Below are 56,518 nucleotides of genomic sequence, written 5' to 3' on the forward strand. Positions count from 1 at the left end.
ACAACAAAACCTAGTTTCAGAAAACAAAATGAAACAAAACAAACAAACAGAAATAAACAAAGAAAGGAAAAAATGAAAGAGAGAGAGAGAGAGAAAGAAAGAAGAGAGAAGACTGGAGAGATGGCTCAGAGGTTAAGAGGACTGGCTGCTCTTCCAGAGGTCCTTAGTTCAATTCCCAGCAACCACATGGTTGAGATCTGGTGCCCTCTTCTGGTGTGTATATACATAATAAAAAAGTAATAAAAATTTTAAAAAAGTTTAAAAAAATTTAAAAAAAAGAAAGAAGGAAGGAAGGAAAGAGAGAGAAAAGTCAACAACCAAAAAATTTCAAACATTTTAAAATACTATTTTGGAGCCCAAATTCTGTGTTCCACTCTGAAAAATGAGAACAGGTCTCTGAAGTGGACATTTCCCAACGACCTAGACCTATTTAATTCAGGGACCATGAGAATCCTACAAACTCTGATTCTGGTCATGGGCCCAGCCTGATGCTAATGGGAAATGCTTGAGGCCAGGACTGAGACAAACTGGATTATCACTGTCCCCACCCTCTCCTGTCACCCTCCAGGGTCTTCATCAGTGGAGCCTAGTGGGTGGCACGAAGGCATCCTGATGGGTGGGCAGAGGGTGAACCTAGGCTCCCTGCACCCAGCCTGCTTTGGGGCTTTGTGGGAGGGACATACCCTTCTACTGATGCCCAGGATGGAAGCTCTTTCTGGACCTGTGCTCATCCCCTGAAGGCAGTGAGGTATAGGGAGCCAATTGGCCCTGTTCTGCTTCTCCTGCTGTGTGGCACTGGCAGGGCCATCTCCGTCTCTGAGCCTCAGTTTCTTTATTCATTCAATGAGCATAATGACGGTCATTCAGAGGACAGGTAAGGGTCAAATGAAGCAATCTGCAGAGCATGTGACAGACACACTGGAGGACCTGAAAACCAGCTCTTTAAGAAAGAGGGGGTGCTCTGTGAGTTTGGGACCTACCTGGTCTATGTCGAGAAAAAAAAACAGGAAAAAAAGAAAGGAAGAAAAGAAAGCACACCTTTAATCCCAGCACTCAGGAGGCAGAGACAGGTGGATCTGAGTTCATGGTCAGCCTGTTCTACAGATTGAGTCCCAGGACAGACTCCAAAGCTACACAGAGAAACCATGTCTCAAAATTAAAAAAGAGGGGGCTGGAGAGATGGCCCAGGCTGATCTTCTAGAGGTCCTGAGTGCAATTCCCAGAAACCACATGGTGGCTCACAACCATCCATAATGAGATCTGGTGCTCTCCTCTGGTGTGGAGGTATACATTCAGAACACTGTACATAATAAATAAATAAATCTTAACAAAAAAGAAAAAAGAAAGAAAAAGCAACTCAAGGATGGCAGGGGTCATACTGGCTCGCTGAGGGGACACTCCCCATAAGGCAGAATTTGTCACACATCGGGAACATGAAGTAGCTGTTCACACTGAAGTCAGGAAGCAGAGATGAATGCTGGGACTCAGCTGGCTTCCTCCTTCTCCCCTTTTCTATGCATTAGAGACTCCAGTCCATGAGATGGTATTTCCTGTATTCAGGATGCACCTTCCCTCCCCAGCCAAAGTTCTCTGGAATCTCCTTCAGCTTCTACCAGTAGTGCCTCTCCTGGGCGATTCTAAACCGAGTCAAGTTGATGCTGAAGATTAGCTATTCCGCTGTAACGGCGGCTGTGGCGGTGAATGCTGATTGTCAACTGGATGGGCTGTGGAGTCTACTTAGAGACCTGCCTCGGGCTGGTCCTGTGAGATTATTTCCGGGGAGATTAAGGGAGGGAGATGACCCTCACTCCAAGTGGGTGGCAGAAATGGCAACATCTTTGCCTGCCCAGTTCTCTTCCTCCTTCTTCCTCTTCCTCCTTCTTCCTTCCTCTCTCCCCACAACCCGAGACAGGTTTTCTCTGAGTAGCTTTGGCTGTCCTGGAACTCGCTCTGTAGACCAGGCTAGCCTCGAACCCACAGAACTCACAGAGACCCACCTGCCTCTGCTTCTGAGTGTTGGTATTAATGGTGTGCGCCACCACTGTTCGGCCCAGCTCTGCTTCTTGCTGGTGTGTCTGTCTTGTTGCTACCACCCTCCAGTGTAGACTTCGCAATCCATTGTCTTTGGCTTTTGAACTTGGGCTGAAGACCGGTAGCTTTCCAGGAGTGTTCCAGGCCTTCAGCACCAGGTGAAGGCTCTGAGGGATTTAGCCTTGTAGATTGAGAAGCTACAGGGCTCTCAAGCTCTCCAGTGTGCTAGCAGCCATTGCTGGACCACCCAGCCCCTAGCTTGTAAGCCAGTCTAACAACCCCCTTGTTGTTGGTTCTATTCCACTTGAGGACCCTGACTAACTTGGCACCTTTGGGTTCTGTGTGGGTACAGCCATACCCAAGGCTAACTATGAGCTCTCAATAGGAGAGGGAGTTTGCAGTGGCCTTGGGTGCTGGAAGTGGACGACAGGCCTTGGCAGGGGGAAGCCTCCTGTGACTAGGGCCATGCTGGGCTGGTCACCTCTGCTTGTCATGTGAGGGAGGCAGGTGACTGCCCCTCTCCCATTGATTCAGAAAGGTACTTTGCTGCTCCAGAGTTTGCCTAGGCTTGGGGTGGGCATGTGGGTCAGGCTGTAATCTAGACACTATCTCTGATGCCCCCACATATCCACTTTCTCTCTCAGCCGTGATGGGACACAAGGAATAGAGGGCTCCATTGTCCACAGGAAGATTGGGTAGCCTAGGTCAGAGAAGAGGAGCCAGGCTCAGGGCTAAAGCTCCAGTCCCAGAGGAGAGCTACTCTTACTTAAGAGCCTTCATCTCTTCATCTCTTTATCTCTCCTTTCCGTGTGTGTGTGTGTATGCACATGTGTATGTGTGCAAACAGGTGCATGCATGGGGTCTCCATGTGCACATGTGTACATGTGTGTGAAGGCCAGAGGTTAATCTCAGGTACCATCCACGATGGATTTTTGTTCGAGTTTTGTTTGAGACAAAGTCTCGCTATGTAGCCCTGGTTGGCCTGGAACATGCTGGGTAGACCAGGCTTGCCCGGAACTCACAGAGATCCACCTGTTTCTGTCTCCTGAGTGCTGGGATTAAAGCTGTGTGCTGCACCTGGACGCTGTGTTGTTTTGAGACAGGGTCTAGGACTTGCTGAGTAGGTTGACTGTATCTGCCACCCTGGTGCAGGCAGCAGAGTGTGCACCGCCACACCCAGCTTTTTGCGTAGGTGCTGGGGATCAAACTCAGTCCTTATTCTTGGGCTAATACTTTATTTACCAAGCCATCTTCTCAGCCTTTCTTTTTTTCTTTTTTAAAGCTAGATTCTCACTATATAGCCTGCACTGTCCCCAAGCTCACAGTGCTCCACACCCTGCCTACCTTTGGATCTGGCTCTGCCTAGTGAGGAATTCCATCCAGCTGAGGTTGAGGAGGAGTTCCAGGCGGAGGGATCAGCGTGCACAGAGAAAAGCCTGAACCCCAGAGGCCGAGGAGCTGGGGGTGAGATGAGGCCACGAGGGAAACAGAACTGATGACATGTGCCTTGTCAGCCATGAGGCAATCTTGGAGTATGACCTGAGCACAGGGAGAAGCCACTGGGAGGCTCACAGCAGCAGAATGGGGTGCTGTCATGACATTCTGCAAGGACCCCAGAAGTGATGGGAGGAGGGCGGGGCAGGGCTGGAGAGGGGAAATAGTGAATGGCTGTGGTCTTATAGCGTTCTTCCAACTCTCTCAGTTTCTTTCTTCTTTAAGGCCAGCCCAGATTTCAGCAAGGTAGGATGCCCCAAGAGTTCTACATGTCCCAGGACTGGGGAAGGTGGCTGGGCACAGCCAGCAGGGGGGACTTGGAGAGACTACCAAACCTGGCAACCCTTGGGCCTGTGAGGCAAACTGCTGGGGGTGTTTGTCTTGTTCTGCTCCAGCGACTGCAGCAAGATACTGAGACTTATACAGTATGGGAGACTTATACAGAACAGAGGTTTGCCGGGCGGTGGTGACACATGCCTTTAATCCCAGCACTCAGGAGGCAGAGGCAGGCGGATCTCTGTGAGTTCGAGGCCAGCCTGCTCTACAGAGTGAGTTCCAGGACAACTAGGGCTGTCACACAGAGAAACCCTGTCTCCAATAACACAACAAGAATAGAAGTTTATTTAGTTCCCTGTTGGTTCTGGAGACTTGGAAGGACAGAATGTAGTGGTTAATATCATCCATCTGAAAGGATCTAGAATCTAACAGGAAGCAAACCTCTGGGCATGAGGGGGTTTCTACAGAGTTAATTAAATAGGGTCAGCACCATCCCACGGACTGGGGTCCTGGGCTGAATACAAAGGAGAAAGAGAGCCGAGCGCCAGCATTAGTCTCTCTCTGCTTCCGGGTTGTGGATGCCATGTGACCAGCTGCCTAAAGCTCCTGCCGCCATGCCTTCCCTGCCATGATGGACGGTGCCCTTGAACTACAAGCCAAACAAACATTCTCTAGATATTTGGTGATGGCAACAAAAGGAGCGTATAGAAAGAGTAGCGTATAGAAAGAGCATGACACCACATGGCTGGGCCCTTGTGCCACACATGAATGTGGTCAGGTGGAGCAAGTGCTCCATGTCCCTTCTCCTTTCATAAAGTCACAGTTGCCATCCTGGGCAGTCATAGTTTCAAGCTAGTCTCACTGTTGTAAAAGTAAATCTGTTGGCTTGGCCTGTCACCTGGATACCCTGTCCCTTTAAGAGACAATCACTTCCAATCTCCCCCTTCCTCCCACCTCCTCTCCAGCCCTCTCTCTCTGTCTGTCCTTCTTCTGGAGAGGTTGCTTCTGCCTCTCTTCCTCCTCCCCCTTTTCCCTTCCCCACTTCTTTCTTCTCTCCCCCCACCCCTGCCACTAAATACACTCTATACCTAAGCTTTCTCTGCATGGCGTATCTGTCTGTCTCCTACCTGCCAGGGGACCTGTGCAACCTCGGGTCACCTGCCACTGCCCCTCATGGGACCAACCTCGGGTCACCCACATCATGAATGATAACATTGGTGCGTGACTTGGCCAGGCTCTCTCCATGTTCACTCCCGCCCGTGGGCAGGTGACCTGAGGCACACGGGGAACATGGACCTGGACCACTTCCCAACTTCCTGTGCCTGCTCCATCGCTGCAAATGGTAAGGTCACCTTCTCCAAGTCAGCTTTCGTGGACATTCGTCTCTGGTGATTCTCCACCGTCAGCCAAGATCTTGTTTCTCATCTCAGACTGTAGTCCTTGGCCACTCAGAGTGGTCCCAGTCCCCACCCTCTGGGCTGGTAAGCCTTAGGATAGCCTGACCAATCACTCAACCCTCACTCTGTCTCAGAGATGTTTGCATCTCTTGGCCATGGGGAATAAACCTTGTAACAGACCTTAAAACCTCTGAACTTAATGCCTTACTTACAGATTCCTTCTGCCTTTGTACTAAGAAATGACCTATGTACCCCTTAAATATCAACCTAAAGTGGGAGCTTTCTAATTTCTGTCAGCAAACAGGCAGGTGGGAAACTTTCTGTCTGGCCACACTCACACTACCGATGTCCTGCCAGTATTCCACACCCTCTATTTTTACTTTCACTGAGCAGCCCCACCATCCGCCTGTAATCGCTTCTTTTCTCGCTTTCTTTCTTCAGTTTTTTTAAATTGATATTATTGAGCTCTACATTTTTCTTCGCTTCCCTCCTTGCCTCTCCCCTCCCTCCTTCAACCCTCCCTCAAGGTCCCCACGCTCCCAGTTTACTCAGGAGATCTTGTCTTTTTCTACTTTCTACTTCTCATATAGATTAGATCTATGTAAGTATCTCCTAGTGTCCTCATTGTTGTCTAAGTTCTCTGGATTGTGGTTTGAAGGCTGGTTTTCTTTGCTTTATGTTTAAAAACCACCTATGAGTGAGTACATGTGATAATTGTCTTTCTGTGTCTGTGTTATTTCACTCAAAATAATGTTTTCTAGCTCCATCCATTTTCCTGCATAATTCAAGCTGTCATTATTTTTTTCTGCTGTGTAGTACTCCATTGTGTAAATGTACCACACTTTCCTTATCCATTCTTCGATCGAGGGGCATTTACGTTGTTTCCAGGTTCTGGCTATGATAAACAAAGCTGCTATGAACATAGTTGAGCACATGTCCTTGTGGCACAATTGAGCATCCTTTGGATATATACCCAAAAGTGGTATTACTGGGTCTTGAGGAAGGTTGTTTCCTACTCTTCTGAGAAATCGCCACACTGATATCCAAAGGGGTTGTACCAGCTTGCATTTCCACCAGCAATGCAAAAGTGTTCCCTTTTCCCCACAACCTCTCCAGCATAAGTTGTCATCAGTGTTTTTGATATTGGCTATTCTTAGAGGTGTAAGATGGAATCTCAGAGTTGTTTTGATTTGCATTTCTCTGATGACTAAGGATGTTGAACATTTCCTTAAGTGTCTTTCAGCCATTTTAGATTCCTCTGTTGAGAGTTCTCTGTTTTGGTCTGTACTCCATTTTTTACTGGATTATGTGTCTTTTGGTGTCCAATTTCTTGAGTTCTTTGTATATTTTGGAGATCAGACCTCTGTCTGATGTGGGGTTAGTGAAGATCTTTTCCCATTCTGTAGGCTGTCGTTTTGTCTTATTGACCGTGTCCTTTGCTTTACAGAAGCTTTTCAGTTTCAGGAGATCCCATTGATTAATTGTTTCTCTCAGTGTCTGAGCTGCTGGGGTTATATTTAGGAAGTGGTTCCCTGTGCCAATGTGTTCAAATGTACTTCCCACTTTCTCTTCTGTAAGGTTCAGTGTGGTTGGCTTTATGTTGAGGTCTTTGATCCATTTGGACTTGAGTTTTGTGCATGGTGATAGATATGGGTCTCTTTTCATTTTTCTACCTGTTGATATCCAGTTATGCCAGCACCACTTGTTAAATATGCCTTCTTTTTTCCATTTGATATTTTTTGCTTCTTTATCAAAGATCAGGTGTTCAAAGATGTGTGGATTAATATCCGGGTCTTCTATTTGGTTCCATTGGTCCTCCTGTCTGTTCTTATGCCAATACCAGGCTGTTTTCAGTACTGTAGCTCTGTAGTAGAGTTTGAAGTCAGGGATTGTGATGCTGTGATTCTGTTTTAAATGTATGTTTTACACGGCCTCTATGTCTCTCTTTATTTGTATCTGTTTAAAATTCCTGCCGTGGCTCTAAAAATGTGGTTTCTCCCTGCAACACATGACTGCTGCCATCTTGACTAAGGGCAGGTCAGGTAACCAAGTCCTGCCATCTTGACTAAGGGCAGATCAGGTAACCAAGTTGCCGTCTTTACTGAGGTACCCTTTGCCTTGTCTTGCTGTTTACTTATGCTTTTATCTCTAACTTCCTCTTACTGACTCTGTTGCATGTGTGTTCTGAGCAGTGGCGTGCTTTCGATAGGGCCCATCCACTTCACCCAACTCCTCTTTAATATATGTGTGTGTGAATGCATGTGACTTTTGAGTTAACTTTATGTGTGAATATAAGCTTTAACTCTATGTGCATATGAGTGTGAAACTTAAATTCAACTGTGTATACATGTATGTCTACTTACAGTTAAAAAAATGTTTTAAGTGGTCCCAGTTCTAATGAGCCTGTTCACTGAATCTCATTCCAGACTTAAACAAAGCAGTAAGTCTCAAATAGTTTAAATTGGTATATACTTTTAATCTCTTACAAAATACTATATATGTGATCCAACCCTCCTTCAAAATATATTAAGCTGTTTTCCGCTATTGTAAGCTTCTATTGCAGTTTCTTCTTGTCTTTCACAAATATAAATCTCACTTTGTTGGGAGCAGTGAACCCCCAGATCCTGAATTTCTTGTAAACAACTTGTTTTTCCTCTGCTCCAAGACAGCCTGCAGCTGCTCTGAACACAAGACCCTCAGGAGTTCCTGATGGCAGGAGAGTGGTTTCTGGTAGGTTTGGCTGGGGCATGGCTATCAGTTAAGGATCCCTATATAAGCGGCTCTGGTACACAATCAAGGCGTTCTTAGGGCATTCTGGCTTCAAGGATGACCCGTGTCTCTGTCTGTGAGTCTTCGTGTGTTTCAATCTCCAGCCCCTTGCCCGGTTCACAAACTGTATGGAGGCGTATAGAGCGCAGACGGGCGTGGTACGCTACATCACTTGTTAAGTTAAAAACCAGTACAGTCAAGGTTGGACCCAACTCTCCAGGCAGATTCTAAACTGTAATCATAACTTTAAATATATACCTGATATATAGGCCTCAAGTGCTCAGAGATCTGGGGAATATAGCATTTAAATGTTTAACTATTAAAGGCTTTTCATAACAAAGAAACAGGTTGATTCCTAGCAGCAGCACCCTTTCTCCTCCAAAGAAGACAGAAGACAGATGGGCACAGAACAGTGTCCATCCGCAATTCACTTCATCAAGCGAAAGCACTAACCATTGGGCAGAACTGCCTTTCATCTAAACGCCTGAAGATCTCCAGACAGTGGGCAGCATCGCTAGAATCAATGGCCTAGCTGCTCAGGTCAAGGTAGGCTTGTCTTCTACAGATGTCCTAACCCACAGGATCTTCTAAAACCTGGCATCCTTGTGCTAAACAGTAGAAGGCAAATACGGTCCTGATGCCCCTGCCCTCGACGACCATGGAAGACACTGAGGCTCTGAGGCTCTAGGTCGCCACTTGAGTAAGTTCTGTCATTTTTTTTTTAAAATTGATAACTCAAGTAAGAATTTTTCCTTCTCAAAGATCTCCAATGTTTGACAGCCAAGAGGTTTTGTCAGTTTAAAAGGACAACCTCACCAAACAAATTTCAGTATAACTCCTTACTATGTTCTAAATAAGAGGTGTTTTAAGGTACACAAATGCCAAGTTATTAAGGTGTGTACCTTCACGTTATAAAGGTCTGAGGACAAATGCAAGTTATCACATTTCTCTCTCACGCTGCCTTTCATGGTCTTAACATTATCAATAAAATGCTGATAAGCCACTAATCTGACTCTGGCGGAAACTGCCATTGTTGCAAGATCAAGGTTTTCAATTCTCTTTGGTCATTTTCTTTTTTTTTGGCGGGGGGGGGGGGTGTGTTTCGAGACAGGGTTTCTCTGTAGCTTTGGTGCCTGTCCTGGAACTTGCTCTTGTAAACCAGGCTGGCCTCGAACTCACAAAGATCCGCCTGCCTCTGCCTCCCGAGTGCTGGGATTAAAGGCGTGCCCCACCACCGCCGGGTGTTTTGGTCATTTTCTAAAGATACTTTTCATGGTGCGAAAACATCTGCCACAGTCATTCTGGCAGAAGTATGCTGCTGTTTATACAACGTGGGTGTGCAAAACTTCTGTTTTCTCAAACTCAAAGAATTCTTTTGAGTTTCAGAGAGTCGAATTGAGAGACCCACCTTAAACTGGTCAGATACACCCCTCTCAATTCCCTGGTCCTGAAAAAGTTTTTCTTCCTAAACTTAACTTTGTCCTCGGCTCTGTCAATACCTTGCTAGGTCCAAGAGACACTAGACAGTTCCACACCATAAATCCTGGGCAGGAGTAAAACTAACCAGTTATCTCAGGATGTGACCAGCACTCAGCTTTCTCAGGCCTCCCCCAAGAAAGACTTTGATGCCCACAAATAAACAGGAAGCAGTTTTAAGAACTGGACGTCCCAATCTCCTCTACCTGTCATGCCTAACTCCCCGCCTTTTTATTATAAGAGAAAGGCGGGAATGTTGTAAAAGTAAATCTGCTATCCTGGCCTGTCACCTGCATACTCTGTCCTGTTAAGAGACAAGCCCTGCCCACTCCCAATCTCCCACTTCCCTCCAAGGCATGTCCTACCTTCTCTCCAGCCCACACTCTCTGTCTGTCCTTCTTCTGGAGAGGCAGCTCTGTCTCTCTCCCTTCTCCTCCCTCCTCCCCTTCCCCCTTCTTCATTTTCTTTCTCTCTCTCTTCTTCTCCCCCCCCCTAAATAAACTCTATACCCAAGCTCTCTCTGCATGGTGTATCTGTCTCCCACCCATCAGGAGACTCCACTGCCGCCCCGCGTGGGACCCGCCTCAGGTCACCTGAGTTATGAATGATAACACTAACTACCTCCTAACCTCAGCATCTGGGGAGTCAATTTCCTACACAGGCACTTTGGAGGAAAAGCTCAACCAAACCACAGCAAAGACCCCAGACAGAGAGCTGGCTGGCTCACTAGGCGAGAGGCCCAGGCTGGCTGAGCATCCAAGACAGCCCGGGTATCACCACTCACAGCAAACACCTGCTCAGCAGGCACGAGGGTTGGTCCCAAGTTTAGCACTCACACATCTCCCTGGAAACCCACATCCACCCCGAGAGGTGGCTGAGTTACAGACTGAGGTCCAGAGAGGCTGAGTGATTTGCCCAGTGTCGCACAGCTGTAGAAGGCTTCCTAGGTCCTGAGGCTAATGCCTGAAGAGACACAGTAGTTGTAGAAAAGTTGTACATATGCATGGAGTCTGGCACCCACAGGGCATGAGCCCTAGTGCTGCTGAAGGTGCCTAGCCCACTGGCATGAGCCACTGGTCTCCTGCACCCATGACCAGAAGTGTTGACTGTCATGTATGTCAGCCACCGGTATTTTTCTCCTTCCCCATGCTCTGGCCTCCTGAGGGGGAAGAGCACTGACGAGTTAGAGCCTGCGTTGCTGGGTTCGTGGTAGATTCATTCCCATTGTCTTGCTAGACACATGGCCTTCTCCTCTCAGGAGAACCTCAGCCATGGGGGAATCCCCCACACCAAGAAGGCCAGCTTAATTTTTATCTTTTGGAGATAAAGTCTCATAAAGCTCAGGGCCGCCTTAACCTGACTGTGCAGCCAAGGATAATAACCTTGCATTTCTGTTTCTCCCATATTCTCCCAAGCGCTGGGATTTCACAAGGTTTGCTACCATGCCTAGTTTGGGCATGCTTAGAAAGCATCCTAACCAATTAAGCTACACCCATCCCTATCCTGCCATTTATTTTTGGAGGTGAAGTAGAAGTATGAAGTTCAGTGTGGCCTTGAGCTCATAGTCATCCTCCTGCCTCCACATCCTGAGTGCTGAGATTACAGGTTCATTGCCACACTCACCTGTGATGACTAATCTTTTTTTATCCTTCCTTCCTTCCCTCCCTCCCTCCCTCCCTCCCTCCCTCCCTCCCTCCCTCCTTCCTTCCTTCCTTCCTTCCTTTCTTCCTTCCTTCCTTCCTTCCTTGTTTTTTGTTTTCCCAGACAGGGTTTCTCTGTAGCTTTGGAGCCTATCCTGGAACTAGCTCTTGTAGACCAAGACATCAAACTCAGGCTGGAGAGATGGCTCAGTGGTTAAGAGCATTGTCTGCTCTTCCAAAGGTCCTGAGTTTGATTCCCGGCAACCACATGGTAGCTCACAACCATCTGTAATGAGGTCTGGTGCCCTCTTCTGGCCTGCAGACATACACACAGACAGAATATTGTATACATAATAAATAAAAAAAAAAGACATCGAACTCAAGCAGTTTCACCTGCCTCTGCCTCCTGAATACTGGGATTAAAGGTGTGCACCACCACTGCCGGGCGACTAATCTTTTCTTGTTTGTTTGATTGATTTGAGACAAGGTTTTACTATGTAGCTCTGGCAGTCCAGGAACTCACTCTGTAGATCAGGCTGGCCGTGAACTCACAGAGATCCACCTGTCTCTGTCTCCCAAGTGCTGGGATTAAAGATGGGCACCACTATGCCTAGGTTTGTGAGGATTAATCTTGGCAATCTACCTAGCTGGATTGAGAACTGTCTAGAGATGAGTAAAGAGTACCCCGAGTGTATCTGTGGTAGCGCACAGGGGGTTAAATCCTGAGGACGTCATCATGATCAGTGGGTTAGCACCTTGCTGGATTCATGATGTAATAGCATCACTGAGAAAGGGAGGAGGTGTTCCTGCTTGGAGAAAGTAGGTCACTGCGAATATGGCCCAGGGAGCCCGAACTGGTCCTGGGTCATCTTCCTGTACTCTGCTTTAGAGGGTAAGAAGCTTCTCCGACCACACACCCTGCCCCCTGTGGTGATGTCTTGCCCTAGTACAAGGAACCAGGCAATCATGAGCCGAGTCCTCTGAAACCATGAGCCCAAACCAACCCCCTTCTGGTATGACTTACTCATCTTGTTGCTGCAGTAAAATACCTTGAGAAAAATAGTTTGAGGAAGGAAGGGTGATTGAGGCTGAGAGTTCGAGGCTATAGCCCACTATGGGGGAGGACCTGGTGGCAGGAGCTCAGACACTGCGTCTGAAGTCAGGGTGCAGAGAGGGAGAATACCAGGGCTCTGCAGCACCAATTCTAATTGGTTTTAATAATAAAAACCTGGAGGCAGCTATCGGGCGAACACTGAAAGATCAGAGAAGCAGAGCAGCTAGCCACTGGTTCTTACCTCAACCTCAGACCAAAAGGGCCATCCTGTCTCTGTGAATCCTCAGACTACATTGAGCTCCTGTCTCCTCCTGCCTTTATATTCTTCTCTCTGCCCAGCCATATCACTCCTGTCTCCACCTCTCTTGTGCTGGGGTTAAAGGCGTGCAATCCCAAGTGCTGGGATGATCTTTGTGTGAGTTCTGTTTCTCTTTTAGACAGATTCAACCTCACATAGCCCAGGGTGGCCTTGAACTCACAGAGATGTGACTGCCTCTATCTCCTGAGTGGTGGGATTAAAGGTGTATTCATTGCCTGGCCTCTATGGCTAACTAGTGGCTTAGCTCTGCACTCTGATCTTCAGGCAAGCTTTATTTATTCTATCACAAACATAACATTACTACAGTGCTCAGCTCCATTCTCCTTTTTATGCAGCCCAAGACCCAAGCCCAGGGGATGGTGTCCCAGTTTTAGGGTGGTTCCCCTCACTTCCCCCTCTTCCCTTGGCCTGGTCATGATAGCTCCTCACAGGTGTGCCTAGTGGCCTCTCTCCTGGATGATTCCAGAGCCCGACAAATTGACAGTCAGTATTAACCACCACACTCCAATAAGCTGGTCTTGAAGGTATTTTGACCATAGCAATCCCAAAAGTAACAGGCAATGCTTTTAAAATTAAAATTTAGCTGGGTGTGTTGTGTACACCTTCAGTCCCAGCACTCGGGAGGCAGAGGTAAGCAGATCTCTGTGAGTTCCAGGACAGCCAAGGCTGTTATACAAGAAACCCTGTTTCAACAAACAAACAAACAAACCCCCCCAAAATTAAAAATTTAAATTTAAAAATTTCTCACAACCAGTTAGGCAGTGGTGGCACACGCCTTTAATCCCAGCACTCGGGGCAAGTAGATCTCTGTGAGTTCGCGGCAAGCCTGGTCTACAGAGTGAATTCCAAGACAGAAATTCTGTCTTGAAAAACAAATAACAAAACAACAAATCTCACAGACAGTCTAAGAAGAGTTTTTTTTTTCAAGACAAAATCTTGCTATATGACTCAGGAGGACCTGAAATTTACTATGTAAGGGAAGCTGGTCTAGAACTCATAGTGAGCCTCCTGCCTCAGTCTCCAGAATGTTGCAATCAAAGCAGTGAGCCACCATAGTCCTCAGGATGCTCTGAGCTCCATTTCCCAGATGAAGAAACTAAAAAGTCTACGTGTCCTTCCACGGTCACTCAGTTTGCAGGTGACAGAGCTGGGACTTGACATTGACCCTGATGCCCAAACCGTTCTGTTCCCCACCCCCACCCCCCTGCCAGCTCGTCCTGTTTCCTTCTGTTCCTCTAAGGAAGATGTTGCTGCGGGGTGGGCTGGGAGGGCACAGCCTGGTGTCAAAAAGGATGTTTGTTTTCTGGGAGGAGTGGAGAGGAGAGGAGATAGGCAGGGTCCTTGGCTATCTGAAGACCAAAGTCCCCCAACAGCAGGTGGCCTGTGGGAAAAGGTACCAGAAGCCAAAAGACTAAGTACACCTCTGGGCTCAGCAGGCATGATACTCCGGGCCTCTAGCCCCTAAATGCTTCAAGTGTTTTAATTAAAAGAAATATTTTATGTGTGGGGTCAGATCCGAGGCCAAGATCACACGTGTGGCTGGAGTCTGTGGCACACAGACCTTTTCATCAGGATTCTTAGAGCAGGGCTACACTGCGGGTACCAGAAAGCGGAGCGGGAGAGCTGTCCTTTGGTAACACTCCTGTCTTAATCCATTTCTGCTGCTCTATCAGAATGCCATAGACTAAACAAAACATTAATGAGAGAGGTTTACCGTCTGTGTCCCGGAGCATGCCACTGCACTGGGCTAGGGTACTTGCGCTGTCACGGCAGGGCAGGAAACAAGAGAACATACGGCAGGCAGAGAGGCGTTGGGCCCAGCCCATACACTTATTAGGAGCCCATTCTGGCATTTATCTGCCAGGTGATTAGGTGGCCTAACCACCTCTTCGAGGTCTAACCTTGTAATTTGACCCAGTGGCAATTGTTTTTTCTTTTTTGAGATTAAGTCTCCAGTAGCCCAGGTTGCCCTCCATCTACTTACATAGCGAAGGATGACTGTGAACTCTGGATCCTCCTGCCTCCACTTCCCAAGTCCTGGAATGATAGGCCTGCACCACTATGCCCAGCTGGTGTTAATGAATTCACCACGAGTTTGGGGGAGCGCATTCAGCCCCAGCACTAACTTTGGCCATGTCACCTATCAACGCTGCGTCTCTTGTAACTGTTTCAGTAACAGCCTACGCTGCTGTAGTCTGTAATAACCATCTCAGTCGGCGACAACCTATGCTGCTGTAGTCTGTAATAACTGTCTCAGTCGGCGACAGCCTCTCCTGCTGTAGGCTATTTATAACTGTTTTAGTTAGAAGCTAATCACCAATCCAGCAACGTGAAAGGAGTTGATCTCACAAAAGCATGCACGTAGGGACTGGAGCCCTCTGGGGAGATGGCTCAATGGGAAACAGCACTTGTTCTGAAACCATGAGGACCTGAGTTCAAATCCCCAGCACCCATATGACTGTGCATGCCATCTCCCATGGCTGGAAGGTGGAGACAGGGGGGTAATGAGAGCTTGCTGGTCAACCAGCTTGTCCAAAAGGGAGAGCATGTGGTCCAGTAAGATCCTATGTCTTATGTCTCCAGGCATAAGACAGAGAGGAGTAAAAGGAGATCCTTGATATCTTCCAAATCCATGTGCTCCTGCACACATGCAGGCATGTGCCACACAGATTCACACCATACATGCACACACATGTGAGCACATATATATACGAATCTTTCACTGACATAAAATATACACGCAAACTTGGCTTCATGGTACACAGTTGTTATCCCAGCGCCTGGGTTCCTGAGGCAGGAGGATCAGTGTAAATCCCAGGCCAGCCTGAGCTAACTAGTGAGGTCTAGGCCAGCCTGGGTTATACAGTGAGACGCTGTATGAAAACAAAGAGACAAACAATGTAATGTATATCCACAAAGGCCCAGAGCTGTAAGGATGGTTATGTCCTCCAGCTTCGACAATTCTCTTCAAAACAGGAACTTTGTGTGTTCTTTCCACAACTTCTGTGACGAGGGAGAGTTAATGCTGTCATTAGAAGGCCATCAGCCCCACTTTCTTATCTCACTTGGCTCCCAAGAGACAGGCCAAGAAGAAATTTATTTCCTTGTGGGTAAAATAAGGAAATCAACCACTCCCCTCTTGGCCTGGCACAGTAGGTGTTGTCCCATGGGAGCACTGGGCAGTGAGCCACCCGCCAGCTCCTGGCACGACAGGGGCCTCAGCAGGGCTGGCCTCCCAGTGCCCTGCCCAGTGCAGTCACTGCCAACTGGGATGGAAGCCTTTGTGGATTGCCAACCCATAGCGCTGGCGAAGTTCTTTTGCTGGGAATGTGCACTGCGGAGGTTGTTGGGTACAGCCATATTTTGTGGGGGAGAGAATGGAGCTGATTTTTATTTATTTTTCCTTTGTAGTTTTTCCAAGATAGGATTTCTCTAGATAACCCTGGCTGTCCTGGAGCTCACTTTGTAGATCAGGCTGGCCTCAAACTCACAAAGATCTGCCTGCCTCTGCCTCTGATGTGCTGGGATTAAAGACATGTGCCACCACTGCCCCATCCAACACGGAGCTACATTTTTAACAGGGAACATTAGGACGAATGTCAGTGCTCAGAGGCAGGAAACTGGTCCCACAAACTAAGCCTTGGAGAGTTGGAGGATTTCTCAGTCAGGGACACATGGTTCTGAAATGCAGATCTGTAGTCTCGGGGTTCCCAATGTAAACAATCATATGAACTGTCTATGGTATGGTGTTCACAGGCACCACTGGAAGGATAGGCGGAGGGCAGGTTCTCTCTTGGCAGAGGCACTATGTCAGAATGCCTTTCTTCTTATTGGCAGTAGCTAAGTGTGTAGATCGAGCCCGACCATCACAAAATTCACAGAAAACAATGGGTGATGCATGTAAACTCTCAGCACCACGAGCCCTTGGGCTCCTTCTGCACGTTCAGTCTGTGTCCCAGCAGAACACACTGTTTCGTGCACGGTGTCAGGGATGGAAGCTACAGGGTGTTCATGATGAGTACACGCTCCACCACTGAACCACCCAGCCCTTACAGAATGGTCCGCTTTTGCTTCCTCTTCCTTCTGCTTCCTTTAGTAATGGCTGAGGCTGAGGCTGGATTCCAGGGACCTGGGTTTGCTAAGGACAGTGTTTCAACATTCAGCCATGCTCTAAGGCCTTTAAAAAATACTCGTTTGACAGGTATAGATATTTATAGATGGTTTTAAACATTTAAATTATACTTATTTGTGTGTGTGTGTGTGTGTGTGTGAGTGTGTGTGTGTATGGAGGTCAGAGGGACAACTTGTAAGAACTGGTTCTTTCCTTCCATCATGTGAGCTCCGGGAATCAAACTTGGCTGGTTAGGCTTGGCAGCAAGCCCCCTTATCCGCCGAGCCATCTCACTAGCCCTAGATATTTCTTTGGCTCTACCACGTATCCCTTTTGAAATGGACATGCGTGCAGCTGGATGTGGGGCTTCTGCCTGGAATCCCAGCACTTGGGCACAGAAGTGGGAGGGTAGTAGAACGCTCAAGGCCAGCCTGGGCAAAATGGGCAGACTGTTTCACAAGAAGAAAAAGAAGAAACGAGTTGTATGTGTAATCAGAAAAAAAATGTCTTCGAATGACTCATGACATCATTGAAAATTAGAAGCCTGGACATTTTTTTACAGACTTAGCCTGTCTTTTTGTGGTTGTAGGAGCTGGGCTCAGCGGGGAGATTGGGTGGCCTGCCAAGCTCTGGGTGTCTGTGGTTTGTGTGGGGGTGGTACTAGGGCCTCCTCCCCTGGGCTCTGTGGAGTACTGACCATGGAGGCTGGTAGGAATTGCAGGGAGACCAGGAGGATGCTCAGAACTGGGCGGCGGGGTGAGGATCTGCCTTCCTGTTTGTTGAGTATTTGCAAATGCAGGCCAGGAGATATTAGGGAATAATAAGGTCAAAGTCCTTATTTATGGCCTTGGGGTGGTTAATGTGTAATATTCTGGGATATAAACCTGACCAAGAGGTGATACCTTGCACACAAGCCTCTGGGAGTGACTGGGAGAGCTGTGGCTGGAAGCTGTCATCATGTCGGTGAGGATGCTGGTCCTTGGGGCCCACTTCCCTCCACTTGCTTGTCTTTGCTTGAGTGTGTGGGTTAGGGTAGGGTGTTGTGGGGGTCCTCTATTGTTGCCCTTCTCTTGGTCTCAGTTTCTCCATGAGCATCAAAAAAAAAAAAAAGCTGGAATTAAAGGTGGAGGCACACACCTCTAATCCCAGCACTTGGGAGGCAGAGACAGGTAGATCTCTGAGTTCATGGCCAGCCTGGTCTATGTAGTGAGTTCCAGGATAGCCAGAGCTACACAGAGAGACCCTATCTCAAAAAGAAAAAAGAAAGTTGGGTGGATGGCCTCTAAATCCCTTAGCATTGAAGCCGCCTGTCTCTCTGCTACCACCAGGCTCAGGGTCAGGACCTCTCAGTGAGAGCAGTGATGGTAATATTAATTATGACTGATAAGCACTGGTGAGTTTCACAAAGAGGAGAAATTGAGGTTCAGGGGCTGGGAAGATTCCATATCAATGAGAGAGTGTGTGTTTAGTCTGTTCAAGGCCCTGGGTTTGATCTCCAGTACCACAAAAATAACACATTTTTAAAGGAATCACATGGAAGCTGGCCTAGCTCAGTGGGTAGAGTGTGTGCCCAGCATGCACGAGGCCCTGGGTTTGATCTCCAGCACCACACAAACTGTATGCGGGGATGCAGCTTGAAAGCCCTGCATTCAAGGGCCAGAGGCAAAAGGAGCTCTGAGTTTGAGGCCAGCCTGGTCTACACAGTAAGTTCCTGGCCAGCCAGAGGTACATACTGAGACCCTGTCTCAAAAGAGAAAGAAAGAGGCTGGGCATGGTGGCACACGCCCACTCGGCACTCGGGAGGCAGAGACAGGCAGATCTCAGTGAGCTAGAAGCCAAGCATGGTCTACAAAGTGAGTTCTAGGACAGTCAGGGCTGTTACATAGAGAAAACTTGTCTTGATAAACCAGAGGGAAACGAGAGGGAGAGAGGGAGGGAAGAAGGGGGAGAGGAGAGAGAGAGAGAGAGAGAGAGAGAGACACTGAGGCTCAAGATGACATTATAATTTGCAAAGGTTTTTCACTCTCTGAAGATTGCTGAGCCTTTGTTGCAATCTGGCTCAGCTGTGACTTTAGACAAGAGGATGTCCCTCTCCTAGGGCCTTGGTCTCCCCTGACGTGTACGGGATGGGACTGCATGGCATTCTCTGGGGTTTAGATGGTAGGTTCATTTCCCAGAATCGTTGAGACAAGCCACTTTAAAATAAGGGGCTGACCACCAGAGACTTCTTTCTTTGTCCTGTCTAAGTCTGGAATCCAGGGTGGGCAGGGCCCAGCATTCCCTGAAGGCTCTGGGGAGGAACTTTACGTACGTACTCCAGTTTCCTGTGGATGTTGGCACCCACAGGTCCTGTCTCCAGAAGCCCCACAACTACAGGGCTTGCCCCTCTGCATATGGCCTTCCCTTTGGGGGGCAGTGTTTCTGTACCCAGTTCCCTTCCCTTCCAATTTTTTTTGTTTTTTTCCTATTGATTTTTTAAAATATATTTTTATTGATATTTATTGAGCTCTACATTTTTCTCTGCTTCCCTTCCTGCCTCTTCCTCCCCCCCTTCAATCCTCCCCCAAGGTCCCCATGCTCCCAATTTACTCAGGAGATCTTGTCTTTTTATACTTTCTACTTCCCATGTAGATTATATCTATGTAAGTCTCTCTTAGTTTCTGCATTGTTGTCTAAGTTCTCTGGGATTGTGGTCTGTAGGCTGGCTTTCTTTGCTTTATGTTTAAAAACCACCTATGAGTGAGTACATGTGATAATTGTCTTTCTGTGTCTGTGTTATTTCACTCAGAATAATGTTTTCTAGCTCCATCCATTTTCCTGCAAAATTCAAGCTGTTGTTATTTTTTCTGCTGTGTAGTACTCCATTGTGTAAATGTACCACACTTTCCTTATCCATTCTTTGATCGAGGGGCATTTATGTTGTTTCTAGGTTCTGGCTATGACAAACAATGCTGCTATGAACATAGTGAGCACATGTCCTTGTGGCACGATTGAGCATCCTTTGAATATATACCCAAAAGTGGTATTGCTGGGTCTTGAAGAAGGTTGTTTCCTACTTTTCTGAGAAATCGCCACACTGATATCCAAAGGGGTTGTACCAGCTTGCATTCCCACCAGCAATACAGAATATTTAAAGAAATATTTATTCTGTATTTTTGCCAGTATATGTGTGTGTGCATGTGTGTGTGCGTGCACGCATGTGTGTATCTATACCATGTGCATTCTTGGTATCCACAGAGGCTAGATGAAGGCATTGGATCCCCTGGAACTAGAATTATGGATGGCTATGAGCCACCACGTGGGTGCTGGGAAACAAGCCTGTCTACAAGAGCAACTTTTAACCACTGAGTCGTCCCTCTGGTCCCATTTCCCTTCCTTTCTCATCTAGGACATTAGCTCCAGTGCATTGAGGGCCTATCCTAAACCAATCTGGTACAGTATTAGGTTGTACCAAGACACTATTTTCAAGGTCACAGTAGCAGGTGCCAGGTGGGGTGAATAGGAAGCACATGTGTGTTTGGTCAATGACATCATCCAAATAGGTGTAGGTAGTATGCAGGATGTCCGTGTGACTGGGTGTCAGTGCTGGAAAGGACAGTGATAGCCTCGCCCCTGCCTCTCAGGGAAACCCTTGGAGGCCCAGACCCACCCTTGGCTTTCTCGATTTTAGTCGCCTTACCACTCTTTTACTTTCGTCTCTCTCCTTCCCGATAACCCCCTCACAGCACCAATAGGGAACCCAGGCCCAGAGCGGTGAGGCTGGCCCCAAGTCACTTGAGCAGAGGTGGAGCTGGGGAGGTCAGTGTAGGAGGATCACCAGTTCAAAGGCAGCCTGGGCTACACAGCAAGTGGGGGTGTTTGGGCAGGGTGTCAAGCCTCCCTTGCGTTCGAATCAGCCATCCCCCATCCTTCTTTGTAGCGGCAAAGGACGGACAACCTTCCCACAGCTATGCTCTTGACCTCAGCCCCAAGCCCCACCCAGACAGGGGACTTGATTCAGGAATCTTTGGTGACGCTTGTCAACAAAATACAAGGCAAAGGACTGGAGATGCGACTCAGTGGTTTAGAGCGCCGACTGTCCTTCCAGAGGATCTGGGTTCGATTCTCAGCAACCTCATGGCAGCTCACAGCCGTTTGTAGCTCCAATTCCAGGGACATCCAATGTCCTCTTCTGGCCTCTGCAAGCACCAGGCATACATATGATGCACAGACATCCATACAGGCCATACATACAATACTACTACTACTAACAGGCTGGAGAGATGGCTTGGCGATTAAGAGGTCCTAAGTTCAGTTCCCAGCAACCACATGTTGGCTCACAACCATCTGTAATGAGATCTGGCATCCCCTTCTGGCCTGCAGAGCACTCATACATAAAATATAAGTAAGTAAAATTTAAAAAATAATAATACAAGGCAAGAAGAAATCAGATAGAGTCATGTCAATAAATGAAGCCCACAGTGCAGAAATGCTGTCCATAAGAGCTGCTCGGCTCAGCTGTCACCCTCTGGTCACAAGCGTGAAGGATGGACATTTCAAAGCAGTGGGCTTTGGAAACTCAGCCTGGACACTTTCCCTTTCCCCAGTCAGGGGCTGGAGAGGTGGCTCAGAGCTTAAGAGCACTGACTGCTCTTCCAGAGGACCCAGGTTCAACTCCCAGCACCCACATGGCAGCTCACAGCCATCTGTGACTCCAGTTCCAGGGGATCTGACACCCTCACCTAGTCATACATGCAGGCAGAACACCAAAGCACATGAAAACAAAAATAAATAAACCATAAAAAATAATTCATTAAGAAAAGATAGAGGAGTCAGCTGCCAAGAAACTGGGGTGCTACTACTGATGCCCTGGTTGGAAGCGAGGGCAGAGGAACACTAGATAGTGCAGGGGTGGCCACCCTCATTTCTACCATCTGGGTCAGGCTCTATGCTTGGGCCTCACAAACTGGATGCTGAACTTCCTGCAACCGGCTTGAAAGTGGGTGCTATTGGTCTCTGGGCCTCCCTCAACATCTGTCGCACAGTGGTTACTCAGCAACTGCTTCTGACTTTTTTTTTAAGGGGTGGGTTTGGAATGCTGGGACTTCTGCATGCTAGGTAAGTCCTCTACCACTTCGCTCTGTTCCAGCACAACAGTTTGTCGTTTGACAACTTTATACTCATACATAATGTATTCTGACCATTCTTTCACACCCCCTTTAGTGTATGTGTATGACTGCACTCACATGTGTGTGTGCAACCTTAGCTGTCACCCCCAAAAATGCTTCCTTTGAGACAAGGCCGCTCAGTAGCCTGGAGCTTAAAAGTAATCAATTAGGCTGGACTTCCTGGCCACGGAGTCCCAGGGATCTTTCTGACTCTGTCTCCCCAGCCTTGGATTGCAAGCATGGATCACCATGTCTTATTGTTTTGGTTTTTTGTTTGTTTTTTGAGACAGGGTTTCACCAGGTAGCTCTGGCTGACTGGAAACCTGTTGTGTAGATCAGGCTGACCTTAAACTCACAGAAAGCTACCTGCCTCTGCCTCCCAAGTGCTAGGATTAAAGGTATATGCCACCATGCTCAGCCAGACGTGGTCATTTCTGCATTACACCCGTGCTTTGGGTGTGCTAAGGGCAGCTTGTTACTTGAACACTGGGAAATTGTAAGACCTGCAGAGGTCAGGCTGTCCGTTCCGTGACCTAGACATTCTCTTCTTGGGTTGTGGGGTGGAGAAAAGCGAAGCAGAGGCTAAGGGGGCTCTGGAAAACCCGAGTCACAATGTTGTGGTCTCCATGAGGGCAGAGAGGTAACAGAGTCATCCAGAATGGCACAAGAGGGCAGCAGGGCAAAGGGTCCCTTTCATGATTCCCTGAAGCCTTCTGTTCTGTTGCTCCAGGAGAAATTTGAGGTCACAAACTTGGACATGAAATCAGGCATGACCCTGAAAATTAAAGCCAAGATCCACAAGGATGTTAACAGGTGAGCAAGGCGTGGGCAGGGCTGAGGACTGGGACCTCAAAGGCTAAGGGAGCAGCGACTCTTTTTTTTTTTTTTAATATATGCTCCTTACTACATCCTTGCTGGCTCCTGTTAGGAGACACCCTTGCGTCCTTTGGGTTAGGAACCCTCAGAATGTCAGGACACACGCTGCTCTCTGTTCCTGGTCTCAACTGTCAACAAAGGGGCAGGTGGAGAAGGGCGGCACTCCGCCTACTCTGCCTGACCCGGCAGGTCTGAAGCCTGTGCTGAAGTGTACACATCCTTCCTGCTCACCACCCTCTTAACCCAGGTCCTGTGACTCTAACCAGAGGCTGTCACCAGGGGGCAGCATAGGCCCCCTTTTCCTCCACCTGAGCACTGCTGTTAACTTCCTGGCCGCTCAGCACGGCCAGCATTTCGTGAGATTAAAACCTCTAGCTCCTGTGTTAGGAAGGAGGCAGACACACAGACTAGGAGCTAAGAGAAAAGGGCCTTCTTTCCTACCCAGGCTCCTCGCTTGCAGAAACATGTGGATATGCCTGGTCTGAGAACCCCCACCCATGACGGAACCCCACACCCCAAAGATCCTACTTCCAGGGACTCTGACTCTCTAACCCAGGCTCCTCTAGTGATCCTGCCAAGCCATACTCCCCTGCCTGCCTCCCTCTGATGACAGCCCTTCAACTGTCTCCTCCAGGACAGACAACCTGCCACTCTTAATCACCCCGCCAACAGCTCCAGTGCCTCTTCCAAACAGAATGCGTCACTGCTGTGCACAGCCTTCCCGACTGCAAGTTACAGATCTCAGTCGCAACATCTTGACTCGCTCCTCCAGCTTGTGGTCAACCAAAGTCCCCCGTCCTAAGCTGTTCTCCTGCCACTCCTCCTTGTAGGTTCGCCATTAACCTGGGCCAGGACCAAGACAAGCTAAACCTGCATTTTAACCCTCGCTTCAACGAATCCACCATTGTCTTCAACTCTCGTGATGGCGGCAGATGGGGACAAGAGCAACGAGAAAGTAACTTGTGCTTCAGACCAGGAGAGGAGGTCAAGGTGAGGTCAAATGGGAGCCCAAATGATGGCCCTCCTGCCTGGACACGGGGGCACTGCCAGGCCCCGCCAGGCCCCACCAGGTCCCTTCCCAGGCTCTCCTGACCTGTTTCCTCTCCCTGCAGATCACTGTGGCCTTCCATAATAATGAGTTCGAGGTGACGCTACCTGATGGAAACACAGTGACCTTCCCCAACAGGCTGAGTCAAAACCACCTGAACTACCTAAGTATGGTCGGGCTCCAAATCTCCTCCTTCAAGCTTAAGTGAGCACGCAGCACCTCCTCAGGACAAGACCTCAATTTCTAAACCCGTTTCAGCCCTCTCTGCAAGCCCCATCAGGACCGCTGTCTTTAGGTCCTGTAATTTCCCACGTTCCTTCTGACTAACCCCAGCCCCTAGGTCGAGAGCAAATAAAAGAATCCACATTTATTATTTCCACAGTGAGAAATGTTAGCACTTCCCATGCGTGTTAATGCTCCCCCAGCTTCGATACAGGGTTGGAAACTGAGGCACAGGGTGTAGCGCTGCCAAGGGAAGAGGATGGGAGGTGCTCCCAAGCCACCCTGTGCACATAAACTTGCCTTCCTCCTGGTGACCTGAGCACCTGCCAAGCTGTCCCGTGGGATTATGGGGCAGATACTGGTTCCAGGCACCTGGGGCCAGGGTGTTCCAGGAACTGCAGATAAGGGTCCCACCTGGGCCTCTTATCGTCTGTGCATTCCAGGCTGGTTACTCATTACCTTGTCTGGCCCCCCCCCCAGCTGGGGGGCCTGAAAGGGGGTCCTCAACTTTCCAAACTCCCAGGAGGGGAAAGAGCACCTCAGCAGGGGCTTCCTCCCTGGTTTCTTAGGCAGTTAGCTTTTACGGCCAGGCACAGGAGGCAGGTCTGGGGTTCACAGAAGACTCTACACCTGACCTTTCTCTGGGAACTGGAGAGGAGCCTGGAATAGGGCTATTGAGGACACAGTGGTGGCCTTCTGGGGCAGCTCCAAATGAGCAGGAGCAGGCAGTCCCACAGAGACAATGGCCCTGTATGGTCCCTATCCCAGCCCCACCCCACCCGGGAAGCATCCTGGGGCACAAAGCCCACACTGTGAGGCCATGGGGTTGGCACAGGGTATGACTGAAGGGCTTGTGGGCCTAGAGGCAGCAGAGGGAGGTGGGTCAGAGCAGTAAGGACCCCCTTACCAATGTCTGCCTTCCACAGACCAGGAAGGACGTGGGGCTAACTCCAGTTGGGCAACTGTCCATGTCTGGTGGGCAGGGTAGTTGTTAGGTGATGGTGGGTGAGCTCGGCCCCTCTGCTTTCTGTGAGTCTTCAGGATGGCAGGACCTGGAGCCCATGCCTAGTTCCTCACACCTTGACTTCGTCATCTTCCTCAGCATCCGCAAATTCAAAGGAATTGACCTGCACCGTGCTGGGCACTGGGGCTCTGTGACTGGCCGGAGGTGTATTCCATTCTTCATTCAGACTCTCCCAGGAGCCGTGGACTTGAGGTAGCACCCCTGCCAGCTCCCGCCGAGCATCCATCTCGGTGTAGTGGCGGCTGGCCCGGCTGGCACCCCAGCTGGTTCCGTGCCTGCCAAAGGCCATGTTGGGAAGCACCTGGGGATTCTCTCCCACAGGAGTGGGCTTTACCTCAGCCACAGCGCCCAGCACAGCAGTGACCCCATTGGGGAAATGTCCACGGGCTGGGGGGCTTGCTGCTGGAGCTGCCAGGCTTGCTACAGGGTCTGGGGTGGTTATGGCACGGGCTGGGGGTTTTGCAATAGGGGCAGCGGGGGTTGCTGCTGAGGCAGGGGGCTTGGCAGAAGGGGCTGTGGTCTCAGCTGCTGGGGTTTCTGAAAGGCTCATGACACCTAGCATCTCGCTGAGGAGTGAGGGGCCTAGGTCAAGGTCAAAACGGAAAGACAAGAGAGAGTCAGAGCGTCGAAGCTCGGGCTCAGAGGGGAAAGAATTTTGCTCTCGGTCTTGAGCATGGTCGCGGTCGCGGTCACGGTCTCGGTTGCTGTGCTTTTCCGCACGTGGCAGGCGCGAGATGGTGCAGAACCCAGAATCCAAGCCTAGCAGAGAAATGGGGCAGAGGTCAGGGCTGGGGTCCCTAGCCCATTTTTGGAGACAAAGATCCAGGACAATCCTGATATAACATGGGGCCCCTGAAAAGCTGTATCCCCTTGCTGGTCTCTACACGGACCCCACAGCCTTCCACACGATCTGAAACTAATCCTGATGCCACTTTACAGAAGAGCAAGTGGAAGTTCAGCTTGAGATGGGCAGACCTTGTCCAATGCCAGTCTGTCGGGGTTGAAACTATGCCTGCAGCTTGAATCTTGACACTCAGTCCTGATGTGAACTTGGCCATGGTTCCTGGTTCCCTCTATGAAACTGATCGATGGCTGCATGTCAGTTTATCTGTGGGCATACGAAGGAACCAGAAGCCAAGGCCTGAACAGAGAAATCATAGGTTCTCAGGACAGAGACATGACTTCCAAAGGGTACCAGTCCAACCCTGCAAGACCACTAGGTCTGACATAGTGGCACCAAGACTGTAATGCAAAGCATGACCATGAGGGGGCAGCAGTAACCCACGGTCCCCTGGAGAGTTGTCCTGCCAAGGTGGCATTCGCACCTGAATCAATTTGCCAAGTTACAGGAGCCTTTGTTCAAATAACAGCTGTCCTCAGCACCTGCTACAGAGCTGCCTAGGTCACAGCTGACTTTACTCAATCTTTTCCTGTCTGGTTTTTTGAGTCAGGGTCTCTCTATATAGCCTAGGCTGTCCTGGAACTCACTGTGTAGAGTAGACTGGCCTCATCGCTTTGCTGAATCTTAGTACTGAGACTAAGGGACCCGAAGAGGTGAGGACTGGCGTGCAGAGGTCCATGTGCTTACTAGGACTGGAAACCAGAGCGGGCTCAGAGAGCCTCACCGTGATACCCTCGGACACTGAGGTGGGGGCTGCTTCATGGAAGGAGACAGGAAGGGGTGGACTGGTCACAAAGCCCAGAAATGAGAAAGGTTCGCCAGAGTCACAGAGCAAGTTAGCGGGTTGCTATAATACAGACTTTATATCTATCTCAGCCTCGGGGTTATGAGGCCTAAGTAGGCTGGCACCCCACCTCCCTAGTGCCACCACCGCCCCTCATCCTCAGCCTAGGCTGGCAGCCAGACTCCAACAGTTCATAGACTTGAACAGCTATGGGGAAAGGTTGCTATGGAGGCCTGGCAGAACCCCACAATTTCTCTGGGTTTGAATCCCAGCAATGGAAAGGAGACTGTGAACCCAGGTCCTCACCGTAACCAGAGCGGCCATCCGTGGAGCCCGCAGGACTGCTGTCAAAGCTGAGCTTGCCCACCACTAGGCTGTCATAGGTGGCCTGGTTGAGCTGGGGCAGGGAAATGGCATTCTTGATGATGGGGGAGACGGCAGGTGGGGCAGGTGATGCTGAAGGTGGGGAAGCCATCCTTCGAGGAGGCACTCCCACCCGGCGCACCTGCTGGAGCTTCCTGGCCAGAAAACTTCGGGGTGAGCGGTGGGTGTTCCCAGAGCGGCCCCCATGGTTGCTGAGGAAGGAAGTGTCACCGAAGACATCCCCACCACGGCCCACGTGCATGGTGTGGCGGAAGTCCCCAAGCGGGGGGCTGATCATGTCTGCTGTCAGTCGCCTCTTTCCATGGGAACTGGACACCCATCCTACAGGAGACATCTTGCCCAAGCTCATGGTGGGGGCTCCTATGCCCCCCTGGGGTCCAGGCATCAGCTTTGGCTGCTCACAACTATTGGTCCATGCCCAGCTAGGGCCAGGGGAGATGGCAGGCTGGACTCAGCGGCAGTTCTCAGTCTCTTTCTGTGGATGAGGGTGGTGTAGCTGAAGACAACCCTTGACTCTGTTAAGGCGCTGTCCCCAGTGCTGAGGCTGAGGGCGTCTCTTCCTTCTCTCTCCCAGAGGCCTTGTCCCTTGCCCCGGTGAGGCTGAGGATCAGAGAAGACACCAGATGGGTGGTCCCTGTCCTGGGGTGGAGACCTGGAAGGGCAGAGAGATGGCATTGTAGTATGGCAGCAGCAGAGGAAATCCGAGTCCAAACAGTAGCCACCCAAGAGAACAAATGTGGCCACCCAGCCAGGCACAAAGGAGGACCCGCAGTGTCCGTGTGTAGCGGGTTCAGGAAGGATCTGAGGGGCGGTGGTGACAGAGTAGAGCGTGCTTACTGCACAAGCTCAAGGACCTTGAACTCCCCAACACCCATGACAAAGTCAAGCGCAATCCCAGTGTTGTGGGGTGGGACCAAAACAAAACAAACCCCACAAGTTTCAGGTTCAGTGAGTGGCTCTGTTTCCAGGGACCAAGTTAGAGAGACAGAGCAGGACTTCTGTATGTGAGCACGTGGACCTATGCACCCCCACACACGTGCACGCCACGGCTGAGAACCAGCAGCGTGGACGGCAATGGCAGTCAGAAGTGTGGATGCCTCTGAGCGCCATTGCCTGGGCGAGGACAGAGACGCCATTCTGCTATGAGTTCACAATGGGCACCAGTGAAGCAGAAAAATGACCGATCATGACATAAGACCTGCGGGTGAGGTGTCAATGGCTCTCCTGCCCACGTCAGGCGACTCAAGACACTAGACTTCCCGGAGGCACCAGAGCAGGAATGAGCAACGGATTTGAAAGTGTAGTGACTTGCCCCTGACTTCTCAGGAAGAAACAGAGAGTTGGGTTCCCCATCCCAGCGACCTTGAGCCCACCCCCTACACATGCCACTTGCCGGCATGTTTCAGTTCTCTCGGGGTTCAAATCTATTCTACCTGGAGAGGCCAAGAGAAAGGAGGCGCCCTGCCAAGGTCTTGTGAACTGCTGTGTACACAACCTGCCACAAAGCCAGCACTGACGCTCCTCAGGGCCCTCGGCCTCCAAGGTGTTTCCTGGAAAAAGGGATCCTGTGGTCAAAAGTGGCTTTTTCCAGCCAGCTCCTGTGCGCTTGAGCCTTCAATGATCTAGGAAGGCCTGCAGAAAGGGCTTCATCAGGTCAGGTTGATGAAGGAGCCTTGTTGTTGGGGAACAAATTTTAGGGAAAAATTGCCATGGGTGCCAAAAGCTGGTCCCTACACACGAACGTCCCGCCTGATCCCTCACCGCCTTCCTCTGCTGTGCTACCCTTCTCAGAGGGCACCTCTGTGTCTCCTTTTCTCTTCCCCTGGGTGGCTGGAGAGCACCTAGGGTCCTGAAGCCCAGATTCTGGTTTTCTGTGACCCAGAGAGGGCCAAGTTTGCTCGAGGCCAAGCTTGCCAAAAAGCTAGTCCAAACTTGAACTCGGGGCCTCTGACTCACATAAGCCTTTGCTGGCTTTCAGGGCCCAGTCTTGTTTCCCTGAGCACTTTGAGGGTGGGGCGATGCCTGGATTTTCCTGCCTCTCTCCCTCCCAGTGTTTAGCACGTGGCCAAATCCATAGCCAGCCTAATCATTAGCTGAGATAACCTTCCGGTCAGAGGACCACCCCTTGCCACCTTCTGAGAGGGTAGAGTGGACTGGGGACTCAGAGTCCTCACCCTGTGACCTTGGGCAAGTCACCACCCCACACCTGCTCAACTGATAAAGATCTAAACCTGAGTTTCAACTTTTTTTTTTTAATTTTCTCAACCCTAACTGCCACCTCCAAGCTTAAGATTCTCAATGCAGCCCTTCTATAATGTTATTTGAAATTCAAAATAGGTTCACTAACAAGATAAAACAAAGAGCAGAACTGGACAAAGCTTGCTTTGTTTTGGGACTGCATTCTCTTCCGCCCCACCAGTGGCCCCTCCTCCAGTCCTAGCTCCTCCCCTCCTGGGGGGGGGGACTTCTGAATCATCCCTTTCCCTGGCACCCCCAGCGCAGAGAAGCCCTCCTGGAATGCTTGCTGAAGTTATAAAGCATTCTGCTTGTTGTTGGCTGACCAATGGCATGACATCATCAGATGATTCTCCAACACCCCCTGGAGGCTTGGAAGGCTGGCTCAGGCTACAAAGAGGGTTGACAGGCCCAGGGAACAGACTCATCCAAGGTCCCGTGGCAGGTAAACACCGGCCAGGTTTCCCAGCTCCACGGAAACTAGTCTCTACACTTCAGAGTCTAAAGGAAGGAGCTGGGGAACCGGGTAGGGCTCACTTTGCAAAATGGCACAGGGAGGGGTCAACTGTGTCTACACTGTGACAGTACCAAATTCTCAAACTTCTGAGCTTCCTCCAGGCTCTTGCCCTATCCAACCCCTGACCAACCATGTGATGAAGCCACCACCTCCCAAAGGCCTCTGGGCACCTGTAGCTAGCATCCTCTACGTCTACACCCATCTACTGCAGCAGAGCGTCCTGGACCAACTTCAGCTACTGTCTCTGTCTTCCCACGGAGAAAGAGGAAAAGACTTCCGGCCAGAGAGGGCAGGAAAGAGCGGAAGATGTGGAAGAAACTCAATTCTCCCACTCTGGAGCAGGGTAGGCATGCGTTCAAATCCAGGACTTCACAAGAAAGAGACATCTTTCATTCTAGTGACCCCTGGAGGCAATCGCTTAACACTGGGTGCCAGCACTGCTGGCCTCTAGGGTCACGCCACCTGCACCGGGGGTCGAGATACGAGGACCCTTTTTTTCTCAAAGGCCCTGGAAACAGCCCCTGTAAATGCTCTATTTACCCATTTTACACGGGACAAACAAGCTGTAGGTCACAGACAAAACGGAGTGTCCTGGAGCTTGCTTACATCCTACCAACACTGGCAGAAGTGCTTCGTGGGGAAGTCACCAGAAGGAGAAACAGGATCCTGGTTCTGCAGTTCAGCATCCACCACCCAGGCTTGAGCTGTCACTGGTGAGAGGCCAGTCTCTGGGGAGAGCTCTTAAATCAACTGATCAGCGGTATGGACACGTGCTCAGAGCTCCTTCGGTAGTAGTGACCACAGGGACAAGTTTTGGGGGCTTTGGCAGGGTGCATTCACTCAGAGGCCAACAGGGGTGGCTGTGGGTGCAAGGAAGTTGGGAAAGAAAAGCTGCTCCGATGGTGGGGAAGGGCCAGGTGGGGACAGCGCTCCTTGGAGTACCCGGATACTTCCTTAAGCAGGTGTGCAGAGCTCCCAGCCCCCTCCCAATCCCGGCAGCCTGTTGTGGGGAGCACAGTTCTTTGACAGCAACACAGGACTATGGGATTCTGTTGCTTCAGATTCTCCCCAACCTGTGACATTTGGGGTTAGAAGTTAAGTCCTCCAGGGGCATCCTTTCTAAGTCCAGCACTTTGAGATGGTGGAAGATAGAGAAACTGAGGCCAGGAATAGGGTAGTAAGCTGTTGAACTTCCCTGCCGGAAGGCTAGGAAGAAGCGCCTCGGGCCATTAGGGAGCAACACGGAAAGCGGGAGGAAGAAAACGAGGTTTTGTTTGTTTACAAGGTCTCGCTATGTAGACCAGGCTGACCTCGAAATTGTGATCCTCATGCTTCAGTTGCCCAAGTGTTGGGATTAACTTGTGTGCCACCACCGACTTACTAAGATGCATTGTTGCTCCAGTACCCCAAGTTAAAGCTAAGCCCCCTCCACTCTGCCGCTGTGTTCTCTCAGCCTCAGTTTCCCAGTCTAGAAAACGGGCTTCAAACTTGGCGAGTCTGGAATAGTTGGGACAAGGACAGAATCAGCTGGAATGGGAAGTCCAGGAAAGACTTCAACTAGAAAACTTTCCCTTCTGGGGACCTTGGAGGGGAGACTTTGGAGAGTCCCTCGGTCCGGTCCGGCGCGGGCAGCGGCTGCCGTGGCCAGAAGGGAACCGGACGGGATGACCTCATCCGCTGCTCCAGTCTGGAATGCAGCTGGGGAGGGGGCAGGGTGCCCTGTCCCCGTCCGCCCCCCCTCCTGCAGCTTCCCGCTCCCGCTCTGGCGTCGCCGAGGGGGTCCTGGGGTCCCTTCCCTTCCGCTGCCCGCGCAGGAATGCGCGCAGACGGTCCTAGACTCGCCCTCTGCCCGCCTCCCGGTTTAGTGCTCTATTCTCCGATCCTTGGTCCCCAGCGCCCTCCCGCAACGTGACAAAACAACCCTAGAAGTCTGCGCGTCCCGGTCTTCTAAAGGTTGACCCCGCGCACCCAGGATGGTGCTCAATCCCCCGGCCCGCGCTCGCGGTTACCTCGTGTCGTCGAACCCGGGGGTCCAGGGGTTGGTGCGCTGGCGCGTCCCTGCGAAGCCCAAGAGTCGCTGGGCCGGTCTGCGCCGCCCTGGCCGCGAGCTTGGCGGCCGGATCCCCGGGCGGGGGCGGGCTGCGGGCTCCCTCCGCCCCTGCTCCGCCCGCGGCGGCCGCGCCCCCTTCAGTGCTAGCCACGCCGCGAGGACTGCAGGGGCGAGGCGGGAGTGCCAGGCCAGGCCCCAGCCCGCCGCCCCTAGGCGGGGCGACCTCGGGAATGTTCACCCTGTCCTGAGTTGGGAATGTCTAGAGGAGGGCACAGGGACTCTTTGCTGCCCACTGCTCCTCAGATGACCTCGGGGAGTCCAGAACTGACAACTTGGGCCTGGGCCTCCAGCCTTTCTCTGCTGGAGCTGGGGGAACTGGCCAGAAGACCTTGAAATTTTTTTTTTTTTTAAATGTGGGCATTTACTCTTTCCCTTTCTCTCCAGTCTCCTCCTGTCCCAGTACTAGCCCCGTTTGATACTAGCAGAACACTTAACTACTCTGGGGGAAGAGGCCATTGCTCCAGGACACATGTAGTGAGAGAAGAGTGTTGGACAGCGTGTGGTCATATCATGGCCCCTAAAGCTGGTATGGCCGTGGTTTCTTCCTTGCCTTTCAGTGCCTCAGTTTCTTCATGGGGCTGGAGAGACGGCTCAGTTGTCAAGAGTGCTTCCTGCTCTTCCAGAGGAGGGAAGTTCTTTTCCCAGAATAAAAACACACACAAACACACACACACACACATGCACACACGCATGCACACTCACGCTCATGCACACACATCTATTAAAAGTGGAGTTATCAAAGCAGACATTAGACATTACATTATCTCCTGTTCGCTACTCTAGCAACTAGGCGAGTTGTTGAACTGGTAAATGAGGTCACACCTTAGAAATCTTTAGTGAGGCCCCCTACTTCAAAGAAGGCACAGAGTCAGTCATGCTCAAGGCGAGAAGACAGATCCTGGCCCCCTACATGGCGTTGTGCCCTCTTCTTCCCTCTGAGGACAGACAGGAATCCTAGGGGCTGCGTGTGGCACCAGTGGTCCCCGAAGGCAGTCTGGGAGTGAGATATTGAGCAAGGGTCCCTGGAAGAGAGAAAAGCCGGTGAAGACTTAAAGAAAGAGAAAAAGCAGCAGAGAGCCTAGGAAGTTCACACTGGACAGACCCAGGGCAAAGGTTTTGAGTTGTGGAAGCAGGAATGGAGCTGGGCAGCACTGTCCCTGCAGAGGTGAGGGACCGACCGTGCAGGCAGGTGGATGGGGGAGACAGGCTGACGCAGAGTGATATGCCTCTAGAGTCGACTCTGTATATCTGTGCTCTTCTCCTTGGGAAGGGGGCCATTTTTGCAGCTAGACAAATAAAATGAGGCACAAACCAAGTGGCATGCTCAAGTGGCATGCATATAAGATTGAGATATAGGTGGTTCCCCTGGGGCAGCTCAGGGAAATTGAGAACAGTGTCCCCAAGACTCAGAGGCACTGCAAGGCATGGAGGAGGAGGCTGGAACACAGGACAGAACTGAGCCGGGCCTGGGTATTTAACATGGCCATGTGTCTGTGCATGCGTAGGTTCAATTAAAAATCTCTCAGCTTTTATTGAGCACCTAATGCATATCCTGCATAATCACATTTAATCTTCGTGAGCGCCCTCTGGGAACAATTGTGCCATCGTGTCCCCTTTGCCGAGAAGTGAGGTGACTTATCCAGGGCCTCCTACTTTGGCAGGAGGATGACATGTCCTGTTTGTCGAGAGCACCGGTGTCCCGGCTTGATTACCAATAGCACTTGCTCATGCTCCCAAAGGTGCTCTGGTTAGAGGGAAAGTTACTCTTCCCTCCAGCCAGGGTTCCTGGAGCAGCTCAGAAAGGAAGCCACTTGGCTCAGCGTTAAAGACCCAGAGTTCAAGGCCGCCTGTGCGCACAGAGTAGGCTTCTTTTTAAAATGGGTCTAGCTCCGGGGCAGGCATTTACCATACCCGAGGGTGTGTTGCAAGCCCAGAGAGGTGACCCAGAAAGCTGTCTTTGTTTATTGAGACAACACCTCACTTTGTAGACCTACTTGGCCTGGAACTCATGATATAGATGGGGCTGGCCTTGAACTCACAGACTCAGAACCTGCACTTCCCCAGCCGACTGAGAAAGCTATTTGGGTGCAAGTGGTTAGTTACCCTCTGTCCACTCTTGCGCCATCCTCTGTACCCTGGCTCAGTGGCTCAGAACCTCCCAACCTCTGGACCAGATTCCAAATACTCCATTTCTCCCAGCTAGCTGTGTGGCAATCTTCTAGGCAGACATTCTGTCCCATTGTACAGAGGAGTGAACTGAGGCTGAGCGGGGGTCCTTGCTCACATTTGAGGTTGTCTGTAGAGAAGTCTATCTCCATATAGGCCGCAATCCCTGCTCCTGGCGCCACCTCTGATTTAAGGATCTGACTCAGTTTCCTCTGGGAAAATGGAAGAAAAAGAAGTGCACCCCTTCCGAAGTGGTGGGGGGGAGCGGATCTGGAGACATGGCTCAATGGTTAAGGTTAAAAACACTGGCTGCTCTTCCAGAGGACCAAGGTTCAATTGCCAGCACCCACATGGCAGCTCACAACTCTCTGTAACTCCAAGATCTGACACCCTCACACATGACACCCGCAGACGTGCATGCAGGCAAAATGCCAATGCACATAAAATAAAAACAAATTATTTGAAAAAAGAAAAAGAAAAAAAAAAAAAAAAAGAAGATCCCTGGAATCCAGGGGCGAGGGGTGGGCATCCCTTCTTTCTCATGTCTTTCTCTGCTGATTTTCCGAAGTCCCCTGCCTGCCTCCAAAGCTGTGCCAGGAATGCAGGGGTTAACCTTGCCAGAGCCCTAATTACCATGCAGGATGCAGAACAAATGGCTCCCAGCTGGGGAAGAGAGGGGAAGTTGCTTCTTACATGGTTTTTCTGGATTCTCCTGTGCTGAAGGCACCAAGCCCTCAGCCTGTGTCCTGTCAGGGTTCAGCTGCCCTGACTTCACCCTTCCAGACTGGGGGTGGGGGGATGGGACTAATGGGGCATAGGGATTTCTGAGTAGGGAGATCTCTTTGGAGGAGTCAAGGACACATTCTGAGACGGGGTACTTTCCACTTGAGGAAACCTACTGTAGAGTCTAAAGAGCTGAGGACCTTGGGCTGGCTGAGTTGGTTTGGCCACATCTGTCAGCGCTTGCTGGGCAGCATGCTTCCTTGAACTCCTAAGTCGGTCTGGATTGCTGGCCAGTTTATCCCTCTGCTCACTGGCCCTGTCTTCCTAGTCCCCGTCTCTTACTGTACAAGGGTCTATCTAGCCGTAGTTGCAAAGGCCCATTTATCCCGCTGCCTAGCTACCTGTCTCCTCCCACCTACCTCCTCTCCTTCCACCCGTCCATTTACTCCCTCCACTCCCCGCATTTCCACCCATCTGTTGATCCAAACCTATATCCATCCAGCCATCCAACCACTTACTTGCTCCTCCACTGCTCCCCAGTCGCTCATCCACCCTCCGCCCATCCGCCCAGTAGGCTTCTGCTCCCCAGGCATCCACTCTCCTTCCACCAGCATCCCTGGCCACTGCTACCCTCTACCCATCCAGCTCACATCCACACAGTCAGTCACTCATTTTACTTTCCACTGGTGACTCCCTTACACAGGCTCAATCTTGGCTTCTGCTGGTGACCACATCTCTGAACCTGGGTGCACGCGCGCGCACACACACACACACCCCCGCCATGCCCCCTGATGGGTCACTCAGGCCCTCCAGATGCCATCTCTCAAGCTAGATAGACGATAGTCTGATCGGTGTGTGGGCTTCTATTTGCCAGGGAGTGCTCAATGAGATGCCTGCTTTGTACTCCTAGCGTGTTTGGGGAATGGTCAGGGCTGTTACAAGTCATGGGCCCTCATCTTTGCACCCGGGCGCAACCTCATTCAGGCAGGCCTCTTCTTCTTGGGGACTGGATTCTCACAGGACGCAAACATGCATGGACACCTTAGAGGGAGGTTTTTGGGGTCCCCAAGAATTTTGTACTGTGAGATGTCATCATACCTGGAGATAAGATGTGGGACAAAGGAGTGGCTGCACCCCATGCTTCCTTGTAAAATCCAGGATTTTTTTTTTAAAGGCAAGGTCTCATTATGTAGTGTTGACTGGACTAGAACTCACTATGTAGACCAGGCTGGCCTTGAACTCACACGTGCTGGGATTAAAGTTAAGTACTACCATGCCAAGCCCCAGGACACGTTTTTCATTTTCTTTCTTTCTTTCTTTCTTCTTTCTTTCTTTCTTTCTTTCTTTCTTCCTTTCTTTCTTTCTTTCTTTCTTATTTTTGAGATAGTGTAGCTTCAGAACGTGTCCTGGAATGTGCTCTGTAGACCAGGCTGACCTTGAACTCACAGAGATCCACCTCCCAAGTGCTGGGATTAAAGTCGTGCATGACCACTGCCCAGCTTTTTTCTTTTCTTTTCTTTCTTTTTTTTTTTTTAACTATTTGAGATTTTCTTATTTTATGTGTATGGGTGTTTTGCTTCCCATATACAACCCATGTACATCTGTGCATCATGTGTGTGCCTGGTACCTGCTATGTCCAGAAGAGGAAGTTGAATCCCCTGGAACTGGAGTTACAGATGATTGTGATCAACCAGGTGGTACTGGGAATCAAACCTGGATCTTCTGGAAGAGCAGCCAGTGTCCCTAACTGCTGAGTTGTCTCTCCAGCCCCTGCCCTGGAATACATTTCTAAGTCAGGTAAAGTTAGGTTCACGTCTCAGCATTGCCTGCCACTGGCAGTGTGACCTTAACACAGACCCTTTGCCTGGGCTCAGCTGGACAGTCTATGACAAAGCATGGATGTCACAGCTGGTCCTGTGGTTGTGGCCAGGAAAAGGTGGCTGCTGTGGTTGCTGTGGTCATTTACTTTTCCCAGGGTTCAAATTCAACCTGTGTGTGCCAAGGGAAGAGCAGCTGGGAGCAGTGCTGGGCTAGGACTCGTGGGGACTGTCAAGGAAGGATGGACAGTGGCTGTTTTCCTTAGGGGTAGAGCCTAATGAGGAAAATCAAGAGTCTAAAATCCCGGTCAAAGGAATCAGTGAAGTGCAGCCCCGGCAGGGAGGCTTCTTGGAGAAGGTGGCATTTTGAGCTGGGCCTTGTGTCTTGGGGGATATGGAACTGGGTTTGTGAAAGCAAGGAGGTAGAGGTGAGCTTGGGCACACCTAAGGATGCTTTGTGACCAGGTAGAAGATGAAGGATGCTTTGTGACCACGTAGAAGATGAGCTGCTTATCTGCCTTGCTATGGAAGATAGTGAGGAGAGATGCACCAAGGCATGCTGAGAGAGGTGCATGCCCCCCCCCCCCACCCCCTGAGTGACACAGGCCAGTTTGGATTGTGCACTTGGCCCTGGGATGACTCGGGCTCCTTTATTTATTTATTTATTTACTTACTTACTTACTTTCTTATTTTTTGTTTTTTTTCCAAGACAGGGTTTCTCTGCAGCTTTGGAGCCTATCCTGGAACTAGCTCTTGTAGACCAGACTGGCCTCGAACTCACAGAAATCCACCTGCGTCTGCCTCCTGAGTGTGCGCCACCACCACCCCGCCTCGGGTCCTTTATTGACTGCTGGTGTTTTTTGTTCCGTTGCTGACCTTGAAGGCTGGAGCTGTTCTGAGAGCTAGAAGACCTGGGACATTCTGGAAGGACTCGTTGACTTCTTCTTCCTGTCGCCTACCCAAGAGCCCCAAGAATCAACTTGGTGGGGAGTATTAGGGTCCACAGTAATCTACTGGGGACACTGAGGACAGAGGATGACACCTGCCAGGGTTACATAGCAAGGTGAACCCTGGGCTACCACACACCCCAGGGTGACTTTGAATGTCTAAAGCGGCAGGACAGTAAGGTCACAGGGAGCTGTCACAATTCTAGGAAGGCTTCCTGGAGGAGGAAGAGGCTCCACGGATGCAATTACAGGAGGCTGTGCACGCTAGCAGGCCTGAAAACCAGGATGGGCACACCATGCATATATGTGACTTGTGGGCATGTGGCGACCACCATGAAGCATTATCCGAGGAGGACTGGCACCTCAGAGTTGGGGAGGACCTGATCACCACAGATGAGTGCCAGTCTGTCTCTCCTAGGTGCTTCTCAAGCCCGGGTGTGAAGCCATAGGGCTAAGACAGGAGTTAATCCTAAGGGTTTCATGGAGGCCCAGGGAGTGGAGCTCAGAGACAGCTGTCAGGCCGGAAACGCCTCTGGAATTCCAGGCTCTGGGAAAAGGGCAAGAGTGGTGGCTGAGTTTTCTCCCAAGGAGCTTTCTGGGCGGCTCAGCTCTGGTTCCTAGCTCCCTGGTCCACAGGGAAATGGGGGTGGAAGAGGACTGCCCCCCACCCTACTGGCTCTCTTTCTCTAGGAGAACAAGACACGGGGTGGGGGCAGGGGGCTGAGGAAGGATATGAGGCCGGTTTCTCGGCCCCACCCTGAGGAGGACAGATAGATGGATGGACACAGGGGAACATGTCGGTGGGGGTGTCTGGGGCACCTACAATTGCAGAGGGTGGGAAGGACATCAGAAGGGGTCAGGGCCAGGTAACCCATTGTCCCCTGGGTGATGGGACTGGATACTTCCAAGCTGGCCAGGCCTGGGATGGAAGGGTGGGGAGGGGTCCACATCCAGGAGACCTTTGTTCTTTACTTGAGGGGGTGGGTGAGCGGGGAGGGGCTGGGGGACAGGAAGCACGTTGAGAGCAGGACAAACAATAGCCTATTCTCCGTGGTCCAGCCTGGCTGGAGAGATAGGCCCTTGGGCTGTGGGCCAGACATGAGCCCAGATCATCACCAACATGGCCTTTCCAGCCCGGCCTAAGATATGCAAGCAGAGGCTTCTTCACCCTTCCTGTGGGCCCTTGCCCATGGGTTTGACAGTTTCAAGTCTAGGAACAGAACCCAGTGGCACTCCTGGTCCAGCCCCTGGTTCAGCCAATGACATCCCTGCCCCTGCCTCCACCCCACCAGGCTTGCTGGCTCCTGGCTTCCTGTTCCCTTTGCTGATGATGGGAGGAGGATGGTCAGGGCTGGACCCTGCTGCACGGAGCTGGCCGGCTGGGCTGGCTGGGTTCTTTCTTCTTCATCCTCACAGCCCATTGTCCAGTGAAGACCCGGGGATGGGGGTGGGGGCGAGGGCACGCAGAGACTTCCTCCTGGGCAGTGTGAAAGCCACCCTGGAAAATGGGTCTAAAGCCCCTTACAGCACAGCAAAGGCTCCAGTCTCACACACGGTCCCTCTCCCTGCTAGTCACCGAGTGTCTGAAGGCGTCCACATGTGGTACCCACTTCCTCCGGGGCAGGAGCAACTGAGCATGCCTGACAGACAACTGCTACACACATCCTTTGGTCGGCAGGGAGCTCGCCACTTTCCTGAGAGGCCAACTCCAACCCGTCAAGATGTCTCCCTAAAACAGCAGAGTCCAACTTCACCCCTCTGTCTTCTGCTCCCCATTTGCCCCCTCCCTCCGCCTCAATTGCCACACACAGAGATGGCCCCGAAAGTTCCTTTCAAGTGTCAGAAGGCCTGGCTCCAGCTAGTCCCAGCTGGGACTCTTGGGCAAGCTTCTTACCCTCCCTTGCCTCAGTTTGTTTGTCTGTAAAATGGGAAGAATAATGCCTACCATCAAAGCAGCTGCCTGGGAAAGCTGTTTTACAAATGCGGGCTGGGCTATGCGTCATGGGAGCCACAGCCACCCGGGCTCAGAGCTTTGTCATGGACTCCACTGTCACAGCCCAACAGACTCATTAAGGCCCAGGTCCGGGGAACAACAGAGCAAAGCCATTGCCTTTGAAGTCGGGTGTAGAGAACGCTTTGTTAAATCATAGAGACTCCAGCATGGATGAGCCTCTCATGGGTGAGGAAAATGGCCCAGAAGGGGTCTGTGACTTGCCTGAGGTCCCACAGCACCTCCCTGCTGGGGAATGGACCACTTCGTTGGCATCAGGCCCTCAAGGGTTAACCCTGTCGGCTGGAGCCCAGAGCAGAAGGGGGAGTCTTGGAGGGAGGGAGGGTGGGAGCAGGCAGTCCTTCCTTCTGGGTCTCTAATGCTGCCTTGGTGGGCAGTGTGAGTTCCAGCCAGCCTTGTGTTGACTCAGCGAGGTCTCCTGCCAAGGCTTGCTGGCCGGAGCCCCCAAGGGAGGCTCAGGCCACATTCTTGGACTGCCAGAGCCTACGGGGTAGGGGGTGGGGAAGAGTGGCTGGCACCTCCTGGTAGAGACCGTGTGCTGGGGAGGCACTGAGGGGTTTGTAGGTGCCAGGGTGAAGGGTGGGCTGAGGCAGGAAATGCTTTTCAGGGAGCCAAGACTGGACGCACAGAGGGTCACCACAGGATGAGTGGGCCGGTCAGGGGTAAATGGGTTAGTTTGAGGGCTGAGCCACTTGCTCACCTGGCTATATGAGCATCATGGAAGTAGGTAGTGTGGGCAAGTCACCATCATTGCTCTGCTCCGGCTGCCTCAGTTTCTCACCTATCAAATGAGGATATAGTAATAAGCCCTCCTTGCCTTGCCTCCCTTCTGGGAGGATCAAAGGCGAGAACAAGTTGGGTCAGAGCGAGTGTGCCCTGTAGATCAAGAGAATATCACACATTGACGGGCCCGCCAGCCTGGCAGTCCTCATGCAGTGGATGAAGGAGAAGGGGCACGGGGCAGCCCAGAGAGGGTCCATGTGTCTGTCTGACACTCAGCCTGCTCCAGCTTCTTCTAGGGATGGCCGGAATAATAACAGTTCCTTCCAAGTCCTCTACGGAGACCTCCCGCCTCTTTCTGTCTCTGGACTTTTGCGCTGCCATCCCTTCTGCCTACAGTGTTGTTTCCAACCTAACAGAAAGGTTCCTGGCTCACTCAGAGCCCTGTGAGACCTCAGATCTCAGTGACTCCCCGTGGCCCCCTCCACAGCCCATCACTAACCTTCGTTTCTGTCCCTGCACTGCCCTTACAGACTACTGTACAATGAATGACCCTCTCCCCCCAGCTCCACGAGGGAAGGGATTGTGACTGTCTTGTCCCTGCAGCATCTGGGAGTGATCACAGCCTTCCATGATGCCTCTTGTCCTCTCCTGTTACAGGCGAGCAAGTGAAGTCTCAGAGAGGTCGAGTGAGTTCCCCAAGGCCAAACAGCCAGAAAGGGCTGGAGCTAGGCCTGGGCTCGGCTTCTTGGATTCTAGTCTGAAGCTCCTTCCAGAGCTATCCCGCCGTCACAAAGCAATCTCCTCTGTAGGACACCTCACTGCTCTCTCCCCCACAGGACCGACTTGTGCCTCCTTTCTTCTCTTAGGAGATGCTGTGTCTCAGTTGGTTGAGTTAGATATGGGGGGACAGTGACTCACTCTGTAGCGGAGTACGCCACTAGTGTCAACGCAGAGTCCAATCGCCACCCTAATGGGCCCCTGTTCTTCCACTAAGGACAACGGTTAGTGCCTCAGGCTTGAAGTCTGGGCATTCCTGGGCTTCCTCAGCCGGGCAGCTGGCCTCAAAGCCCTCCCAGAATTGCCCAGCAGCTGCAGGGTGGCCGGATGCCCCGCCCGGCGCCTCTGGGCCCGAGCCCAGGCCGCAGGCTCGCTGTGGCTGGCATTGCTCCTTAGGCTCAGGCAGGAACACCACAGGGATTTTAAAAATAAAGAGTCTTGAGACAGTGGCCTGGCTCAGGCTACCAGAGCTGGGGCGGGGCCAGACAGGGACAATGGGGGGATGCTGAGCCTTGGGGACCAGGCCATCAGGGCTGCTAGGCCACGGTGGCCCAGTGTCCACCCCTTCAATGGTATTGCTCTTCTGTGGGGGAGATGTGGGAGCGAGCAGGCTTTGGGCTTCTGACCGAGCTTTACTGTATACCTACTATGTGCAGGAGTGTTCTGGATCTTTCACGGTCTGGCTCTCCTCAGCTGTCATCCTTCCTCTTCCCCACCCCCTCCCCCTCCAGACCATTTCCATCTCCCTCTCTCTAGCCTGGCTAACAGGAAACACAGCCAGAGAGGTCAAGAGTCCTGAGCTTTCAGAGCCCAGTGTCCGCACAACATGGCGCTGTCTGTGAGGGGGGAGCGGCGGTTTCCTGTTTACAGGAATCCCAAGGACCCTCAGGGGTGGTGCCTGGAACAGGCTTGGGGGCAGCCCCTCTGCTCTGGCTGCCTGGGAGGGGCCTCCAGGACATCAGCCAGCAGGCTTGGACTGTACCCCATATGGGATAGGAAGTGAGGAGCCTTGAATAATGGCCGTCTGGAGGAGCTGAGTACCTAAGCATCTGGAGTAACATCCGGGGCCTCGGTCCCCTAGGCAGAGCTCCCCAAGCATCCTCTTCCTGCTCCAGCCCTTACAGTTTCTTTAGGGGAGAGTGGGGGGACCCTGGAAAGCCGTTAGATCCTTTCTGCCTAGAATCCTTTCCAGATTCTGTGGAGGCCAGGCCAGGCTTGGGGACCCAAACTCCTCTCCCCGACGTAGGTGAAGGCCTGTTCCTGGCTAGCTCAGACTCCCTCACCTTTTTTGAGACTTCCATACCCTGAAGAATGGCTGTCTAGGGCCAGGATCTGCTGGGTGGGAGACAGTGGCCAGATGCACTTCATAATGAAGCTCCAGGGCCCAGTGGTGGCAGACAACAGGGGTAGAGATGGCCAAAGGCCGCCCTGCAGAAGTAAACAACACAGCCCACCTCCCCTCCCCTGCAGGCCTTCACAGCCAGCTCTTCCTGTGGTTACCCAACAGGTAATTGATCCAGGACCTGAGGGTCACGACCTGGTGAGAACTGACCAGCTGTGCCAGCAGGAGATTTGTCCTGTCACTGCCCCTTACCTAACTGGAAGAAAATCAGTGCAGCCCCCCCCCCATTTATTTCTGTTTTCCTCCACAGCCCCCCTAGCTCAGAGTACCCAGAGACCAGCCCTTAGGGCACACCTCTGTGGGCCTCTGAGGCTGCTGTGTTGGAGGGAATTGGTACAGCGGCAAGTGGCAGTCCCAGAGGGCTTCTCGCAAGAGCCAGTGGCTTCTCACCGTGGCTTCCTGAAGCTTAGCCCTGGAGACAGTCTGGCCATTTCTAGAGAAATACTGGCAGCATGATGGGGTGGGGGACAGGCCCAGCAGCAGGAAAAGGTGGGGGTGGGGTGGGGGTGGGGGTGGTGAGGGCCTTGAAGTTCTCTGAGTTTAGCTTTCCTTGCTGTAGACTGCCCTCGTTGGCTCCTCAGGAATGCAGTGTGGAGCCTGATAAAGGAAAGGTCAGGGATTTGGTGTGTGTGGGTTGCTCTGTGGTAACAGAGAGGCCTTTAGCCTGTGACTTGCCCTGGGAGGAGCAGCAGACTTCCTAGGCCAGCTGTGGCTAAGAGCTTGTCCAAGCGCTGGGACTGTTTGCAGAGGGGCTGTGCTGCGGCGCTAAAGGGCGCTCAGGCTGGGCCAAAGGGCCACCCAGCTGTGGGACGCCGGGCCTGTCCTTAACCTTCCTGGCTTCAGCTGCTCCCCCTGTAAGATGGAGCTGAAAGTAATTGCCTCCGTGGCCAATTAACTAACCGTTTAGCACCGGCTCGTCTGGTGCTTGCACCACGCTCCGTTCTGATTTGCGAGTATTATTATTTTTAGGGAAGGAAAGTTGGTTCTGGTCCAGGGACGGGTTAACAGGTGGGTGGAAGGTGATTAACCAGGAGAAGCCTCCAGCAGAGACCTGACACTCCGCGGGGGTTCCCAGACTTGCCTAGCCAAGGAATCTCCAGAAGCAGGACCTCCCGCCCAGCCGCCACCACATCTGATGGACAGGTTGTGGGTAGGCAAAGGCCACAGGACAGTTCTGACAGGCATGGGACGCATTCTTGTCTGATGACAGCAAGGACCTCTTCTGACGTGTCTTCTTGTGAAGTCATTCTTCCAAGTATCTTATTTTACGTATGTATGTATGTATGCATTATTACGAATGCATTTATTGTGTGTATACACCCACATACACTTGAATGTATATGTACAGAAGCCAACACTGAATGTCTTCCTCAATGACCTTGCCCCACATCTACTTTATAGTTTGAGACTGGGTCTCTCAGTGAGCCTAGGGCTCACTGATTGGTTAGACTAGCTGCCCAGCAGGCACCAGAAATCTGCCTGTCTTCATCTCCCCAATTCTATGATTATGGGAACCTATGTTGTGTGAGCCGGGCGGTGTGGGTGCATGCGCTTTTCCAGCACTTGGGAGGTAGAGGCAGGTGGATCTCCAAGTTTGAGGTCAGCCTGGTTGGTCTACAGAGCGAGTTCCAGGACAGCCAGGGCTATGCAAAGAAACAAAACAAAAACAAAAACAAGCAAGAGAGGAAGGAAGGAAGGAAGAAAATAAAAGAAGAGAAAAGAAAAGAAAAAGGAATCTGTGTTGCAATGAATGCTTGTTTTTGACATAGGCAATGGAGAGTGAACTCTGGACCTCATATTTCTGCAGCCAGCTCTTTACCAACTAAGTGATCTCTCCAGCCAGCCCCCCAAATGTCCTCTGCATAAAGTAACTTTTCATCCAGAAGTTCTGGAAGCCTTGCTCCTGTGCCCCCTCCCTCCCTCTTAACAAGCCCAAGATACTGCGGATCCTCCTTCCCTCCCATTTACTGTGGGGGAAACTGAAGTTCCCCAGAAGCTAAGAAATGTGTCAAAGGTCATAACCCCACGGACTGTGAGTAGTGGGTTTGGGGTCTGAACCTGGACCTGGGCTCTTGGTTCAAAGTTCCCCCTACCCCTTTAGGGTAACCCCTTTGTCCATTAAGGTGTTTGAACCCAGAGATGGCTGCTTCTGCCTACACAAGACATGGACAGGTGGTTTGTGAACCACTTGAATTGAAGGTTCCCTGGGGACACTTGGGTTTTGACCTGGGGCAGGAGAAGTGGGGCCAGAAACAGAAATTGCTCGAACCCTTCCACACCCAGAGCTGGGTCCCTGTCTAGATGGTGCCACCGAGACTTGTGACGGTGGCAGCACTGAGGATGGCCAGCCACGTGTCAGCATCCTGCTTGCCCCACCTGACATCAGCGTGTCCTGGCTGGCGGCCACAGTGATTCACCAGCTCTGAGCCCCAGTTTCCGCCTGTAATCAGGAAATGGCCCCTGGAGAGCCCGGGGCGCTTTCTGCTGAGTCCCACACCCTCCCAGAAGCCCAGGGAGAGGCTGAGGAGGGGAACTGAATAGGTGGCCAGGGGTTTGGACCCAAGAATTTGCATAATTTGTTCTTTTCTTTGAGGAGGGTGAGAAATCCCCAGATCTCATTTCCCTGGAAACCAGCCCCATTCCTCATCCATTCCACCCTCCCCTGTGCCAGTTGCCAGGGCCCTAGACAAGCGGGGCTTTCCAGAAGCTTCCTGGGAGAGAGAGACTACTGCAGAAGGGGCTAATTCCACATTGCAGCTGGTGGGCGAGGTGACTTTTCAGGACCCAGTGTGGTGGTTCTGAGGTCCTTACCTAGAAGGAGGGACAGACGATGCAGGCAGGGATCGGCAGCTGCCTCTTCACCATGGTCCTTTCTCCTTGGGGCCCTTGATTTTCCCACCTGTGGGCTGGACACAGGAGTGATGTCTCTTTGCGGGGGTCATTATGAGAACTCCCAGGATGAAGTGTGGAGAGTGTGTGAAATGGTGTGGTCAGCCTTGTTCAGTGTCGACGCTTGGCCAGCCTGTGCTGTCTTGAGCAAACCCACACTACTGAGCATGCTAGCTAGCAGCCGCAAAGGTAAAGGCAGCGTCTGTACACCAGCCCAGAGCGTGTAGTGCGGGGACATGCCACGCACTAGAAGGGACTGATGGGGAAGGGCATTTGAAGGCACCGCGGTTCCCTTTGGACAGTCGCCTTGGGGAAGCAGGGAGCCACAGCGGGCTTTGGAGGCTTTTGAACAGGACCATGTGATATGCGTGAGCTGAGCGTCAGGACTGTGGAGTGGTGACTGCCTGGAGGGGCCTGACCAGGCGCAGGACCTAGTGAGGAGGTAGCACCAGGACCCTGGTGAAAGATGGAGACGTGTGGGGCCGGAGAGATGGCTCAGCGGGTAAGGCGTTTACTGCACAAGATTGAGGACCTGGGTTCTGATTCTCAGAGCGCACGGAAAAAGCCAGGTGAGGAGGCTATGGACGCATAACTCCAGTGTGGAAGGGACACTGGCAAACCCTGGGGGGATTCACTGGCCAGCCAGTCCAGCCAATCGGTGAGCTCCAGATTCAGTTAGCAACCCTGCCCCCCAAAATAAGGTGGAGAGCTGGCTCAGCAGATGGAAGCTGTCCCCTGACCTCCAGGCATGTGCTGTGACACACTTGCACACCTGTGCACACTCTCTCTCACACACACTAAATAAATAAATAATAAATAAATAAATAAATAATAAATTTAAAGACGAATGCAGAGATCAGTGGAGGGAGGCACCCAGCATCTGCCTCTGGCCTCCATGCATTCACACATGGACACAGACATACAATACACAGACACAAAGATGGGGACAGCTGAGCTAGAACAGTGGCTCTAGGGGTGGAAAGGCCAGGGCTGGGAGTCCTGGAGGCACACAGGGCTGAGCTGACCCTGGCTGAGAATGAGTGAATTCTGCAGCAGGGGAGATGGTAGAGAGCAGGCTTATGGCGAGCCAGTAAACTGTTTGGCAGGGGGTGTTTAAGAAGGGCTTCAACAGTTGTGCAGAGGCCCAAGGGGGAAAGGGAGGCTACCCTGGACAGAGACCACCAAAATCAATGCTGGAGAGGAGTGAGAGCCTGGGTTGGGGTTGGGTGGGTGGGGAACATTAAATTTGGAGGGAAAATTGTGGGATCAAGTGTTGGGTGGGGGAAAGGTTGGCAGGCAGGCTGAGTGGTAGGGAGATTTTCAATGTGTATTAGTTTCCTGCAGCCGCTGTAACAAAAGAGTGTGCAGCTGGTGGCTGACAGCCAAAGAAAGGATGCTTTCCTCCTCTGGAGGGCAGGAGACAGAGATCAAGGTGCATGGGGGTCATGCAGGCTCCAAGATCCATCCTGCCTCCCCTGGCTCCCTGCTCTTGTGCCAGCCTCAGCCGGCTCCCATGTGACCCTCCCTGAGTAAGGACACTTGTCATTGGACGGAAGCTCTTCCCAAGTCCTAAAGTCAAAATCGTTGGTTTCAGGTAGATGTGTCTTTTGAGGGGGTGGGGGCTGGTGATGTCCCAAACCAACATTCTCCTCTGTTCCCCAACTCCTCAGGGTGAGACCCCTCTGATTCCTCTAGTCTAGCCTCCTGACCATGAACTAGGTGGCTCTCATGCACATGGTCACTCCTCGAGGGTAGGGGAAGAGGAGCGGGGAGGGGGCGGAGAAGTGTTACCTTAACTAGTCTTTTCAAGCCTCCCTGCTGGCACCATGCGGCAGCAGTCTATGGGCTGCTGGCGCCACCGTGTGTCTATCATGGAGTACTGCAGAAAGTGGCTCTCACCCAGTCTTTTCACCTATCGTTTCACACACGCATATACACATATATGTGTATGTATTCATACAGATTATGTGGGTTACCCACATGTGGGTTGCCATGTTTCTATAGATTATGTGGGGATTCACCCATCTCACTACGACAAGCATACACCATCATACATTTTAAAAAATAAATTTATTTATTTATTTATTTATTTATTTATTTATTTATTGGTTTTTCAAGACAGGATTTTTTTGTGTAACAGTCCTGCCTGTCCTGGAACTCTCTTTGTAGACCAGGCTGGCCTCGAACTCACAGAGATCCACATGCTTCTGCCTCCCAAGTGCTGGGATTAAAGGCGTGCGCCAACACCATCTGGTGATGCCCAGCTTTTCAAAATGTAAGTTTAGTGTGGCTTTGAACTTGGGCAAAGGACCTAACTGATGGAGCCATTTCTCTATTTCTTTTTGTTTTCTTAATTTTTAAAAATTCCATCCCAAGGGGAGAAATAAATAGTATCTACCCCTCCTCCCAAGGTCTCCAAAAAACAAAAACAAAAACAAAAACAAAAAAAAAACCTGAAGCACAACTCCACCAGAGTTCACTCTGGAGAGCCAATGACTTTCCTGGACTTCCTTACAGAGGGGTTACTTGCAGGGATGTAGGTGGTCCTGCCCCAAAAGGCTTTACTCAGAAAACCTCCACCCATCAGGGATGAGGGCTCTCCCCTAGCTGCATAGAGTCACGTGCTGGCTGGTTTTATGTCACCTTGACAAAAGGGAGAGTCATTTTGAAAGAAGGAACTTCAATTGAGAAAATGTCCCTGCTAGACTGGCTTTGTGGGCAAACCTGTGGTGCATTTTCTTGTCTGAAGATTGATTTGTGATCTCATGGTAGGTGATTGCCACTATTGGGCATGTCTTCCTGGATGGTATAATAAGGCAAGCTGAGCAAGCCGTGAACAGCGAGCCAGTAAGCAGCATCCTCCAAGGCCTCTGCATCAGCTCCTGCCTCCGGGTTCCTTCCCTGTTTGAGTTTCTGCCCTGACTTCCACACTGTAGTGTGGAACTGTAAACTGAAATAAACCCTTTCCTTCCCAAGTTGCTTTCGGTTATGGTGTTTTGGTTTTGTTCTTGTTTTTCTAGAGAGGGTTTTTTTTTTTTTAAAAAAATATTTATTTATTTATTTATTATGCATACAATATTCTGTCTGTGTGTATGTCTGCAGGCCAGAAGAGGGCACCAGACCTCATTACAGATGGTTGTGAGCCACCATGTGGTTGCCGGGAATTGAACTCAGGACCTTTGGAAGAGCAGGCAATGCTCTTAACCACTGAGCCATCTCTCCAGCCCCTAGAGAGGGTTTCTTTGTGTAGTTTTGGCTGTCCTGGAACTCACTCTGTAGACCAGGCTGGCCTCAAACTCGCAGAGATCTGTTTGCCTCTGCCTCCCAAGTGCTGGGATTAAAGGTGTGCACTGATACCACCACCAGCAGCAGCAGTCACAGTGCCCAGTCTGGTCATGGTGTTTTATCACAGCAATAGAAAAGCTAACTAAGACAGCGCCCCTCACTTTTCAGTCCCCTCACCTGTATATTCTAACCCCTCCCAGGCCACATGCAATTAAGGCAGAGTAGCATACAACATGTAGAGAGTGGCCAGCTGCTCAGGTGAGGGTCAGGCGATCCTCCCTAACCCTCCATGAGGGGCATGAACAGCCAGCAAGTTCAGCTGGGTTAACCCTCTTGCAGCTGGGCACAGCTCTATTCCCCAAGATGGTGGTTGCCTAACTTGGATGATAGTCACGCCACAGTAACTAACATCACGGTTAATCTTTTGAGCTTTGGTAGGAAATCATTCTCTCTTCCCAGGTCATGAGTTGTCTTGCTTTGAATTCTAAGGTTTAATTGTTTCAAGCGTTCGGAACTAGATCTGGTATTTCTGTCCTTGATCTGAGTTAGCAAACCCGTCACTCCCAGCCTGCCAAGGCACCCATCCCCCATTTCCTGGAGCCTGTGAATGTCACCTTCCAAGCACAACCTTTGCAGGTACAGTTAAGTTTAGAATCTTGAGATGATCCTGGATTATTCATACGGGCGCAAATTCAATCACAGATGTAAGGGAGGTACAGGAGATCATGCACACTCATGCATACGCACACATATGTACACACACATGTAAACATGCACACTTACATGAGAGGGCATGTAAAGGGACAGCAGAGAAGCTCGTTATACATCCAATACCTGTAATTCCAGTACCATGCATGTGGAGCAGGAAGATTGCTGTAAGTTCAAGGCCAGCCTGGGCTACTTAATGAGTAACTTGGACTACACAGAAGAGACCCTTCTTTCCTCCCCACCCTTCCTTTCTCATTTATTTTGAGACAGGATCTGGAACTCATTTTGATCCTTCTGCTTCCACTTCCCCTAGATTACATCGTGTACTGCCACACATGGCTCAATACTCTCATCTTGAGAAGGCCTAAAAGCAGAGGGATCCTGGTCCTGCAGATGCTGACTCGGGCCTAGAGACAGATTTTGGTCCCAAAAACTGTGAGAAAAAGAATTCCATTGTTTGAAGCCACCAATGCTGTAGTGCTTAAAAAGGAAATGCTACATTTTATGTTTACGTGTGTGTGTGTGTGTGTGTGTGTGTGTGTGTGTGTACTGGAGTTAGGATCTTCACTCTGCTGGTGAAGAACTGTGTGCATACGCCACTAAGCACACACGTGTAGAGAATCAAATAGTTCTCTTCTTCCCTATGTGGGTTTGAGGGTCAGGCTGTCACCTTGGTAGCAAGCACCTGTCCTCACTAAGCCATCTTGACTGAACTTGTGCTGATCATTTATTTTCCTGCAGCTCCAGGAAGCTAACAGAGAGTCAACACATCCTTTCCGTGACTGGGGTGTCTGTCCTAGCCTTCCGTCCGTGCAGACCCCGTAATAACACTGCTGTAGTCAGCACAGTTCTTGCCTCTGGCATCTAGGGCTTCCAGCTCTTCTCGGGGTTTGTATTTTATATAAATGGGTTTTCTTTTTCCATTTTCCCTGGAAACTTTCAAATCAACTTAGATCTCTTTTAATTTCATAACAGCAATGCTTTTGTTCTTGTTGATGCTCTGAGATAGGGTCTATTTGTAGCCCAGGCTGCTCTTGAGTTCCTAATCCTCCTGTATCCACTTCCAGTGCTGAGTCTCTTAAAAGGCTCCCCATGTGCAGTTCATAATGTCTTTAAGACTGAAGAAAAAAAAAAAACCAAATTGGGATATAGGTCGGGTATGGTGGCATTCGCCCTTAATCCCAGTGCTCAAGAGGTTGAGGCAGGTGGATCTCTGAGTTAAAGGCCAGCCTGGTCTACATACATAGCAAGTTCCAGGCCCGCCGGGGCTACACAGTGAATCCTATTTCAAAAGATAAGTAAACTGAGATATAGCACACGTATCACGAAATCCACGTCCCACAATACTTTTTCTTTTCCCGTGGGGATCAAAGCTAGGCAAGGCTCCACTGCTGGGTTACACCATCAGTTCTCCAAACCCGCCTGTTGGAAGTGTACACCTGGGGCAGGTGAGAGGGCTCAGCACACTGCGATTTTCGCTGTCAGGGTTGACGACCTGAGTTCTAGTCCTGGAAACCACGTGGTGGAAGAGGAGAACTAGCTTTCTAAAGTCGTCCTCGGTTACACAGGCGAGCGAAGTGGCGCACAGTCACCCCTCTCTCCCCACCCCCCCAGCCCTTAGTCAGTTTCTAGGTCCATGACACTGCCTATTCTGGAACCTTCATAGAAACGGAATCACACGAAGTTTGTTCTTTTGGGATTGATTGACTTCTCTCACTTAGCATAGTGTTTGCAAAGTTAGTCCATAATATATATATGTTGCAACTTGAAGGGGTTTCTCTGAAGCTTTGGAACCTACCATGGAACTCACTTTGTAGACCAGGTTGGCCTTGAACTCACAGAGATTGCCTGTCTCTGCTTCCCGAGTGTTAGGATTAAAGCGTGCACCACCAGCTCTGGTGAGGTTTTTCTTTTCTTTTCTTTTCTTTTCTTTTCTTTTCTTTTCTTTTCTTTTCTTTTTTTCCTTTCCTTTCCTTTCCTTTCCCTTTCTTTCTTTCTTTCCTTCTTTCTTTCTTTCTTTCTTTTTTTTTGAGACAGGGTTTCTCTGTGTAGCCCTGGTTGTCCTGAATCAGGCTGGCCTTGAACTCAGAGACCCAACTGCTTCTGCCTCCCAAGTGCAGAAGTGCAGAGGTGCGGAGGTTGCAGGTGTGCCCCTCCGTGACCACATGCTTATTTTTATCCCGCAGTGTTGGGGATTGTACTCAGGGCTTCAGGCATAGTAGGCAAGTACCCCGCCAACTGTGCCGCATCCCAGATCTTCCTTATTATAGTTAAATAATGTGCCCATTGGCTCCAGTTACAGACCTGGGAACAGTTCTGCCTAGGGCTGTGCTGCTGAGCCCCTTAGGCGGCCGGCCCAGTTTCCTCTCTGTGGCCGGGATAAAACATTGTCTCAAAGTTCTTTTGGGGAGGGAAGGGCTTATCTAGCTTTGACTTTCACACTTCGTCCCTCTTCAGAGGAAGTCAAGGCAGGAATCTGGAGGCAGGAACTAAAGCCGAAGCAGTGAAGGAAACCGTTACTGACTGGCTTTCTTATACAACCCAGGTCCACCCGCATCATCTGCAGTGGGCTAAACTTGCCCACAGGAGAGTGGCAAGTCCTCATTTGAGGGTTCCTTTTCCTAAGTGACTCTAGTTTGTGTCAAGTTGGCAACCAACCCAAAGGGAAAGTTTTTGTGTGGGTGTCCTTATTTCTTCTGGGTACTCTTTCCCCCTCCTAGTTCTGGGGAATGGAACCCGAGTACTGGGAAGGCTTTCCATTGGGATACACCACTAGTCCTCTTTGGAAACTGTAGAGACTTAAGGTAACTCTGTGTTTAGATTTTTGGGGACCTGCCAAACTGTTTTCCACAGCAGTCACACACCCCACATCCCCCCTGCAGTGGTGCAGTTCCAATTTCTCCTCGTGCCTGCTCTGTTTATCTGTTGGAACAGAGCCAGCTGTGGGTGTGAGGTGTGAGCTCCATGCTGGTTTGTCTGTCTGTGTCTTTCCTAATGACTCCCACACAGCGGGCTTTTCAGTGTTGAGGTTCTTTGCATCTTTTGTTGGTTTATTCCTAAGAATATTTTTTTTGATAGGATCTCATTGTGTAGCTCTGACTGTCCTGGAATTCATCATGCAGACCAGGCTGGCCTCCAACTCACAGAAATCTGCCTTGCCTCTGCCTCCTAAACCTACCTGGGTTTCTGTTTTTGTGATTCTTTGATTCTTACTGTGTTGGATAAAGCCTAGGTAAGTACTCTACCACTGAGCTACATAACTAACATCTCCCTTTCTTTTTTTTAAAAATTTCTTTTAAGAAGAGTTACTATGATATTTTTATTTATGTGTATGGTTGTGTGTATGCCACATGAGTGTAGTGCCCTCAGATGCCTGAAGAGGGCACCAGATTCACTTGGAGCTGGAGCTACAGGCAGTTGTGAGCTGTCCCACAAGGCTGCTGGGAACTGAACTCAGGTCTTCTGCAAGAAGCAAATACTTTTAGCCACTGAGCTGCCTCTCCAAGTCCCTTTCTCTCTCTCTCTCTCTCTCTCTCTCTCTCTCTCTCTCTCTCTTTTCAAAAATAGACTACTTTTAAAATAGAAATAGCAAGATTGGGTCAGAAAGACAGAATTTCCCATATAACATCTCTCTGAATCAAACTCCACAGCAGAATGGTGTGTGATTATGATAATGAATGAACTTACATGGTCCATTACAGGCTCCCAGAATCCACATTCACTTGTACATTCTGTGGTCTTTTTGACAAATGTGTATGACACCTGTCACCACTTGAGTCACCTGTCACTGTCAACCCTCTTTCCTCAAGTCTCTGTCAGTCCCCTTGGTACCAAGAATTTTCTCTCTTCCAGATGTTCTGAGTTGCGATGATAATAACTTGGAATAATTTGATACCAACTTGAAAGCCATGGGTGTTTCATTAATGTGTGTAAGCCTCCTCCATGGTTTGTCACAGTTTGGTGGCCCTTCCTTCTCTCTTTCCTCTCTCTCCCTACTCCTCTGTCTTTCTTTTTTTCTTTCCCGTATTTGAGACAAGGTCTCACTACATAGCACAAGCTGGCTTAGACCTTGATCTTCCTGCCTCCACCACCCAAGTGATGGGTTTACATGTGTTCATGACCACGCTTGTCTCTTGACTGCTCATTTTCTTTCTTCCTTTTTTGGGGAGGTGGAAGTGATGGTGGGGGGCACAGTGTCTCATTGCTCTTAAACTCTCTAAGTAGCCAAGGCTGACCTTGAACTCCTGATTCTCTCTCCTTCACCCACAAATGCTGGGAATCTCACCAAGCCTGGCTGGCTTGCTCCGTATCTTTTGTGGCACTGAATAACATTCCACTGTCTGGAGGCACCGTTGTTTATCCATTCATCTACTGAAGGACATTGTGCTCGTCTCCAAGTGTCGACAATGACGACTGAAACTGAAAGTGAGGGCTGGAGAGATGGCTCAGCGGTTAAGAGCACTGACTGCCCTTCCAGAGGTCCTGAGTTCAATTCCCAGCAACCATGTGGCAGCTCACAACCACCTATAATGCCCTCTTCTGGCCTATAGGCAGGATACTGTATAAATAAATAAATAAATAAGAAACTGAAAGTGACATGTGTGCAGGATTTTGGGTGGACAGTCTCATCCTGGGCAAGCACCACAGAGCGCGATTGTTGGATGGTGCCGTGAGAGAGCACTTCTTTTTATTAGAAATTAGGCTGAGTCAGGCAGTGGTGGTGCACACCTTTGATCCCAGCACTCCGGAGGCAGAGGCACGTGGATCTCTGTGAGTTCAAGGCCAGCCTGGTCTACAGAGTGAGTTCCAGGGCAGCCACGGCTGTTACACAGAGAAATCTTGTCTTGAAAAAGCAAAACTACACACACGCAAAGAAGTTAAGCTGGGCCAAGTGTGGTGGCACTCTCCTTTAATGCCAGCACATGTCGGGCAGAGGCAGGAGAATTTCTGTGAGTTCAAGTCCAGTCTAATCTATAGATTGAGTTCTCAGACAGCCAGGGCTATGTAGAAAGACTCTGTCTCTAAAAAAGGATAAATAATCAATAATTAATTAAATGAAAATGGGTGAGGTATCCTATGTCTGTAGTCCCAGCACTCCGAGAGGCTAAGGCAGGAAGACTGCCTTAAGTTCAAGGCCTGTGTGGTCTACAGAGCCAATAGTGAGTCACCCAGGGCTACATAACAAGAGACCAAAACCAAACAAACAAATCACTTAAAACAAAATAAAACCAAATAAAAATGAAACCCAGAATACAACCTCCCCAATCGTCCTTCCTTCCTTCCTTCCTTCCTTCCTTCCTTCCTTCCTTCCTTCCTTTCTTTTGTTTTTTGTTTTTTGTTTTGTTTTGTTTTTCGAGACTCAAGACAGAGTTTCTCTGTAGCTTTGGTTCCTGTCCTGGAACTCGCTCTGTAGAAGAGGCTGACCTCAAACTCACAGAGCTCCTCTTGCCTCTGCCTCCCGGGAGTTGAGATTAAAGGTGTGCACCACCACGGCCTGGCTCTCCCTAATCTGTTTTATGAACTCATCTTCCCAAGTTGTGTTTCTATCAGCAATGACATCATTTCCTATTATTCCTCATAGTCCTCATTCCCCTCCCCCACCCCCGACAGGATTTCTGTGTGTAGCCCTGGCAGTCCTGGAACTCACTCTGTAAACCCAGCAGGCCTTGAACTCACAGAGATTCAACTGCCTCTGCCTCCCGAGTGCTGGGATCAAAGGTGAGCGCCACCACCTTGCTAGTATTCTAGACTTTTGAAAAGAACTTTTATTTATTTTTATTATATCCACATGAGTTCATGTGCACTAGGTGCACGCAGGGGTCCATGGGAGCCAGAATATGTTGGCATCCTCAGAACTCATAGTGTTACAGACAGTTCCGAGTCTTGAGAACCAACCCCAATTCCTCTGCAAGAACCACAAGTGCTCTGAACCCCTGTTCTATCTCTCCTGCCCCAGTTCCGGACTTTTTTGTTCGAGACAAACTTGGACTCACTGTGTAGTCCTGGCTAGCCTGAAGCTCACTATTTGGATCAAATTGGCTTCAAAATCACAGAGATCTGTCTGCCTCTGCCTCCTAACTGCTGGTATTAAAGGTGCACCACCACAGCCAGCATGAAGTCCCATGTTTAGAACCGCCTTAGAGCTGTCTCTCATCACGATCAAGTGTTTTCCCCCAGAAACACTTCCATATACTTCCCATTATTGCTCTTACTTAAAATTATTGTTATTATTTAAGATGCATGATGTTTCGCTTGTGTTTTGCTATATGTTTGCATATATACTGGTATCCACAGAGCCCAGAAGAGGGCATTGGATCCCTGGAATGGAAGTTAGAGACAGTTGTGAGCTGTCATGTGGGTTCTGGGAATCAAACTCAGGTCCTCTAGAAGAGCAGCCACTGAGCTCTTAACCATTGAGCCATCTCTCTAGCCCCCCATCACCCCCATTTTTACTTTTAATTTCATAGTTCAAACCACTTCAACATGGTCAGAAACTATAAAATAAAGCAGAATTAAATCAAGCAGTAGCGAGATGTCCTCTGGACCCACACTATTGTATCTGGTGTTGCTCCACCTTTGGCCTCTCTTAGTCAGGTGGTTTCTCCTGAGCTTTCAGATGATTGGTCTAACTTCTGTCTGAGTTATGTTCCCTCCTGCTCTGACAAAAAGCCTGACAGGAGCAGCAGAAGGGAGGGAGGGAGGGAGGGAGGGAGGGAGGGAGGGAGGAAGGGAGGGAAGGAGGGAAGGAGGAAGAGAGGAAGGGAGGGAGGGAAGGAGAAAGGGGGGAGGGAAGGAGGGAGGGAGGGAGAAAGAGAGGGAGGGAGGAAGAGAGGGAGGGAGGGAAGGAGAAAGGGAGGGAGGGAAGGAGGGAGGGAGAGAGGGAAGGTGAGAGGAAGGAAGGGAGGGAGGGAAGGAGAGAGGGAGGGAGAGATGGAGAAAGGGAGGACGGGGAGAGAGGGAGGGAGGGAGGAAGGGAGAGAGGGAAGGAAAGAAGGGAAGGAAGGAGAGAGGGAGGGAGAGAAGGAGGGAGGGAGAAAGGGAGAGAGGGAAGGAGAGAAAGAGGGAGGAAGGAAGGAAGGAAGGAAGGAAGCAAGCAAGCAAGCAAGCTCACAGTCTATTTTGGCTCACAGTTTGAGGAAACAGTCCATCATGGTTGGGAAAATCCTGGTGTCCGAAGCTTGAAGCAACTGGTCACATAACATCTACAGTCAGGAAGAAGAGAGGTGAATGCTTATGCTCCGTCCATTTCCTCCTT

The 56,518-nt window shown here is 50.6% G+C and overlaps 2 protein-coding genes across 2 annotated transcripts; one reads left to right on the forward strand and one right to left on the reverse strand.

The window, feature by feature from the left end:
* Window positions 1-17,395: 17,395 nt before the first annotated feature.
* Window positions 17,396-24,027, forward strand: Lgals2 (galectin 2). Its single transcript, XM_048454818.2, has 4 exons — window positions 17,396-17,530; window positions 22,445-22,527; window positions 23,421-23,580; window positions 23,703-24,027. Exons 1-4 carry the CDS (start codon window positions 17,525-17,527, stop codon window positions 23,844-23,846), a joined length of 393 nt encoding a protein of 130 aa, XP_048310775.1. The 5' UTR covers window positions 17,396-17,524; the 3' UTR covers window positions 23,847-24,027.
* On the reverse strand, window positions 23,991-31,870 carry Cdc42ep1 (CDC42 effector protein 1). The gene is made up of 3 exons (XM_048454817.3): window positions 31,715-31,870; window positions 26,876-27,605; window positions 23,991-25,643 (listed from the first exon to the last, which is right to left on the reverse strand). Exons 2-3 carry the CDS (start codon window positions 27,336-27,338, stop codon window positions 24,934-24,936), a joined length of 1,173 nt encoding a protein of 390 aa, XP_048310774.3. The 5' UTR covers window positions 27,339-27,605; window positions 31,715-31,870; the 3' UTR covers window positions 23,991-24,933.
* Between the last annotated feature and the right edge of the window lie 24,648 nt (window positions 31,871-56,518).

The sequence above is a fragment of the Myodes glareolus genome, chromosome 19 (genome assembly GCF_982192425.1).
Source record: "Myodes glareolus chromosome 19, mMyoGla1.1, whole genome shotgun sequence".
NCBI lineage: Eukaryota > Metazoa > Chordata > Mammalia > Rodentia > Cricetidae > Myodes > Myodes glareolus.

Bases quoted from the DNA above. Each gene is read 5' to 3' on its own strand.
- Lgals2 (XM_048454818.2), top strand. The intron at 22,528-23,420 runs GTGAGCAAGGCG...TCCTCCTTGTAG, and splicing joins ATCCACAAGGATGTTAACAG to GTTCGCCATTAACCTGGGCC. The intron at 23,581-23,702 runs GTGAGGTCAAAT...CTCTCCCTGCAG, and splicing joins GACCAGGAGAGGAGGTCAAG to ATCACTGTGGCCTTCCATAA.
- Cdc42ep1 (XM_048454817.3), bottom strand. From the start codon at position 27,338: ATGCCTGGACCCCAGGGGGGCATAGGAGCCCCCACCATGAGCTTGGGC. The intron at 25,644-26,875 runs GTGAGGACCTGG...TTTCTCTGCTAG, and splicing joins GGATGGCCGCTCTGGTTACG to GCTTGGATTCTGGGTTCTGC.